This window comes from Coloeus monedula (genome assembly GCF_965178545.1).
Source record: "Coloeus monedula genome assembly, chromosome: 5".
NCBI classification, from domain to species: Eukaryota; Metazoa; Chordata; class Aves; order Passeriformes; family Corvidae; genus Coloeus; species Coloeus monedula.
Genome location: NC_138785.1, coordinates 60,283,135 through 60,355,223, shown reverse-complemented (window position 1 = coordinate 60,355,223; position 72,089 = coordinate 60,283,135). Strand labels below are relative to the sequence as shown.

The 72,089-nt window shown below is 42.2% G+C and overlaps 1 protein-coding gene across 2 annotated transcripts; it reads left to right on the top strand.

The window, feature by feature from the left end:
- The first annotated feature begins 32,075 nt into the window (after positions 1-32,075).
- C1QTNF7 (C1q and TNF related 7) lies at positions 32,076-70,696 on the top strand. Of its 2 annotated transcripts, XM_082281621.1 has the most exons (5): positions 32,076-32,274; positions 34,577-34,705; positions 64,649-64,848; positions 65,714-65,959; positions 66,664-70,696. In XM_082281621.1, the coding sequence occupies exons 4-5, from the start codon at positions 65,722-65,724 to the stop codon at positions 67,293-67,295; spliced, it is 870 nt and encodes a 289-aa protein (XP_082137747.1). In that variant the 5' UTR covers positions 32,076-32,274; positions 34,577-34,705; positions 64,649-64,848; positions 65,714-65,721; the 3' UTR covers positions 67,296-70,696. The 2 variants fall into 2 exon arrangements, with proteins under 2 accessions (XP_082137747.1, XP_082137746.1); XM_082281620.1 differs by lacking the exon at positions 34,577-34,705.
- The last annotated feature ends 1,393 nt before the right edge of the window (positions 70,697-72,089 follow it).

The window sequence follows — 72,089 nt, the reverse complement described above, 5'->3', positions numbered from 1 at the left end:
ATCGAAGTCTCATCAAAATGACTTGCTGGAGGGTCTGCACCCTCTCCAGCAGGGGCAATACCATGTGCAGAGGGAGAGAAGGCAGCACTGCAGTCAGAGTTCAGCTGGCCAAGACATGGCCTCAGGGGACAACTGGTGAGATAAATGTTTGACAGCCAAGATACCTTTTGTAACAGGAGGCAGAACAACTCATGCTCTGTGTGCCATGAAGGGGGACTACAGGATTGGGAGGCTCTGGGTCTCCTCTTTCACAGCCAGCCATTGCTGTCCCCACACGGTGCAGCCTCATCCTGACATCCTGCGTCCTTCCCTCCTACAGCAAACCTTCATACCAGCTGTGTGGACAGTCTGGTTTTGGAGGGGTATTTCCTATATTCAGTCAAGTTTACTAAAAAAGTGGATGCTTTCCAAAATTAGATGAAATGTAGGCGAGGAGGGTTCATTCTTTTATTTTATATGAAAGATCTCTATGCTTTAATAAAAGACACTTGCCTCTTTTTTTAGTGGCGCTGACTCCAAGTCTTGGTCCTTCCAAATGCACAAAAGTTATGCCAAGAAACTGTAATGCTAAGCTTGTTTTAGGGCAGATCAGCTGACCCATTTTCACTGATGTCCTGGAGAAAACAGTTCACTATTGTCCTGGCTTCAGAAAAAAACCCCATACCTTTCTTGGACAGAAACATGTAATTGGAATATTGGGGGGATATTGAAGCCTGCCCACCGGGATATGATGCTCAAAGCGTGCCTTGAAGGATGTGTTAAACCAAGAACGGCACGTTCTGACCTGATGCAATTCAGTGTCTTTGCAGGTGTGTCCACCCTGAGCAGGTTAGGTGGGTGAAACATCAGTACCAAAATCCCCGCCGATGAAGGAGAAGCTTTCAGAAGAGCTCGGTAACCAAGCAATTCTGTTTTAGCGTCACCAGTCTGAGCCTGCTCAAGCTGGCGACGCCGTGAAACACATTGGAGGTAAACTGTGAAAGGAGGACACAAAGAACTGAAGCAACGGGGGACTGAACGGCGGTCCCAGGAACAACCAACCATGACGGCATTTTCACAAGTGCCACCAGAGGGCAATAAGAGGCAGAAAACAAGAGAACCTTGGGCTCTCTGGGGATGGGCAGCTCTCGCCTCCGGGCATGGAAGGTCCTTTGACTTGTCTTAGAGAAAAAATGTTCCCTGTGATTTGCCTTGCTCACCCTGCATGGGAATTTGGGAGGACTTTACATTTCAACCCTTCATAAAGACTTCTCTGCGTCTGGGCAGTGAACGGAGCGCACAGGTACCACAGAGCCCCTGCAGCCCCGCGCAGGGACCGGGGTTGTGCCCGCAGCTGACTTGGGAAACTCACCTTCCTTAAGGACAGAGCACAAGCATGTTCCTAAATCCTGCTCGTCTGGGGCAACACACAAGCTGCAACAAGCACAACCAGCTTTCTGCTGGGTTTGTTTGTTTGTTTTGTTCTGTTTTCTTTTCTAATGGGGTTGGGTTTAATTCATTCACAGGGAAAGTTGGTTGGATGGCTGTTGTGGGGACTGCGGCTGCAGAGGGAACCAGACAACCTTAGGCACACAGGGCAGATGTGTCTGTGGACCTCTGGAGCTGTGAGGATTTTCCATGTCAGGAAGAAGGCTATCACCTCCTCACATCCGTGCATCCCCCACATCTTCACGTCTTCGCACTCCCCTGCCCTGAGCACAGCAGCCCAATCTGCCCTTCCCTGATGCAGCACATCTGCTGCAGAGAGGCTTTCCCCCATTGCTCAGCAGCAGACGCTCCCCTCAATGAGTGACTTGGGAGCAGTGTTTCGATCATTTCTCACCATGGATTCCAACTGTGACAATAGCAAATGTTGCTTTTACATCACCTTTTTTTCTCTTTTCCTAGAAGTTTAAAAGCAGCAAATAAAGTAAGAGATGGATTTTCTGGAGTACAGCTAAGTGGACTCTTCTATTTCCTATGCTTTTTCTTTGAGGAGGGGGAAGAGGAACAAATAATTTACTCTTGAAATAAAATAATTTAGAAGCAGCAGATGTGAATTTGTGAACTCCTACTGAGATTTTGCTTTGAATCACGAGGAGAGACACTGGGATTTGGAGCCTCCCCCCTCACTGGGGAGTGTCCTCACCCTCTCAATGATAAAATAATCTTCTCTTTACCTAGTCTGCAGAGCTGAACTTATGTCAGCAAGACTCAGAGGATCCACCCAACAATATTCTCACAGCTGAACATCAGGGTATTTTCCTGGAGGGAGGGACAGATTCAGATATTCTGAAGCAGAACAAGTTGTCTCCCATGCTTCATGACAGTCACATTTTTTTGTTTCATTGCCTTTTAATACCAGTATTCAAAAAATTAATATATTGTTCCAACTCAAAGCAGCTCTTCCAATTTCCTCCATTTAATTTTGGTTTTGCTTAAAAAAGAAAAGCAAATGAAGTATTTGAAAGCAACTTAGCCAAATTTTTCTCCCAATTGGCAGCTAAATGAAAAAAATCCATGAGCTGCAAAACTATTATCTAGACTTTTTAACCCCATACGGAAAGGTGTCAAATAAGGATGTTTTAAAATAGCAGATTACTTGTTTGTGGGTAAAAACCATACACACACAAATTCTAGCACAGAGATGGAAAGAGTAGTTTAGCTTATGTGGAAAATAGAGGGAAGTGGTCGTAAGAGAGTTACCTCTTTGTGTGTGTGCTGGTATACAAGCAGAAAGGTCAAGCCACGCTCCCTTTGTATAGAATTCCTTGGTGCACTGAGGCCTTGTGTTATGTTGGAGGGGAAAAAAATACTAATTTTAACCAAGAAGTTATGGGAAAAAATTTGCCTCTTTCTTTCAAGTGTTGTTCAAACCCATTTGATACCTCAACCCATCTAAAAGTTACTGTTTCTCCTTGGACTCCACACTGGCATCAGGAGGGGACCTGGGGATGGGAGCAGCCTGTCCCTCTGGCTTTGGTACCACATGCTGTGGTGCTGGCTCTGGATGGCTGAGCAAGTCCAGGGAAGTGCACACCTGTGCACAGTGGGATTCCCTTCTCCCTCCCTCCCAGCTCACATGCCCCTGATGCCAGAGGGATTCCCCCCGCTGGCTTCATCAGCAGCTGGACATGGCCAGGGTAACATCCCGTCCAGGTGGAGATTGCTGTTTAAAATGCCTGCTAAAAGTAGCTAAAATACCCTATAAAAGTCGTTCCAGTTTTCAGGTTTTCCATTCTCACTGGAAGGACAGGGTTTTAGTGGCAGAGAGGGTATCAAAGAATGATCATTAAAGCCACGGTCGTTCTCTCCGCATTTGGGGCCATTTAGGAGCCAAAGTAATTGTGTCTCTCACAGATGAGCCTGTTATGTGTGAGTCCACTCAGGCACTTCTGGGCTAGCAGAGCAACCCTTAATGAGCCCTTTTAAATGCCACAAAGAGGCACAAAGACACATTACTGCAAAAAGAGATTGAGTCCATGATTTCTTAGCAATTCCTAATGATGTAATTCTTTTCCTTTGCAGCACTAATACTCCTGGGTTGTTTGGCTGGAGTCACTTAGGAAACTTCAACAAACTTTGGAAAACAGAACTGCAGAAATTAGAGGTTTCTCTCATATCTGTGAGGTTAATATATTCACAGCACAAGTAATTGCTGTGGAGTTAAAATGATGTCCAGAAAATATAAGGGGTGGAGAATGGGGACATTTTGGAACAAGAAAAGAAGGATATTTGGAAACTTTTAAAATAGAAACCCTATAGAAAACAGGTCACCTGAGACACAGAAAGGATATCCTCATTTTTCATCATTAGAAAGAAACAAGAGCGTAATTAAAAACACATTCCAGAATACTGATCTCTTTATTCACTATAGATGGTCTGAATTAGCAATGGGTTAGGAAACATAGACACACAAGGATAAAAAAATAAGGGTACTTAAGACTGGATTTTTCCCTTTAGACTTCCATATCCAAACACAGACAAGTTTTTTAACCTAATGCTGTATGCTCTTCTCCTTGCTGGGGTGAGGTAGTTAAACAGCCCTCAGCCTTAGCTGGGAACAGTGATGATCTTTGCAGCTTTCCAGGCTTGTTACCACTCCAGCTTCTGCTGTGTTCCACGATTTTCCAAATTCCTTGCTGCTTTTTCATATTATATTTGTACCTTCATTTCCAAGTGGTCAAGGCTGAGCAACGGGGCTGGCTAAGGAGAGAGGGGAGAGGACCCAGCCTCTGGCAGTGTCCCATCCCTGGGCAGTGAAGCTGCAGAGTCCCTTGTTCCTGGCAGCAGCAAGGAAAGTGTTAGCACTCCTCTCTTCCCCTTCCTGCCACTTTTTCCATAAACACCATTTGACCACACCTATGGACTGTTGTTGCCTTGGCCTGGCTGAAACCACATCACCCCACCAGCCAGTTTTGGGTTGCTCCCCACTGCTGCTTCAGCACCTGCTCTCCATCTGCACCATGCTTTGCTTTACCCAAGCACCAAGCTTTGCTCTGAGAGCAGTGGGGTAGGAAGGAGCAGAGTTTCCAAGACCCTTCTCCCAGTTCAGTGCTCCAGCTGCCAGGCTGGGCAGCCTCCATCTCTCCCACAGAGAGGGATGCTGAGCCACAGAACCATGGGAGGTGGCTGAAGATGGAAGTATCTTCTCCTTGAGGCCAATAAAAACCTAGATGAGGACTAGTAGATTCTAGCCTCTGTTTCTTTAATTCAATGAAATGTATCCTGCAAACCTAAATCAAACTCCACTACCTGGGAAAGTTTGTGCACTCCCTGTCTCAGCGAGTGGTTGCAGTATCACTGCCTCCGGCCACGTTCCTGAAAACTGGACCTGAACTGGACTGAAACATGAACTGCAGTATCTTGTACAACCCAGCATAGGCCACTATCATTTGCTCTGGGCTAGGCAGCTTGCAGAGAAGCAGGTAGTGATGCCAGGGGGTGGCAACATATTCAGCCACCCAGGTCTAACATGCTGCCTGACATGGGGGGGCAGCTCCCTACAGCATCCCGCTGCCGGCAGTCCCTCCATCCCTACTCTGTCACAGCCCTTTTCATTACCTTTGATGCATTCTGAGTCCTCCAGTGGCACTTTCAGCTTGTTAACTAGGCAAATGAAAGATCTAACCTCATGCTGGGAGTGCCAGGTTAATGGGCTGAATCTGCCCAGCAAGATGTCCAGCAAGCAGGAGGACCAGCAGGAGCACGCAGCTGAGCAGGACAGGGTGCTGAGGGGCCGACACCCTATTTTAGCAGCAAGGAACTGCCAGATAAGGTCAGTCTGTCTTTTGGATTGTACCCTATGATAGCTGGCTCCCCAATGCCTGTGTATTTGAAAACCATTTTGTGCACAGGCCATCATGACCTGATCCCCAGTCTTCTCTTAGTAACTGTACTCAGTTGGACGAAGGCAGCAGTAAGTCTCCACCATAGCAGCACACCTTGAGGATTTAGGATAAGCATTAAAACCTTCAGCTGCTCCTGTTGAAGTTGCTAACTTAAATTTCTGATTCTTCTGGTATATCTCTGAATGTATGACAGACAAATTTTTCTGCTAACCAAAAATAAATGTTCCAGCCTTTCAAGACAAATTGCTCATTCTGGTCACTGCTGTTATGCTTCCTCAGCAGGTTTAAGTAGTCAAACTAATTGTGACAGTACTGATTTGTTTGTTCTGAATCAGAAGTTTCATTACAGAAAGTTACCAGCTATATTTTGTTACCATTAGTGTCAGAGAACTTGTATGGGTCAGGAAATGCATAGAGCCAGCAGCCTACTCACTTGGAAAGGTATGTGTAGACAATAAAGTTTTATGAACAGAAATTTAATGGCATGGATCTTTCCAGACTTTCCAAAGAGGCTGAGCATAAATGATTTTTTTAATGCAGGATTCTTTTAGTTAAGTATCTGCTGGTAGCACAGGCTGCATCCTGCTCCACTGCTGTACAATGGGGCCATCTGTAATTAATGAAGCTTCAACCTTTCTGCATTAGTTTTGTCTAAGCTTTGGGGGAAGGTGTCAATTAAAAATTAAAAGAATCCTCTTTCCATTAAATTAAAGAGCATTTTAAAAAAGAAATGCCACCCTCTGATAGCAGTTTAGCAGACGGAAGGATAGTCTAGCAGCCAGCCAGAGAAGGAAGAGCAGAACTGAAAATACATGCGTATCCATATGTAGTGCTCGGTTTTCTTGAGCAATTGCCATTTTATCCTGGAGTAACCCCCACATCATTTGCAGGGGGGTGTCAGATAATGCTTTCTTCAAACTCAAGCCAGCTGTACCACAGTCAGGGAGAACCATATGGTACCTCATGTGCAAGGCTGATATTTGCTGGGTTCTGAAGATAGTTCTAAAGTCTGCCTCATGGCATGAGCCCCGAGCTGCACTTGGCAGCTGCCCTTTCTGTCTGGGAAATTCATGGATCAAGGGACACATTGGATGGGTTGGAAGGCAGGACATTTTCTGAATTATGTAGAAAAGCTGTCCCTCTTCAGGTAAGAAACTTTTTCAGTTTTGCCACTCATACAAACAACTCTCAGCAGATAAAGTAATTGTGTATTTTTTTAATGCTTTTGTCTTCCTGGTTATACATTTCATTAATTCAGTACAATTCCTGTCCTTCTTGGAGTTATATACCCTTTTCTTATCCAATTCTTTTTTTCTGTATTGACTAACTGCTAGAACTTCATCATGAGTTTTGAGACTGGGTAACTGTGCTGAGACTCATCCAAATGCTGTATTTCTGTCTGGACAGGTCTGCCAACATTACAGCATAAATTGTTTTGCGTGTACACTTAAAAACTCACTTTTTTGGTGTTTGAATTTCTTTTACATGAGTTTTTTCACATATACTCAAGGCCAATAGAGCTTGAAACGCCTCCATAAACCTCATCTTTTAGAGGTTTGTGATGTGCTCTGCACTTCCTTTACTTTTGAAGGACTTTCTCCTTGTAAAATATGATTGGAATAGATGCACCCCTTCACATCCATGGACTTGGTGTCTTTTTTAAATAGCATTTGTCCAGGGGAGTTTTAGATGCAGATTAAGAGCTACCCTGAGCATGAGAGAGTTCAAGTCTACATCTCTTACTGCTCAGGAGGGTGCCTGACCATCAGGCTGTGCCCAAAGGACATCTTCTACCCCTCTGTGTCATGCTGCAGTGGAGAAGTTGTGGATCCAAGGGTCACAGAGTGAATACAAGACTTGTTTGCTCTTTAGCCCTGTCCTCAGTGTCCTTGTTTGGAAAGGGCATATCTTCATTCCCACTTGTGCTTCTGGGGCTGCTTTGGTACCCATTCCTAGCACTAGCAATGTTAGTGTTAAAATAAACACAGCACTGACCCCTGCATTTGTTTAGTAGTTTGGAGCTGGAAATGTGGCAAATCTGAACATGTACATGGGCACAGCGGAGTGGGCATATCCTAGAGAACCTTGCCTGATGGCTGTGATTAAATTCCTAACTCTGTATCAACTTGTTTATCTCTTTTTTTCCCTATTCATATTTCTGGGAAAAAAAATGATAGGTTAGAGGAGATTAGACAAGGAAATACGGAGTTTGGGTTTAGATGTGTTAAATTAAAGGAACTGGCAAGGTAGTTAGAAAGAAACTGGAGAGACCAACAGTAGAAGTTAGATCATTGTGAGAAACAGGAATATTAACTGCTTTGTACAGGGGTGATGGGATCACATAAGATTATTATTTTCCAAAAAAAGATTTATCAAAATATTGTAATATCATCATAATTTGTCAGCAATTGTGAAGCCCAGGTACCTCAGGCAACTTTTTGAATTTTACATAATCTTCAGTGTCTATGGGAAATACAATGAAATATGCCCTGTTCTTAATTGCTTCCTTTTGCACCACATTTTTCACACAGACTTGGCTGTTGGCCTTTCTTTGCTAAGTGAGGGTTTCAACAAGTGGAGAAGATGGATGGCCAAACCAATCAACTCCAGAATATGAAAAGGTCAAAGCACTCAGTGAGCACACTGCGGACTGCTTCCAGATAACCCAAGCATAATGAATCAGATAACTTGCTCTTAGAACAAACAAAATAAGGAAACTAGAAAGTAGTTCAAGATGGTAATGTTTTCTTTATGACTTGAAGACCACCATGCATAGTACTGTGGAGTACAAAACAGGATAAAAGTCCTTTCCTGGTCTATCCTGTTGATACAGAAGAGAACAAAATTAAATAGTTTGCATTTGCAATGATGAATAGATTTGTGTCAACATTTAAAGTAAATTAAGACTGATGTGTGCAAGCAGAGAAATGTTGTTAACTTTTTGTATGGTTATAGCTTTCTTCTTCATAAGGGTTTTAGATGAGAGGCTTGTAGAAACATGACCTCTGTATGTACCCGTAAGTCCTGGGCAATGGGCACAGCCGAGCAGAAGGAGCACAGGAGTGCTGCCATGGTCTCTCTTTGTGGTTTCTAACGCCAACAGATCTTCATTGCAATAACTGAGTTAAAGCCTAAGATTTAATGTTTTGGTGGGTAGTGCTGGGGAATTCCTGCCTGCAGCATGCCAGCAGCAGCAGGGCTGTGGGAACTCCACTGGTGCCAGGAGGGCACAGATGAGAACCCCTGTAATGGCAGAGGGGCCCAGCCACTGGTACCCCAGGGCCAGCAGAACCTGCCTTCTCAGCTGGACAAACTCAGTGCATCTAGGAAGGGAAAACTGTTCAGAATGATCAGAGGAGGTATTTGGTTGCCAAACCCTCCCAAATCAGTATGTGTGCTAATTTTTAATGGGTTTCTGTTGCTTTCAGGCTTATCTTTAGTTGCTGCTCTACTGCACTTGGCAGGAGAGAAATAAATACAAGCCATTATTGCTGCACTATCTTGAATACCAAGCATGTTTACATTCCATCTAGCTAACATGAGTAGGAGATAAACTGGCAGCTTATTCCCTCTTTATTTACCAAAATAAAGGAGAGTGATAAGTGGAGACCTCATTCAGAGGAACCTGTGGTGGCTCTGGAGGGTACATCTGTACAATCACATATGAGATAAAGACAATAATACTGCTCTGAAAAGGACATGAACTGACAGATGTGTATTTTATTTCTATTTCCATAATGAACAGTTTGTGGGGATTTGGGAGAAATAAAACCCTGGGTATTTAGTGAAACATCTCTAATCTTGTGAAGGAGCTTCACCTCAGCCCATGTAAGATCCTAACTCCCACTCAAGTAAAGTGGAGGTAGACCTTGTTGTAACTTTGAGGAAGAACTTGTGCCCAGTGATATTACCCTGGCACTTTCTGAGAAACACAGGTGTCCAGCTTTGGGAGAAGAAATACTTTGATCTGCATTTGATACAAAGGCCACTCTCTCTGCTTTGGGAAAACAGACTAAGGGGTAGAAAGCTAACTAGAAGATCTATACAGAGCATTGCTTTTTGCAGGTATTGTCAGCTTACAATAGCCCTCACTCCTTTCAGGAGCCTTATAAATCTCACTGGCTTTCAGTGATAGACTGAGGTGTCAAAGCACCTTTGCAAGTCTGGGCTCTGGTATTTAAGACTCCAGCTGGAAAAATGTGGTTGAAGGCAAAGGGGAGGAGAGGCGGGGTAGAAAAACTCTCATCATGTGGAGATGTAGGCATGTGAAGTGAAACTCCAACTAAAATTTTAATTGCAAATGTGTAGTGGAGGCAATGGAGCTGCAATGCTCTGCCCCATTAAGACTCCAAGCCCTAACACTGGGGTGATCTGACTCACCGGAGGGTGAGAAATTTAATGTGCTGTACTGCTTGCCACAAACAACATTTGATTTCAAAACAGTAAGTATACCAGAGTTGTTCCAAGCTGTTCCAAGAAGATAAGATTTAAACCCAGCATGCTAGCTTTACATTGGTGGCTAATGATTGAATGGAGGTACAGAGCAGAAGTATCTTTAGGTAGGTAATCTCACTGGGTAAATGAGATTTGGACTGTGTTTTCTAACAAACTTAGACTAAATTATATTTTTTTTAAAATTACAGGCCCTGTTGGAATTTCACTTTGCATCTCACATAGGTAAAAAATGCATGTGTAGTTAATCCACTAGAACAGAGCTGCCTCCCTGAGGTGTGCAGCCCCAGCACCTGCACAGTCATGTGGACATGAGCTGTTCCCATGGATCTGTCCCCACCCTTCAGCCATTCACTGGATAGGCATCTCAAGATGGGTGCACCAACTAGGAATCATAGAATTATACAATGGTCTGGCTTGGAAAGGACCTTAAAGGTCATCTAATTCAAATCCCCTGCCATGGGCAGGGATGCCACCCACTAGACCAGGCTGCTCAGAACTTTATCCAGTCTGATCTTGAACATCTCCAGGGATGGGGCATCCACAGCTTCTCTGGGCAACCTGTGCCAGTGCCTCACCACCCTCACAGTGAAGAATTTCTTCCTAATATCGTATCTAAACCTACTCTCTGTCAATTTAAAGCCATTCTCCCTTGTCTTATCACTACATGTCTTGTCTAAAGTCCCTGCCCAGCTCTCTTGTAGGCCTCTTTAGGAACTGGAAGGTGCTATAAGGTTTCCCTGCACGCCTCTCTTCTACAGGCTGAACAACCTCAATGCTCTCAGCCTGCCTTCATAGTAAAGATGCTCCATCCCTCTGGTCAGCTTTATAGCTGTCCTCTGGACTCACTCCAGCAGGTCCCTCTCCTTCGTATGTTGTGGGCCCTGGAGATGGATGCAGAGCTCCAAAGAGGGGTTTCACAAGAACAGACACCATCACCTTCCTTGACTTGCTGGTCACGCTGATTTCTGGGCTGTAGAGGCACATTGCCAGCCCATATTGAGCTTCTCATCAATCCAAAAGCAACACCCCTTAAAATGGGTCCAGAGCCATCATGAAAGCAGTACCCCCTAAAAGCAGGTCTCCTATCCCTTCCTCTTCCATTGAGCTGTAAATGCCAGGAGCTAGTGATCAAAAAAACCTCAAACCAAACTTAAAGAAACAAACAATAAAAAAATCCCCCAATGCTCGCCCATCACACTAAGCAAAAACTTCCACGTGTTTTGACATCTTACTTCTATGTAATAACTGATTCTTCTCATTTAGGGCCACTGGACAATTACATATTTTTGTTTACCTGGATGAAGCCAGTTTCCTGTATGAGGGGACAATCAGGCTTCTGGGTTTTAGCAGTTTGTGACCTCCAAGAGTGCACTGTGCCATTTAAACCTGCTCATTCTCTCAGTATTGGGGAAAGATGAATCCTGAACCTTTACACCCACATCTTGGCAGTCAAACGGAGCACTACATGGATGTGAATCCATTCATCCATAGCACAGGAAGAACCCAAATCCCAGCATCAAAGGATGCTTCTCTTTTTATGACACAACATAATAATTCCTTCCTGCCAACAAAACAGCTTCTTAGGTTCACAGATGATCACTTTTGTTTGATTGTTCATTCAGATATTTGTGTTGGAAACATCGTTTATACTTATCAAAACCTGCTGCATCTTAAAATGTTTTGTTCAGAGAGGGGACTTAAAGAAGTAACCAGGAAAATTTATCAGCTGCTTGCCACATGAGAGGATTAAGGACCACAATTTTTCAAGGGTGTGACAACTATATTCCTTACAGCACATGCAATCTCATGCAACTCTTACAAACAGTCATGTGTTTTGTCTTCAAGATGCAACAATCTGTTATGCAACAAATGTCCACACACACAGAACCATATGAAGACTTGCACTCACAGGTGAGCCAAGATACATTTTCTTTCCCTTTGAAATTTCCCTGAGATGAATGATTCCTTTTTTCCTAACCCCTCTGTTGGCTGTTCTGTTGTACCTGTTCCTGGTTACAGTTCCTGGTTCAGCTGTTGCAGCAGGCAGCTCAATCCTACCTCAGCTGAGTCTAGACAAAGCCAAAAGCAAGAACATCAGTGTCCTGGTGAAGTGCTAAAATGTGCAATAGTTGCCTAGAATTGTAACTTTAAAGGGATTAAAAATGAGCCTATCACAGCCACCAGTGAACAACCCTATGAAAATAAAATCTTCCTACCAAAAAAATTCAACCCGTGTTTTCTGTTAAACACTTAATCCTCCAGGGCTTGCAGAAAACTTTGCAATTTCTCCTTCACTTTTACCCTTGTTTCCTGCCTCCGGCCTGGAAAGTCTGGTAAGAAAATGAAATGGATTCAACTTCTCCCTTTTAAGATTTTTGCTGTGTTGGAGCTCACATCCCTGTCCCTGTGACAAAGCTTTAACTGCATCTTCCCCCTTAAGCCTCCTTCTGTATAACCTAAGAGTGGAAGTTCCAGCTGGTTCTTTAACTTGGTGCTGTGGACCACAGAAAACTATTCAGGTGGTCTTAGTGGGCATAAAATGTTAACATCTTAGAAGAAATATTTTATTTTAATTATGGCTGCTATAAAATTAGTGTGATTAATCTTATTTACTACTTCACCAATGGCTATTTAGCTTGAGTCACACTCCTATGAGGCAATAAGCGAGGAAGCAGTGAGGAAGATTCCCAACCCAGAGCTAGGTATGAATCAGTGACAAATCCCAAGTTCATAATTACCACCAGTCTTCTCCACAGACTGTTAGAAAACACAGGGTTTTTTTCCAATGTGATGGGCAACATTCCTTACTTCCCCCAGAAAGACTCATCAGGAAGAGGAAGCACCATCTTATGATTCCCTAAACAGAATCCGAAAGAGATCAACTGAAGGAATGAGGACAGTAATCTTTGGGTAATCTTTAAAACTTCTGTTTAATTCCCACAAGGATGCAGGGGCAAGTTTCCAGAGGTGCCAGTACCTAAAAAGATATGCTTAATTCCACTAAGTGTAAACTAAGATACAAAATAGGAATATTGAAGTGACAGGATAGGACATTATTTCTACTTTCGCTGTTGCTCACCAGTAACTAAGTTCATCAGCAGATCCACAGAGCAAAACAAAAACACTCTGATAGAAATACTTCAGGGAAAAATTGAGACTTGTAAAATCATATATTGAAGTTTTCACAGTACCATATGATTCTGTAACAGAGTTTTCTATATCCTGGTTATTACCATTTAGCACTGGAATTAAACTCCATTAGAAGAAAGGGAAAAAAGTTTGGTTTTCCTTAAACCCTTTATCCCAGAATTAGGCAGTATTTTGTCTACATTTTTGAATGCACAGGACTCTGTTTTTTAATTGTCAATTTAAAATATGAAATACTTAATATTTCAGTGTCGTGGAAATTAGAATATTCAAACAAATGATCTTTCTTAGCTATGTCACAAGTGGCATTCCATCGGTGACTTGCTTTTTCACAGAAGATTAATTTCCTCTTTTAGGGGCATAAAACACCTTTGAAAATTTCAGCCTAATATTTCCATTTTCACTTTCACTAGTTTTACAAGGAAATATGGCTGACAAAAGCAAAGTCACTTAGTAACAACCACATGTTCCCTTAGCATCAGCAGGTCAGTTGGATGCATTTCCAAAGGTGCTGGAAGATTTGGAGCACAGCCTAGGGTAGGCTTTTCAGGACCCTCATGTCTTAAACAGAAGTTTGTTATGGTACCCATGGAGAAACTCAGAGACTGAAATTTCCCAAATCACAATATTTTATAATTTTTCTGTTTGCTTGCTTGCTTTTAGCTACTCTGCAGAGCAAAAGGGGAGTTCATAAATGTAAGTTCATAAATGCACACCATGTGTGTCAGGCATAACTGGCTGAAATAAATTCCTTGCAAAAAAGAGGAAGTCGATATGGGCATAGGCAACTCTCCTATAGGAGCAACACTACACATGCTTTACTATCTTAATTTGAGCAAAGCAGAATAGAGCCATGCCCAGTAAGTGGATGCCTTTGAAAACCATGCCTCTATTATTCATGTCTCTGTTACTCAAGTCTCTGCCTCTATTATTGACCGTGTCTCAGAAGGTAGGATCATTGCCAGGAATGTATTTTGAAGCTATCCAAAGCACCAAGTTTGAAACTCTTCAAAATCAAGCAGTTTGTGGTTGTGCTTAGCCATGACCCTCAGCTTGGGTGTCCCAGCCACCCTGTGATAGGGGCACCCTGGATCACAGCATAGAGGAAGCCCTGGAGGAAGCCCCTGGACCTGTGCCCAAAGCCTCAAAACCAAGGACTGGTGACTTGTGGCCAATGCGGGGACCAGGTTCCTTTGGGAGCTCTGAGCACTTCATGTATTTGAGGCTGTCACTTCTTCCTGCATTTTGAGGCAGATGCTGCTCCTCCCAAATCCCATGCTGAGGAGACTACATGCCAAAAGCAGCATGATTTTTTCCTCTTCCCTGTGCTTTTACCAAGAAGGAGACAGCTTAGCCCACGATGCTTTCCAAAGATGATATAAACATTACCTCGGGGAGGCTGTGCCCCCAGTCCTGTTAGGACTCTGTCACACCACATTAGTCTGGGACACAGGCTTGCTCCTTGCTCCATGGTATAAAACAAGCTCCTTCCAGAAAGAGTTTTACAGCAACCTCGCAGTTGCTTCAAATTAGAAAAATTGGCAGGTGGCCAAGGAAAGGAGTGGGAGCTTGTTCAACTGAGACAGACAGTTACAAAACTCTGTGCAAGAGCATCCAGCCTCAGATAGGTTTTCACAAAGTACCTTTTTTGCCATCCCAGCATTTAAATTTGTTTTAAAGGATTTTGAATCACCAAAAATTACCTGCTGGCTTGAATCTACAACTCTTATACTACCCAAACGGAGCATGTTGCTTTCCCTGAAAAATCAGATGTCATCTACTCAGCTGTGAAGGTAAGTTGTAACTGATTCTGCTTTCCTGAACTGACTTCTCTGAAATGCATTTGGAGAAGGGAATGCAATAGAAAGTTGTTTCAGAAAAATGCATATTTCTGCTGAGATACGTATGATTCTGTTAGAAATCAACTGTTGTGGTGTCTCAGTGAAATCTGCTTATGAATCTTCTCTTGTAATAGATGAGTAACAAACTTGGACGTTTATGCACACAACATCCCCATCTTAAAGTTAGCAGACAGATTGTTTAAAAATCAAGGATGTAATTTTCTGGGAAAAAAAAATTAAATGTCTACCTTTCACAGAGTTCAGGGTGATTAAATTACCTAAAACATTTTAAAATTATTTCTCTATCTAGCGTTAATCTTACATTCCACCAACCCAGACCAGAGACTATTTGGGTTTTTTTGCTCATGAATGATTCCGTCATCATTCCAAATCTTCACTTTAACCATAGTTGCTATGGTTTCATTGAAACATGTTTTGCAAAAAAAAAAAAAAACTATAAATACCAAATAAACCGTTTTGCTTCAGGCTTGTGCTTTTGCAAAGTTAAACTCCTGCATTTAACTTATTAAACTCTCACAAACATATCCATTGGTTATTTTGCTGGTGTGTTTCTTCTGCTTGGTTGGTTTCTTTTCAAGGTCATTTTACTTTTTGTGTTCCCACTGCTACCAGCAGTGTGCTTTGTGCCTATGAGTAGGCTGGCGAGAGAATGTGTGTTGTTAAATACAAATGAAATGCCGAGTGTAAGTGATTAATCACAATCTTGGTCTGGGTAGCTGAGAGTATAAGTGGATTAGCAGTTTCAAGCTCCCTTTTTTCCACTGGGTCTCTGGTTACCATTACCCAGGAAAGGCTGAGGCAAGCATCGCCTGCTGTCCAAAACCTGATATTCACAGTGGGGGCTAATTTCTCTCACCCACTCATTTTCAAGGAAATGATGAAGGTTTTCAGGCTGGAGTTTTAGGAAAATATGGGTGTGAGCACAGCATTACCCACAGCCCTTGGAGCTGTACAAGCTATGGAAATTCAATAACAGGAACCTGCTTCAGAAACCACACAACTATTGTATTCTATAGCATGCTGTGTTTAAGAAGCAGAAAATCCCTTCTTCCTGTCGTGCCTGCTCCCTGTTTTCCCTGACTTGGTACAACTTCAGCTGTGCTACTGGAGCAGATTTACCCCGGTGAGAATGGAGGGCTGTCAATGCCCCTAATGCTGTCTTCCCATGGATCCCACTGTAAGAAATGTATTTAAGAGTAGAGAAACACAGAGCCGGGAGGGCAGGGAAAAGAGTGCAGAAAATCAAAACTGGAAGTGGAAGGGCTGATATGCCTGCTCACTGTCATGGAGGAAATCCTAAAATCCTGTTCACTTCGAATCCGCTGTGTTAAGTTTGTGCCGAATGGGAAGCCCACCATCACCATCCTTGCTGAACTCTGGAAAGGTGGAGCTAGGATCACCTCCATCAGGCGGGTGAGGACTACATGGTTTAGAGATTGGGAAGTGTATTCCCTCTCTCAGTGGTTGCCTATTCCTTGTCATTCCTCTACAAAACTCCACCAGTCTCATGAGTGGGAGTAAAGGTGGTAAGGGCTGGTCCTGCTCCATGTTGCTTAATGATACAGGAGACAGGAGGGTTTCTGAAACTGAGTATCTCAGCCAAAGGCTGAGCAGCAGCAATGACAGGGAATGATGCAAACAAAGAAGGTAGTGTTTTGTTATTTCATCCCCTTCATCTTCTCCACACTTCCCTGTTGCACTTATCCATGTTTCAGTCACTGTGACAAGGTGAGGAGGTGTTGTAATCGCTGGACTCTGCCTAGCAGGCTGCTGTGGCCAGAAAGCTCAGCGAGGGCTTCCTAGGGCCATGTGATCAATCGCATCCCGGAGTCCATTTGGGACAGCCCCGCAATGTGGCTCCGGCAGCTGGCAGCGTTACAACGCAGTGGTGGTAAAGAAGGTAGAGAAGGGTCTCTCATGAGGGCTTGAGATGGCTTTAATCACATCTTGTCCCCTCAATGTTCAGAAGTAGAGAGAACACGTGGTCTGAGTGTGGGGTGCTTTTGTCAGGGGCCCAAGGGTGGTCCCTGGGCGGGGTTGGGGTACAGGAGCAAATAGGGAGAAACCGAGGAAGCGGCCAGGACTATGGAAGGGAACAGGGGCAACATCACAGAATCGGGGTTAACAGGCTACCACAAGGAGGTAGATGGAAACCCACACTTCAGAGGGCTGGGTTTGAGTGCCTGCAGGAGAAGTTCTTCAGCCCCATTCACAGAGCTAACCTATATACTTAGTTCTCTGTGACATGTCCATTCAGAAGTCTCTCCCATGCACTGGTAAGCCTGATTTTCAGAGTCCTTAAACAGATGCTGTATGAACATTACATAAACTGTCATTGCATGATCAAAGAACATCCATGTTACCAAAGGGACACACTACAAATGACAAAAATAGAATTTAGATTCACCAGAAAAAGCTCACAGGGAAGCGAAAATCCTAAGGCTGCCTTCTACCCAAATACTGGTAATTTAAAAAGTGTTTCTGGTTCAGAGAGGTTGCTTGTCACAGATACAAGACAGGTCAAACTCCATTTTCACTGCTGAAGTGGATTCTCTGTTAACCAAAAGGACAGCAGAGTGATTATGTGACTGCCTTGGCAGAGAAATCTAGAGATTTTGCAGGCTCATCTTCATGGTCCTACCTGGAAAACAAAGGCTGCAAATGAGATAACCACTGAGCAGATTTACATTTTAGTTACAGACATTGGGCTTCAACTGTCAGCAAAGGGTATTTATTTCTGCTCCCAGACTCTCTAAATTAAAAGGTGCACATCAGTAGCAGTTTCTCTGTTGGGCTGAAGAAGGAATCTAGATTACTCTGATTTCCCAATGCTGAAATAAACAGTTCATGTTCTTCATAAATTAGGATTCACCTTGCACTTCTGGAAAAGCAGTGTGAAACTGTTCTTGGTTGTCTACCCTCAAGCCTCACCTGATGTTGGATGCAGAAGGGAAAGCCCAAAGTGATGAAAGCAGAACAGCAAAGCGCCTGATTCAAGTCTTCAAAGATACTTTACAGTTTCACTAAACCTTAGAGTGGGAATAGGGCAATATGTCCAAAGAGTCTACACATTTCTGTGAGGTTTAGGTGTTGGGAAGAACAGAATTGTTTAGTATAAAACTAATCACAGAGGATAATGAGGACCACTTTTAAGGAAGAATAGGCTATGAATAATGGGAAACTTCAGACTTCAGAACTTCAACCACGACATCAACCAGATAAGTTTAACCCATTGTGGTGCCTCCTTAAGTCTTTCCCAAATTGCCTTCATTATTGCAATCCCTACCCCCTTCATCTTCCTGTTGCTTTCCCGCCAGCTAATATTCCCTACCTTCACCCCTCTGCTTTGCCCTTCCCGTGGCCACACTCCCCAATACCCCTGTTGGGATGCTTTCTGTTGCATTGCATTCCCCTTTTATTTACTCCTTGTTACCCCTTCCTCAGCCACATAACCCCATACCCCTGTCATCTAACTACCACCCCCTTTTCCCCAAGCTTTTAATTAATAAAGAAAGGGAAATTCAATGAGGGAGGGAAAGGAAGGAAGGAAGGTCCCCCTCTTGAAATATCGCAATTTTTTATTTAACAATCTTGTTTGAAACCTCTGCAGAAGCAGCTACCCGAGCCCATACCCGCACCCAACACCATGATGCCCAGCACCTGCCTCACCACTTTCTTCTGGATGCTCTTGACAACATTGGCCGTATATGCTTGGTTGGCAGTGCAGCCCAAAGAGAATGCATAGCGAAAGCATCCATGCCAGCATCCAAAAGATGAAAGACTTAATCATAGAATTGAAGAAAGAAAAACCACCTGAGTGGTTTGAGGACTTGCTGGGACACTGGGGATTCACAAAGTGTTTAGCTTCCCTGTTGAAAGTTGTGTTATAGATTCTTTTAATTGTTTTTTGTTGTTTGTGTGTGTTCAGTTGCTTAAAACCTTTGCTTTTGAGATCCCTAGGAAAAGCCCTTTTAATTAATATAGAAGGGGGAGTTGTGGAGGGCAATGGGTGTGATGGACAAGGAATGAAAGGAGTCCTACAGTGGGATAAGTCCTAGGTTCCTTTCCAGCTTATGGTCACTGAAAGGCTTCCCCCAGAATGCTTTGTTCTGTTGTGTTAATGCACCCCAGTTCTGCTCCCCTGGTTGGCTCCATTGGCCGCCACAACCCTTGTTACCTGCTACACCCCCAGAGTTTCTCTATTAGCTCCCTTACCCTGGACCCCCCATTGCTCTGCCCCGGGACTTCTCTGTAACCTTGCACGAGTGCAGATGCATTAAATCTCTCCTGTAGAACCCTGTCCAAAACTCTGCTTGCTCATTGTCAGACTGTTTTAGCTGGCTATCTGGTGTGTGTGTGCCAGCATGCTGGCTGCACCAAGAGGCTTCCTTGGAGGCGCTTTTGGGAAGGTCACAGCATGTTACCAACTAACAGAACCACAACAGGAAACATATCCTGGCAGTGAGAGATATACAGTTAAAAAAAAAATCCAGAGGGAAAGAAGGGAAAAGTCTCACTGGCTGGGATGTTTCACTCACTCTAGGCAAAGCTAGCAGAAATCTGTGGGGAGCAATTTTTCCTAGGCTGAGAGATGTGATAGTCCATATGTTGTGCTGGCTTTAAATGTATTGGCTCATCTTCAGTCTATCTACTGGATTTGTCTTCCTCATCCATGTATCACATCTTTCAGACCCAAATGGGGTGCAGCCTACAGAAATGGAAGCCAAATCTCAAAAACTTAATGGAGATAGTTGATTATGTTTGGACACCATCAGGCCACCCATCCTATTTTCAGCTCACATTCTCCCCCTCTCTTCTGGAGAGACCCCAAACCTGAAATAAGACATCCTGCAACAAACAGGAATATCTCCTTGGCAAGAGTTCAAGGTTAGGTTAAGGAAAGGGATAAGGAAGGTTTAAGGAAGGGAACTGTTCAGTTAAGGGGTTGGGTTTTTTGGATGTATTGTAATCCATGGACTTTGTTTTATTTCTCTCTCTTTTTTTTTTTTTTTTTCTTCAATAAAGATATTTTTCTTTCAGGAAAAAATGAGAGTGGGGAGAGCATTAATAGCTGAGGTGGGACCTGAAATGTTGTTTAAAAAATGTGCAATAAAAACAGGGAGTGACATTGCTATAAAACCAAGGAGAGCTGGAAGGGCAAAGCTGAAGAGATGAGTGTCCGGCCTGCTCACCCCACCTCTCTCCATTGGTCTGATGGGCCTCGTGACTGGATTCAGGCCAGCGTAGGAGTCCCATCACTGCAGCACAGGGGAAAGTGATTTGTGAGCTGATGAGAGAGAACCTCTCTTGTGTTTTTTACCCCTTGGAAAAAACAGAGAAACTTGAACTTTTTCTGGATTTGTCCAGGAAAACTCTCCCTTTTCTTGGAGGGGGACTCTCCTGGTGCTGGAACATACATCTGCTATTCTCACTAGCAGTTACGACTCAAGAATAAAAGTCTTTTTCCTTTTCAGGAGTCTATAAAAACTTGATGTTATGCCAGCCTTGCTAGCCCTGCACTGATGTTCCTGCACAGAGGCACTCTGCTGCCTTTCAATGCACCTGGGGATTGAACCTACTTCCCCAACACATCCCAGACTGCTGCTTCCAATCCTTTTTCACTATCACTAAACAGCAGAAATACAGAGAAGCATGTAGATTGCTCTTTGCATCCATTCCCTATTCTAGACACCATGTTAGTATTTATTTTACAGAGCAATTGGCTCCTTTGAGTCTCTGTGAGTTCCAGCTCTGCAGAGATGTGCTCTGAAAGTTATCTTCCAGAGACTGTCCTTTTTTGGCCCCTAAACCTGAGATCATAGCCCTGCACTAGCAACCCTCCCCATCCCACACATCTTTGCTTGTCTCCTCCTGTGAATTACCAACCTGGTAGCCTCCTTCTCACAGACATTCAATTTTCCTGGTGTGTCTGTGTGTGTTTACCCAGGGCAAACCACTTTACCACTTCCTCACAGGAGGTTCCTGAGGAGGGCCTGCTGGCAGCCGTTCCTCCCCACAGTTACAGTGGCTGATGGGCCATCCTGTAGCGCCACGATGCTGGCCGGGTGGCTAGCTCAGGGGCCGGGCACCAGGCAATAGCCCTGTCTGCCACAGTAGCAGAGGACGGGTGCCGAGGGAGAGCGGCAGGCTAAGCGAGGTCCAGGCAAGGCTCACTTTAGCTACTGATGGAGAAGGTGCGGGGAGAGATCAAGCAATGAGGGACTCTTCTCGGGGGGGACAGGAATGGGTTTATTGCAGCCGGAGAGAGATAGGCCAAGAAGAGCAAAGAAAAGTCTCAGACAGGTGGTTTTCTACCCCACTGCTCAGGGTGGAGCAATCATAGAACATCCAATAACAGAACAGACAAGGGGTGTTACGTAGGCAGGGATACATACAACTTAACCCATGGGGAGAGAGGTAGGCAGAGAGGGTGAGCACGGGCCAGTGGCCGAGTGATGTGGTGACCAAGGGATGGGAGCGCGGTGGCCATCGCAGACGTGCAGGGTGTCACGTCTTTCCCGCCTTGGCCAACGAAGTTTCTTGCCAGACAGCCTGAGGGTGTCTATGTTGTGGCGGGCAGCTATCTTAGCGTTCCTGGGCCTCATGAGAATTAAACCACTGGACCTTTTGTCCAACAGGGTCCAGGACACCCTGGCAAGAGCCATGGCTCACCGCAACACGTAGCCTGCTCACATGGTCTGGGAAGGCACTCTCCAGCTTCTGGACACTGATTTCCCAGTGGAAAGGCCAAGGCTGCTTTGGCCTCTCTTGAGTTACTGTTTGTGTCATTCAGTGCAGACATTCCTGCTAGAAAGTGGTGATACATATCTGCAGATGACCTCTGAGCACCAGCTTTGCGGTGAGGCAGCAAAAAACTATTCCACGGAGAGGCAGCAATTTTGTGGGGAATAAGATGGTCTATGCTCCAGCAAAACAGCTAGCATAAAGGCCTGGTGTCTGGATCACAGCTCCTGTTCCTTTCTTGGAAGAAAGGAATTTTCGTTTCTTTCCCTATCTTGGGTAAAGGGAAAAGAAAATAAAGAAAAAATGTTCCATTTACTGACTCAACTTCATCGTCATCAACTTTACCATGTGTTCAAGTGTCCCACATGGGAATGCAAAGATCAAGTAATGTCAATAGTCAGACACATGGAAGCAGTTTAGGTAGGATGAGCAGGACCAGTGGTCCTGGCTAACTGTGAAATAGGTTTTCCTATTCCCTCTCCCCTCCTTCCTGCACCCCCAGAGAGAGTGAGTACTCTCGGTCCAGGGTTGGCCCTTGGTGTCTCAGAGGGGCTGTGCTGCATAGCCTCCATGGACCTCCATGCTGTGCAGTGAATATTATTTGATTCTCTAGAGAAGGGGCTTCATTTCTCTGTATTTTAAGCTTTACGGATGGATTATGCTGCTTTACATTGGACCAGGGTTTTGGAAGCTGCATTGGAGACTGCCTCCAGCTTTTTAAAGGAGAATTGAGAGTTTCCCCTGCAGAACTGCCTAGGATGGCTATGTTCATGCTGACAGGCCACTTACCTCAGTCCTAATTCAAAATATCTGTTCATGGAATTTCTCAGACAGAAATACATGACCTTGCACTGTGTCACACCTGAACAGTGCAGCCTGCACTACCAGGAGCTGCCTAACTTGTAGGACCTGATCTGTGCAGCTGGTCTGAGAGCTTGCTCTGAACCTTCCTGGAGTGTCTTTCTCTGACAGATCTAACAGAATATGCAAAAATTTTTATTAAATCCAGATAATCCTTAAACTCACCTGGAGAAAATATCCAAGAAAAAATACAAGGGCACCTTGGGAACAGGAGTTCTTAGAAACCACCAATTATCTGTAGGTACAAAAATGCTGTTAGTGAGGATTTTCTTGTTATTCTCTAAGTCCGTGAGAGACTTTTCTCTCTCACAGAAGAGGTAGCAGGGAATGTAAACAACCAAGCCACCTGCAACATTGGAAAGTCTTGTTTATGGTATAGTAGAAAATATTTTGATAATGGATGTTTTAGGATTTTGGCCAATCACCCCCAAGGGGTGGCTGGTCCTTTGTCCAATTAGACTATGAAAAAAAAAGTCTATAAAAGAGTTTGTAAAATAATTAAATAAATCAATCTTGCTGCACAATTCCTGCCTGCTGGATCTTCTCCTCCTCCTCCTCCTCCCTATGGCTGCAGGACATGGTGATATACCGTAGGGCCCAGGCCTGCGGTAATAATTATCTTGTATTCTCCCTCTCTGCAGTCATGCTCTATCCTTGAGAGTCAGGGCTTCTATCTGAGACTTTTGATTGCCAAAGGCTCAGAAAAAAATGTCTGAATGGTGTGTGTAAAACATCTGCTTCTGCAACCCAACAGGGCATATATTAAATCCCTGCAGTGAAAGTCAGGTCACAGCTGAGGTCAAACCAGTCCTCACAGTTCCTTTTGTGTGTGTGATATAAGGACATGCACAGATCGGGTCTGCTGTGGGTGCAGCCCCAGGGATGCCCAGGGCATATTTGGATTGCTGTATCTGGCAGGTTTTAGCCCCAGATTTCCCCTCCTGCAGATAAGGGCTTGAAGCCAGCAGGGTTGTTTTCATACCTCCTGAACAAGTTAAACACCCATGAGAAGTACTTTGATGTGATGTGTCTCTTGGCCATTTCTAACCTGACTCAGCAATCAGGAAGTTGTATCACCTCTGCAAGGATAGGCCAGGGTTGTAAAACATCTCCGTTCCCTTAGTTAGGACCATTTTCTTCATCAGAAGGGATGGCCAGGACACTCATTGCCATCAGCGCTCGTGCTTGAACAGCCTCTGCATAGACTCTGGCACAAGCTTTGGATTCCTTGACATTAAGACTGGATGATCCCATAGCAGAAACAATTTCTCTTGCATGGAAGAACTGCCAAGACACCCTTAAAAGGAAGGCTCTGCCAAGAGAAGACTGCTGGAGATGCTCACCACTGCTCCATCCTCCCCAGGAACCATCCTGAGCAAGCCCAGGAGCAGATGTGTGTCTCCCCTGTCCCACCGAGCCCCAGTGCAGAGGGGAGACAGCCTGATCCCTTCAGACCCCATGGCCAGAGCTGGGCAGGACCATGCCCTGGCACAGAACCCCCCGCATCAGAGCAGCCCGGCCAGCCATGTTCCTGTACACGCCTCCATTCCAGGCTGTCAGCGGAAGCAGATGTTTCTAATTTATCACTAAAACCAAACAACTTAATCCACCAAATATGCAGCAGTGGGGGGTGAGGAGGGGCCCCTTCACTTAAAGCTGATTTATAAATTGGACGATTAAGGTTAATTTGTCTATGAATAAGGCAAATCTGTGTCAGATACTGTTACTAATGCTTCCTCCCCCTAATTTTTGCAAGTCCTAAACATCCAAACCCTTTCAACCTGAGGTGGTAGGACACATTCCTGTTCTGCTGGCCAAAAGCATCTGGCACTGTTTCCTTTCGTCAACAACTCCAATATTTATCTATTTAACCCTTCAGAACATTATTTGGGTGTAACAGATGTTGCAGCCCTCTGTGGCACAGGTGCCAGAGGCAGGCCTCAGCAGCAACCCTAGCATACCCCTTCTTGCTTTTCGGAGTGTTATTTCCCCTTGGCTCGCTGGTAGTGATGCCTGGAGGGCAGCCTGGCACCAGAGAAGCCTGTGCTGGAGGCCCCTGGCAGTGGGGACTGTGCTCAGGGCTTGCACAGAAACAGCATCTTCCTCACTCCACAACATGGCTGAAGGCCCTGATGGGAAGGGTCCTGAGTCCAAGCCCATTTCAGATTAGACTGAGAAAATTACTGGGTTTGCCTATTTTGTATCAATCCTGGAGGTCATGGCCAACCTCAGATCATCTGTATTTCAGCACATGCACAGCTATCAATCCATCCAGCTACAAACCCTGCTCCTACAACCAATACAGATATCCTGCTTCTGCTGACAGCCCTTCGAATCACCAGTTCCTACTGCTCATAGCTTGTGTCGTTGTTCATGAAAAAGGGTTCTTCTCCAAGCAGCTGGCACTCAGCCACAGCACGTCTGCCATGCACAGCAACAGTGAAGCAATAGCAATGCAGTAGCCTTTAAAAGATCTTAACAGCATAAGCCTTGTGTGTCTGTGAAAGGTAAGGGGAAAAGGCAACCCCAACCAGCAGTAGGATTGTCAAAAACACTTGGGCATCCACAAAACAGAAAACACCTCATGCAGGAATGGGAGGGCATCCTTGTGTATGGCCTCAGCAGCCCACAGACCCCCACCCTGTGGTGCCAGGCTGGGAACACCAGGACAGCAAATTGCCCTGCTAAACCTAGCCTGGTGACATGGGGAAAGAACAGCTGTACTGATTTCTTCAGCTACATCTCTAAAAACAAGGATTTCATTAAGTGTCCTTGCCTGGTAGACATTGCAGTGCTCCTTATTCCTCATAAGCCGCTGCCCCTGCTGCAGAGAGGGACCCAATGGCACAGACTGACTCCCAGATGTCACACACAACAATAAGTCCCTTCAACCCAGGCATGTGGGTATCTGTACTGCAGCCATGGCATAGCACACTGCTTTTGGACATTTGGGCTTTCAGGTTTAATTGCAGAAGTGGGTTGTAAGAAAATGCAAAATAGCCTTGTATACAGCTCTCTGCTGGGGTCACTGCAATGGTGATAAGGCTGTGGGATGCTGTTGCAATGACCAGTGCTCCTCTCCTGAGCAGTCTCTTCAGCTGTAAGCAGGATCTCCTGGGGTTGTAGCAGTCAGGAAATGCTTCTCCTCCATTATTTCTATTAAATGGTAGCATTAGACAATGTACCAGAATGTCAATGAACTTCTCTTCAAGTCCAAATATCAGGTAGGCTAAAGGGAGGAGTGAAAAGGAGAACAGAAGAAAACCAGAAGGAAAGCAGCAGCAGCAGCAGCAGCAGCAGTGGGAGTAGGAATCAGAGCCCTTAGTGCTCTGCTACAGCTGCTACATTCCCATCCCTCCCATACACAATATGTATAGAGAAGCTGGAAAACAGCAGGTTTGAGAAGAAAACTGAGGACACCTGGAACAACACTGAGCTTGAAAAGAGCTGACGCAATTCTAGTTTTTGTCTAACAAAAGAAAACACTTTTTGTAACTCAGTCCAGACAAGCCTGTATCACTTTAACAGTTTTAAGCTACATGCAATGGAAGCACCAGAAACAATTTATTCTGCAACACTGCAGTCTGCTTTTCAGTCATGAAGCCTTTTCCCAAATGAAGAGATGCCATTCAATTAATTTTTACCAGTGATACAGCCCTTTACTTCTTGAGAACTGGGCTGGGCTTCAAGTGGTGATACAGACTGCAAGTGGCTTCTCCTCTACCTAGTTATAGAGGTGCCTTCCCTCATTCTGTACCTGTAAGGGATGATCAGAGATATCCTCATGTCTGAAAGCTTTGTACTTGCAGGAAGGAAACTAGTTGCAGCTCATTGCAAGAAAAGAACATTTTACTTTGATGTTTTAGATTGCTTGGTCTGAAATAGCCTCAACCTCACTCCAGACCTGCTGAAAACTGATGCATTTGAACAAACAAAGTTGTTTCAAATTTCCAGCTATATCTTGTATGTGATATTCTGAGGCCCTGGATTTTATTTCTGCTTATTTTTTCCAAGGTTATAGAGAAGAAAGGGCTATAGATTTAACTTATGGGAGATTTGATTTGTGCATAAAGGACCATTTTCTTAAACTGTCAAAAGATTAAACATAATGTTTTTCAATCATGTTCAAGGTACATGAGCAGCAGATTTTTAATGGGAAAGTGGCACAAGATACTGATAGAAAGCCTGCTCTCTAACTCCTGGGGAGTTTATTTTGCCTTCATACCTCTGATGAAGGAGCAGTACTTGAAATAGGTTTTGCTTTTGGCTGAAAATACATCCCACAATGGAAGAGAATGGATGTCCTTGCCTTAAAGCATCTCCAGGCTTCATCCATGTTGTCTGACCTCTAAGACAAACAGCAATTTAATAAAAAATCCTTTCTGACCCTCAGATGGAAGATCACACAGCTCCTCGAGTAGAGGCTCAGGACATTTATATCTGAGCATGAAACTTTCTTTTGATGGGTTTTAATGTTATGTGTTTTTGCTATTCCTAAATTATACAGCTCAGTGAAGCATTCAAAAACAAGTGTTCAGCCCCCCTGGGGTATGGTACAAGGCTTAAGGATAAGCTTTGATGTGGATATAAAGCCATGGTGGCTGTCAGATCCTGAGTCATTTTCCAGTGGCACCAATGTGACCAGAAAGGGAATATATATGCTTCCACATAGTTTTGAGCCAGAACTTCAACTTCTGCTGCTGTAAACTAACTATGCTGCCTTTGCAATCAGTGCAGCAGTACTGGTGTATATCAGCTCAAGAATTAGCCATTCAGATTTCAAGACTGAGAAGTAATATGGGCAAGATATTACACACTACAGATTTTAAAATATTTGCCTTTTACATTTTAATGACATATTAAATTATAAAGTCAGAATTCTTCCTTTTTTTAATGTGCAGTTTGAAACATCAGCAGGAATTTGCAGGTCCTGAGTCATTGCCCATTTTTTCCTAGTCCCTACACTAGCTGAGACAACATGAGTTAGTATCATTAGCATCTTGCCTCAGGTGAGAAATTGCTGCAATCCTAACTTGGCTGGCTTGGCAGGCCTAAGCAGGTATGCAGCAGAGTGTCTAGAATGGGGGCTGGCAATATGGGACATCCACCATAAGGGTTGCAAAGGAGCTTAATTGGATCCCTCTAGGAAGGATAACTAGTCTAGCATACATCTGTGGCCCATGCCATATTTTTCTTTGGTTTTCACTGAAGTGATCCATCATTTCCTAGCTATATGCCACATATATATATATACATATATATATATATATATAAAAAACACCATGGTGGGACCATGTATAAAATAGCATTACTCACCAAAAGCTAGATGTAAGATCAAAGTGTAAGGGCCATGCTTATGAGCCACTCGTTTAAATACAAACATTCTTGTCTTTCAAGAATATACTGTCTCGCCTTTCAATTCTTCCCAAGCCCTCCTTGTGTATGAACTGAATTTCAAAATGAAAATTGATTGCAGGTGTCTAAAGTGTATTTTTCCAAGCCTTCAATTTAAACAAGTTACAGCAATACTCACCTTCATAGTTTTTGATCATTATGATATGAATTCTCACTGACAGCAGTAAAGACCATGGGGACCTTTCCTCATTTCCAGAACCAGCTTTTATTAATTTGGATCCCATTTTAGACTGTCAGAAGGGCTGTTTTTTAAGGAGAATCATTAATTTGATGATCCCTAGTACAGCTGCCTACCACATGTACAGCAGCAGTGTTAGCACTTCTTCATTTTCCCCCTCTTTCAGCCTCAGCACTGGAACCCATTACATGGCTGGCATCTCATAAGTGCTGCGTTACATCAAAAAATTACCTGTAATAGCAAGGTAGCTATTAATAACTAATAGTGCAGAGAGCTGACAGCAGGTAGGAGGCCAGCCCTGAGAGATGACCACTCAATTTCTTACTCTGCACAGACTGTGATCTCTGGCAAATGTCATCCTTGTGCCCTAGGTCCACATCTGTAAAATAAGATACAATGTTTTGGCTTCCATGCCAAGTAAGTATAATCAAATGATTGGGTGATCAGCTATGGCAATAACCATGAGTTTGTAATTACTTGGGATAAAAGATGCAAAATCCCTCTGGATCGTAATCACTGAGTCATCTCCTTGCTCTTGGAGGTAATGGGGGTCAGGTGTGTTGTATGGAATGGAAACCTCTGAATAATAGTCATAGTTGAAGACACAGCTGCCAGCTGATTCGACCTGCTTAGAGCAGATGCTGGATGAGATGAACTCCAAACGTCCCTTCCCTGCCAAATTGCCCCTGTGACTCTGTTCTAATGCCGCACCTCTACAAATACATTCTCTCAGAGAACTGGGGACTGTGGTGCACACACCCAAAGCAGTGCTGCAGGACACAGCCTGCCTCCATCAGGGACAGATCAAGCCGTGATGGTCTGAACCGAATCAGGGCAGTTTGATGCCTCCACCAAAAGCACTTTGGTACTTGTGGCCCCAGACTCATCCGAGAAACAGTGTAGGTGTCTTCAGGTGGAACTGTGCCTCCATGGAGCCAAGCAATGGCAGGTTTATCTTCAGATTAACCACCTAAAGGTAATGAAAGTTTATCATGTTGGGGAACATGCTCTCTAGTTCACATTTACCTGCCATTTGATCTTACATCACCACTGCATCAGTATTTCAGTCCTTCTTGCCCAGCCTTTATGTGAAATAGCAAAATTAAGCCTTGTGGTTCCTATGGACTCTCTATGTGGCATCTCTCATGAAGTAATAAAGTGTGGGCTTTGCAAAAGCCTTGTGCACTGACATTGGAAATAATAGCTTCTGGGATATGTATGTTGTTGGGGGTTTTTTAAAAGCAGTGAGTAAATTAGACAATTTCCAAACAGAGTCTGATCAAAGTAGTTTAATGGACTGTCACATCACACCTGAGGACCTACTTTCTCAGGGTCTCAGAGATAACCATAGTGCCACAGCAGCAGAGCAGCACTCCCAGCCTGCAGACAGCACAGCACAACCAATCTCTTGGGTGGAAATATAAGTGAGAAACATAAGACTTTAATTTAAGTATAAGGATCTACACTTCCTTTTGGGGGGAAAAAAAAAGAAAGAAAAAATATTTTTACATTTTTGATGTGGTTGATCGCGACACAGACTTCACCCTACAAGTCTAGTATTTTTCTATCTGTGTTACAGCTCATGGGGTCCTGACCAAGCTTCCATGTTCACATTCACAATTGCAGCTGTAACTGCGACCCTTATGTTTGAAACTGTTTTCTTAGCTCTACATAAACATCTGTGAATGTGTATACAATAACACGCAGTAAGGCAAATGACATTTGCAGTTACCAGCTGCCTTCCAGTTGTGAGGCAACATTACACATGGCTACAGCAGAGTGGAGCACCCAGAGGCTTGCAGCCCTTACACAGTTGTGGTGTGGCTGAATTGGGCTGGGGATAAATGACATCATCCATGCCTGGGGGCTGCGAGTGCACTGCCCAATGGCTTGTTGCTTCCTTAGTCAAAAGCCACATCCCTGGGGCAGAAACCGAGTCATGCCTGGGAGTAATTAATTTGCGCTCAAATTAGTACTGTGGTTTAGATGTCCCTACCAAAATCAACTCAGTTCGGCCCTCAGAAGTTAGGTATATATTCTGCTTGCCTCAAAACACTTCACAGAGCAGCAGATCACAGGTCCCAGGCAGTTTTTGAAGTTTAGCCTTGTGTAGTTACGGACAGAAAGCTGGACAGCATCCCGACACGCCCCACTCGCGGGACTGCGGCCTGCAACCTGGGCGTGTGCGAGCAGTCTCTGCCAAGCCATGCTCCTACACACCAGGTCACAAGGTCTCCAACATCATAAAACAAGGTTAAAAGTCAAAAATGCCAGCTATTTTCTAAAAATAGGAAAGATGAGCTGGGAGAGAGGGAGAAAACGCTTCGTTGCCGATGGTTTAGCAGCGGGGAAGAGGTCCAGCACAACAGGCCCACCTCAGCGTGGCCCAGCAGGGGAGTGCTGCACCCACCTATGGAAATGAGTCCTAGGGATGAGACTTGAGCCCACTGCAGAAAAAAGGTGTTCTGGTATCTTAAGAACAACACTTGCTCTCACACTAGTTTAAAGCAATAGCTTTCAAACATGTATTTTAATTAAAAAAAGAAAAGGTAAAAAGTTTGAAATTCAAGATATATGATTTGATAGTGCCTCATACTTTGAAACTGTTAGTGGAGAAAGGAAAAGTGAAAAGAGCAGGAAAGCTGAAGGAGCCAAAATTAATTTGTTGTGGATTTAGGGTTTCAGTATTCGACAAAAGAAATGGATATAAATGGAAACTAAATTGAAACTGAGGTCTCTCTCATTCAACAAAGTATATTACTGCTACTAGTCAGCTACAATATGGAAAGACAATTTAACTACTAATAAACAACTTTGAAGTTGTACTTGTGTTTTTGTGTCTTAATAAAGCTGGAAAAAAAAGAAGCAACAATAAAAGCAAAACCCAAATCTTAAGGTTCAAGAAAAACATTGATAACAAGGATATAAAATGTGTAGGGAATTTTTTCAAGCCCATTGTTCATACAAGGGAATAACAAGAGATCATTTCATCATTGTTCATTAAAAACCATTATTTCCTTAATCTAGAAATGCTTGCTAAAAGCTTTGAGGGCTTTTCTATTTGTTTCTTTTATGTTTACCTTTCATACAGCCAAAAAAATCACATTTACAATATTTTAAAGTTTGATTCTAGACTGTAAGCTTGTTTCTCTTTTTCCCTCTTTTGCTACTGAATACAATGGAATGAATGACGACTTTGATTTCCCTTCTTATCTTCTGCTCCTTTAATGTGGTTTTTTTTCATCTTCTCGTAAAACCTTCGTCCTTATCGCCTGAGAATTATATGACTATGTTTAAACTATTGTCTTTATTCTGGTAGATGTAATTTTTAAATGAAGCAGGATTTTTTTTTTCCTGAAACCTTACATTTACCTATTTTAAGCTACAAAATCTTTTTGCTTTTCTTCTTTGTCTCACTAGTTGTTCTACTGAGGACTTGTTCCAAAAGCTATGCTTGTTTTTATGAAGTTTAGTAAGTTTAAGTAGCCAAAAGCAAAGAAAGAGAGGAAAAAGTAGTAAACAGATCTTTTGAGGAGAAAAAAAGTCTGAAAACCACTCATTTTGCTTACAGGCGATTCATTGCATTTATAATGTTCAAAATGCTAAACTTCAGTGTGTTACATTTCCTGGCTGGGATACAGAGATGTTCCCAGAATATCGAGGTCTGAAATAGAAAACCAGCAGTAAGCTCATCTGGAACACAAGGAACCTCAGCAGAGGGGACAGAGCTTGAGAGCGCTGCCACTTGGGAGCCATGAACTGAAATAGAGAAGCCTGTCATCTTTGTTTTCTTTTTAAAACATGTGAACAAATTAAAAGCTAAAAGCAAGCATTGTGTTTTGATTTTGCTGTGCCTGTGCTAACAGCATTGCTCTCGTGCCCTCCCGGTGCAGAGCACACATGCCACAGCTCCTGCACTCCCGTCGCCTGCTCTTATGTTACTGCTCAAGTATGCATTCAGAAAAGAGCCAGCAGATATAGTAGATTTATTCTAGCTGTTGAGGTCAAGGACTCCTTTTTTTTTTTTTTTTTTTTTTGGATTCTGCAGAGAGGGAACTCTTTCCTCATAGCACCAGACAGGCTTTCTGCTTTGCAGTCTACTGTCAGTGCACACCACAGATAAAAAAACATCTGAGAGCATTTTTAAAGGATTTATCAATCCAAAGCACCGGTGAGCTATGTGCTGTCTCCAGTGTCAGAGTTAGGAGGCTTTCAACAAGGGACAATACCTGCACAAAGTGCAAGCCAGAGGCTCCAGCTGCTGCAACCTTTTGCAAGCCATGTAAGTAAAGGGCTTTATTTTGCTGAAGCAAACTGTATATTCTCTTGCCTCATAAAAACTCTGAGATAATCTAAACTTGAGATGAATTTCCTAATACTAGTAACATTGCTATCCTGCTGTCCTTTTGAATAATGCATGTATGTCAGCACAATAAATAAGTATCCTACCTTGTTTTGCTTGTGAGTCTTGTAAGGAGCAGAATCTGTAGCACCTCAGGCAGGCTCTGTTTGTTTTTCTGATCACTGACTGTTTCTCTGTTTCTGTTCTCTGTTCTCTGATCAGCACAGAGACCTTTCTGATTTCTCTGATTTCTTTGATTTCAAGGACAATGAGAAGCAGGCAGGGAAATGCAAAGGCTGTTCAAAGGAAAACAAAGAGCATAAAAGTAGTTTATAAAGTGTTGTCAGTGAACCCAAAAGTGGTAGGTAACCCCCAGGTTGAACTTGTGGTCTTGAAGATTTTATGTGCTTTATAGTGAGGTTTAAGGGGTCACAGATTATGTGACTAAGAGGAACGTTAAATAACAGAAGAAATATTTTGATTGCTTTATAAAGTGTAACTTTATGTTTGATAAAATGTAACTTTATGTTCATGCTCACAGTTAAATCTGTCACTTTCTGTATAGTTATCTGCAGCTTATGGCAGGGGACAGATCAACTTTCTGTGAGCTTCACAATATAATTTAAAGTCATGAAATATTTCCTTGTTCTTTATGTAGTTCATATACTTATTGGCATCAATAGGCCTGGCAGAGAGAGGTTGAAATGCCAAATTTCTCTTCTTGTCTTTGAAGTGCTCCCTGCCATTTTGATTGCTGCCAATATACATGGTGATAAATAAATGGAAGCTGTATTAGGTTCACTTACCAGGTACAGGTGGTACTACCCTGAGAGAAATTTCATGCACTCAGAATTCTCAGTGTCTTCCTGTTCAGAGAGTCTCTAGTTCCCTTGCATTCCATATTTAAAAAGCATCTGATCCCTATGACTTTGCACATTCTATTTGGCTCACACTTTTTCCCAGTTCCCAATAACTTTTAATAGGTCCTTTCCCCAGACCCACATGTCTGAAAGGTGCAACCCAACCCTCCAACCCTGACACATACCCACAGGTACCCAACCCAACTTCACTATTGCAGATACTCCACTTCAGTCACCTCTTGCATCAGATGCTCAGAGAAACATGGATGCTGCCCTAAATACCTTACCACCTCTCCCAGCCCTCCTCTTGCCTTTCATTTCCATGGCAATGCAAGATCAGCATGCGGAGAGAGGCACTGTCCACTAAGGGAGATGCCCACAATTCTTTAAAGGCCATGGGAAGGCCGTCCTTGACGTCAGCCAGGCAGTCAGACCTGGGTGCCAAAAGAGCAAGGAAATTAATAGACCTGCAGGGCTGGGAGATGCAGTGTGCTGCTTCCAGGGATGTTGGGGAGTCACCTCCCTGAGCGAGGATGGGGAAGGGCTCTATTGAAAGAAGTTTTCAGGGTGATAAGGATCACACCTTGAAGGTGCACTGGCAGGAGCAAGTCAGAGGTGAACAGGGCTGGTATGAAAGTCAAACTCCTCTGATGATGGAGGAAGAGGATGTTGCTTTTCAAGAGTGTTTGGAGAATGAGAAAAAGTTTAATTTTCAGCACAGAGATGGGTAGGAGGTGTTTTCTTTGCAATACAAAACTGTCCCATACCTAGCTAGTGCAACCACACTCCAGGGAGAAAACAGCAGTTTATTATACTTTTTGAATTTATTTGTATTTATGTGCTCTCTTGGCAAATGCATCTCTTGAGTTCTAAAGCTTTCTTCATATAGTCTTTTGCTTTGAAGCAACAGATGTCAGTGATAAGCAGATGGTTATGGCTTTGAATTTGAACATCTTTAAATACTTTGTTGCATATATTTTATGGTGAGGAATGCACTCTGTCTTACTATGCAGAACTTATGTACTAAATGAAAAGTATCCATGTCTGGACGTTTGATGTCACTTCCTAGCTCACAAACCAATAAACCACATGTTTTTCAGGATTATTTGCTATGAGATATTTTAATCTCATTATTCAGCTCGTGTTTTCAAGTTTGCAACCAACTGTGAAATGCTCTAATCTGATGTGAGCTCAAAGAGAACAAGCAACAAAAAAAGCCAAAGGAGCTGCCCCAGTTGTGAATTGCATTTTCGCTCTGATGTATCCTGTGAGCAGGCTGAAATCTTCCTCTTGCACAATTTCCCAGAGGAAATAATGCAGCGCCTATGAAAACCAGTGAACAAAATCTTTTGATCTTTCTTACTCTAAACCTTCATTTTCAGGAGGTACAGCTATGAAATTTGATGAGTGGAGTATCTAAGAACGTAAGATCTTAAATCAGGAATAAATCTGGGAACACAAATGGAAAGAAGAGATCTGAAATAAGAAAATAACTCTCATTTTCTTTCAAGGTAAAGAAATCATACAAACAGATTTCATCCAAATGTTTTGCTATTGGATATTAATTTACTGCTCTAAAAAAGTTCTTTTCTCCCTCTCTGCCTGATTTTCATTCCTGAAGAGTTTGTTTTATAAAGAAATCACTTGACATGACCTGTGATGTGTGAACTATTTAAACTTTATGTAGTTGATCTTAAGAAGGATTATTGCACATATTTTTGAAGGCTTTATTAATTATAATGACACAAGAGATGTTATTGCATGGACTCGGTGCTTATACAAGGCACCAGCTTGCCTTGAAAGAGGAGAAATGCCTCATTTCAACCAAACTTTGGAGTTTTGCCTCCATCTTTAAGAAGGAATGGGGCTGTTGAAGGGTTCATGGTGCTGAAGGGGTGCTAGAAGATCTCAATGGTGATGCAGGACCTGCTCTTTCCCTCTCTTTTTCCATCTGCGTCCGATTCTTCTTGTAACATTTTCCTTTCTCACTTCTTCAGGATACAGAATCTCCTAATGCCAGGCTTTTCCAGAACACAGGTTTTCCTCAAATCAGCCTCTCCTTACTCCACAGCACCATGATTGCTGTTCAGCCTTTCTGGAGTAGAGAAGGCTCGGGTTGGAGAAGGGGCCTGATGGGGGCGGAACACCCCAGCACAGCTGGTGAACCAAACTGTCCACCTGTTTGGATTTCAGTTGCTAATCCCCATCCCTGCAGGTACAAATGAAGTAGCCCACATGTAAGCAAAACATGAAGGCTTATGACCCTTGAAATCTGATGCCCAAGGCTAAGGGATGTTTTCATTACTGCTTTGCACTTAATTACTGCCTATGCATTTCCTGGTGTTTTCCACACCCAGATATCTTCTGGGACTGATCATTACCCAAAACAGCAGTAGACTGACAAATCCAGTAGTTTGAAAAAGAGACCATTTCCTCCAGTTCCACTTTGAAAGTTTTAAGATCTCGTCTGTATCCAATAGTGTAGAGTTAAAAAAAAAAAGGAAAATTATTGAGGTGTTCTATTTTTGTCTATTATTTGACAATATCAGGTTTTCAGGTTTAGAAATCTACATACAAATGAGAAGGAGTTGTGAAAACTTCTGATTGATGGGCTTCTGACAATTCTAATTATTTAAGGACTGCAAACATTCAAATACTTCAAAGGCAGTATTTTGCTACCTGACAGCAGTGTAACTCAGAGAGTGGCTCTCCCAGATAAATCCTTGCAATATGAAGAGGTTACAATCTGATGTATGATAGACTTAGACTTCTCTGGTGTCTATCTCAAGACTGTTTTCTCTTTGTGAAGCCCTACTATCCATTAGTGCTCTGGTACATATGCACATATGCATTTAGTTTGCCAAATATCACCTCTCAGGCTTACAGACAAGAGGACTGAGGCAAGACTCAATGACTGTAGAACTGATATCTTACTAAAAGTCTGCAAAGATGCAGAAAACTGAAGGTAGTTTTCCTGAATTCTGGAAATATGTGTCCATCTGTGGCCATTCATAGATGAACAGGTTTATTGTAAAGAGGGAAAGAAAACAGCTTTTAATCCTTTCCATGGTGCTGTGTGCCTCAGCTTTCCCATAGGGTCAGAGGTAGAAAAAACCCGTCCAAACCTGCTGGAAAGCTCTCAATCTAAGTGTTGTACAAGATAATCAGCAAAACTGACCACAAAGGACCATAAGTAGCAGAACATCCCCAGATGAGCAGTGTGGAGAGCTGAGAGCAGTTACCAGTATTGTGATGCTTGTAGGGGAAAAGCTCTTGGCAGGCAAGGAAGCAGTGCAGTGACATATCAGTCTGCAGATGCTGTCTGGAAGACAGCAGAGCAAGTCTGGAAGCTGCTCTAAGTGAGCTGCTGTGGTGGAGGGCTGCAATGGGAGCATGGACTTTTTGCTGGGAATCTGCTGGAACAAATACCATCATCCTTAGTTATCAACTGATGTTTGTTAATGCAGCTTATCTTTGAATGACTGACCATTTCTGAACTTCAGTGAGGTGACTTACAAACTTGATATCTTAAATATAGCTGGAGAAAAGAGTGAAGGGGAAAGAAGGAAGGGGAGGGAAATCTGCTAGCATTCATATTCCAGAGGGAATTAATTCTGTTGAATTTTTAAGGTTTCCTCTGTGGCTTTTAAGTTATTTGCTGAAATCTGCACTTACATTCAAGCAAGATCTGCATCCAGCTTTTTCTAAAATAATGTTGAAGCAGACTATGTGGTAACTAAAACAATTTTTTTCTTTGAACGTCATCTCTGTTTTTGTTTATCAGCTGGTGCTCTAGCAAGTAGTTCCTGCCTTGAGGGGCTGTTGATAGATAGTTCCCTGAGATAGCTCAGTATCTCAGCTACCTTGTCGCTGCGAAGTCCTTTTAAAACACTGAGGGAAATTTCAGTGTTCACCACAAATTGATTTTGGAAGTTATTGGTAGTTCAGATCCTTGACAGCACTGAAGGTGCGTGGTGGAGCACGTAGGGAAAGTGACAGTGCAGAGAGTCAAAAGAAAGCATTGGGACTGTTTGGGGATTTTTTGGTGACAATCAGGAACCAGATTCAGACTCACATGCTTGCAACAACAAGGGTACTGCCAGCATGCCCTGATCACTGCCTCAGTGCATGAACAATCTCCCACCCACGTGCACAGTCATCAGCATGTCCCCTGAATCTCCTCCCTGAGAGGAAAAAGGGAATCCTGGAGGATTACAAAAATTCTTCAGGGTACAAGAGAGCAACCAAATGAATATCTGAGCATCCCAGGTGGGCAGAATAATCCTCACTTACAGAGCTGAAGATTTGGACATTTATATGACTGTTGTGTTGACCATACCATGGCTGCTGCATTCTGCTCCTTAAAGAAAATGATCTGTATTCATGGCCATTCCTTATTCAGGAAGGAAAATGTTCAGATACTCTGGTCAGACTGGCCACCAGTGGTAATAGAACAAGAGCATATTAACTGGTAATTGAGATATTTTATCATTATAATGATGCCTTATGAGCCAGGAGCTCATGTCAATGATTATTGACATTCACCACATACACCTAGAATTTTGTGAACTTCAAATGTGGAGTCATCCTTCTTTTATTTGTACCCACTTTTGAATATTAGTTAAATTTGTATAACTTAAGTGGAAATCCGAGGAAAACAAAACTACAGCTTCTGGGGATTTCTGCTTAAATGGAAATAGTTAGAAGATGAGAGAGATATATGAACAAATTACCTGTGGGGTTTGACAGGTGACTCAAATACAATATTTTTTAAGAATACACATGAACTCGGCACATGAGGGAAAGAGTCATCCTCACAATTACCTTCCTAGTTGAAGAAAATTACAGTTTCAGGTCAACAGCATGCAGAGATGCCTGGAAGGTGTTGCCAAAGACCATCCCAACATTGCATCTATGCTGTATATATCACATTTGAAATTAGTCAGCAACAACTATGTCATCTTGATTTGCATGCTAATAAGATGGTGTAATGATGCTCTGGAGACATGGATGTACAGTTAGCTGCAATAAAATTTTTGGCTTTCCTGAAGTACTGAAATTTCAAAATTCTGAGGGCTATATTTCTCTGACTTTGCACCCTGTCTCTTAAATAAAGAAACATCCCACTGTGGCCATATCTATGATACCTTTTCAAGGAGAGGGACATCACACATTTCCTTCTGAAAACAGCAGGTGCAGAAACTAAGATATGGACATTTTTTCATAGACATGAGCTATGACAGAAGTTTGCACATTATCAGCCTTCTTGTTGAGAATAAGTCTACATTATGGTTGAGAACAAGCTATGTTTCAGGGCCTACTGGACTCTGAAACAGAGCACTAGACCCTATTCCAGAAAAGTATCAGTTCAGGGAGAAATATGAAATGCCTTCTCATTGATAAATGTTGTTTCCAAGACAATCTCTCTTTGAGCTACAGGGCCATTTCCAAAATATGAAAGGATCCTGGCTCCTTGCAGACAAGGGAGGGATGTGAAAGACCAGAGAGGCACCTCTGCACATGGGATGGTGATCTCTCTCTTTATGGCAGATAAAGCAACATGTGAGTCTTTTGACATCTTTTCCCCTCAGTGTAGCCCTTCCTCACTTTTTTTTTTCCCTCATGAAAAGACTGACAGAAACCTTCAGCATCTCATCACTGAGAGAATTTTTAAGTGCAGGATTTTATAAATTGTATCTTGCTACATTTATGGAGTTCTGACCTCACTTCTGCAGTCAGGGCTATGGGCATATTTGCTCATACAGATTTCACTGTAATGCTAGATGGCTGTCCCTTGTTTTAATGAGGTCTTAAACTTTTTCCCTGTTGGTCTGAGCTGGTATTTTCCAGATTATGGGAGTACTTTCCCTAAACTAACAGCATGTTACATATTGTAGCACTGTTACGTCTTTGAGGGCTGAGTTTTCATGCAGGTGCTAATGCCGTTCTTGAAGATGATGCTCCAATGCAGACAGGATGTTTGGCTGATATCTGCTTCAGATGGCTTTTACCATCTTTTCTTTATTGCTGCCAGGGTTTTCTCTTGCTTCCCTGGGGACGCCAGATGCATCTAATGAGTCAGTCCAGCTTCGAAGCTGAAACAGGTCATGGACAGCAGCCATGTGTTGTTCAGATTCTTGCATGGAAGGGAATTTCCTTTTTCTCTTGCTGGACCAATTCACTCAATAAGAACTTGGTTTATATCAAATTGGCATTGCTTTTAGCTAACTGGAACCTTTTCTAACCTTATCCTTAATTCCAAGTTTTTATTATATGCTAAAAGAGGAGAGTTGCCTTAAAAGAAAACTGGTTCTTCAGACAGTGTACCTTGCTCCCAGCCTAAGTGATAGGAAAAGGACTGTTTAAACACAAAAGTCACAGGCTGTATCTGGTGAAAAATTAGACAACGATCAGAGGCATGCTTCTCCCTAGTGTTGCATAAGTAGATATATAACTTATAATGTACTGCAACATCACAGCAGGTCTCCCAAATTGAAAAAAAAAAGAAGAATAAAAGACTGCCATACCTTGGCTCTTAAATCCCTGAATGTGTTGCCTGTGTTGATTAGTTACTTTGATTTGTGCTTCCCTGAACAGCTCATTTTTCCCTTTAATAAGAGTTTGGCTTGTAAATTGTCACTTGCATTTGCACCAAACAGTGCAATTAGGCTGGAGTGACAGAATATATTACATTGTTTGTTTTCCATTATGTTTATTCCAGATGGTTTTTGTCACTGACTCTTTTTCTGAGCTGGGCTGTTAATAAACATAGGATAAATCTAATGAATAAATTTGCCTGCTTAGTACAGATCTGTGGTGGTGGCTGAGAAGGGGTTATGCTGCTGAGTAATGGGTTCTCAGTAGAACTACAGAAATGTCAATTCTTGCTCACTTATGAGAGGCAGACTGTGCCCCTGGTTAGTGAGGGGTTAAAGAAGATGCTTATGTGGGATTTTTTTTCCTTTAAAAGACATAAATTTAAAATTTAAACTGAGGTTAGGATGAGTTCACAGTTGTGATGCTTTATTGCTTCTCTGAACAAAGGAAATGTTTTATGGTACATCTACAGAGTGAGTACCTGTTCTCAAGCTTTTCATTGCCAGGAAGCTCCTCTGTGCCCTTGAGTCAGCTGTTTCAGTTTTTGTCTTGGTTCCTGAACAAATACTTCTTTTCTTCTTCAACCATCTTGTCTCTTCAAATAGAAGTTGTTCAAAGTCCCTGACTAGGCTGGAGATGCAAAATCGATTTTAGAAAAATAACTGGAACATTTTGGAGAAAACATATGGTATAAAGAAGAAATGTGGATGTCTACAGGGCAGCAGGACTTGTCTTAATCTGGTCACTTGCCAAAGTGGTGTTGACTGGAAAAAAAATGAAAGCTGTGACAGCAGGTCTTGAAAAAGTCATAACACTTAAGGAGTTTTCCAGTAGTGGCCTCTTAGTTTTTCCATCACAAAGGAACATAAGAAAACCCAGCATGAAATACAACATGGTCTGTCCTACCATCTTGCAAGTTTTAAAAGCTGCATGAGAAGAGGTTGCTTAGCAGTGGGATCTTGGTTAAAGTGGGTCTTGGTTAAAGAGCACATTTTTTAGAAGATCAGCTAAAAGCAGATTATAGTAAACAAATTTTGTTTCTACTAACACTTCCCACTTTCTCTGAACTCTTCCAGAGAGCTTATAAGCAGGAAGCTGCCAGCAGTGCTGCCTTTTGTCAGTACAATGGCTTCTCACATGTCTGTCAGCTGCTTAGCTGCGCTCTGAGCAACAAAAACAGTGTCTCTGTCTCTGAGGGTAATGCAAGGCAATGCTTCCCCAAGTGAAAAACTAAGTGATGAACACTGGAAGAAAAAGTTGTTCATCTGGACTCACACGGACCCACTAGCAGCAGGCTGGGGGCCCAGACAGTGCTGTGAAATGGGTGGCCGTGGGTCTCAGCCACAGTGGAGAAGGGAAAGTTTCTAGGAACAGGACTAGACAAAGAGGGGGAAGGAGAAGTAAGAGGTGTGGGAGCAATAACTCAAGAAGGCCCCAAAGGAATGGTGAGCTAAGAAAGCTAGAAAGACATGGCTGTTTTGGTAACTGAGATATAAGGAAAATGAGGATACAGCCTGTACCCACAGCACTGGGTGCCTGGCCAGGCTGCGAGGTGTGAGTGTTAGTCCTTCTGGAATCGATTCAGGACATTCCAGTGCTTGAATTCACATAGTAAAATTAAACCTTGTGCCAGGCTAGTTTCTTATGGGGCTTAGGCTCTGCTTTTTGATTCAATCATTTAGGAATGCAAAGCTCCTCTACCAGGTCTGGGCTTTAACAGCTTCTTTGCTTTGCCATCACTAGACTCTTGCTGACAGTGGAGCAGATTCATGATAATGAAAGGTAATCCAAGATAATGATAAGGTCATGAAATTCATGGCAAAAAGGTCCATGTCTGCCTGCAGCTGCTCAGTCATGCTGATTCTGTGGGGCCTGATTCACCTCTGGACTGTGCTTTGCTTTCTGTGTGTCTTACCCACCATACTCTTCCTAGGGACTCCTGCATGTCCCCTTGCGCAGTGGGGCAATGGTGACTCTGCTCCACAGATGCCGAATTAAGGCTGAGTGTTTACTGTGAAATAAGATAAATTAACAACTTGTATGTCAGTTTCCTGAGTGTTTCACTGGTGGGGAGGAGAGTTTAGCCACCCCCCACACCCTCTTTGTATGCGGTATCACACTAAAATGCAGCAAGGTGCAAGATGGAAAGGAGAACTTGGAGGCAGCAAATGGGGCTTGGCCAGGATAGGTCTTGGTTTTTGTAATTCTGAACAATAGTTCCTACTTCTGCCACTGAAATCTTAATTTACCCCAGCTCCTGGCCCCTGGAGGCCTCCAGTGAGTTTCTTCTCATTTCATGTCTTTCTCTATCACACTCCTTTGTTTCAAGCTGACCATGATCAGATACTTTCATGTCACTTCCCTCACCCCAGGCATTCCTTTGGGTGGAAGATGCCTTCAGATTTCAGAGTTATGCTTCCTCTGCTCTCCGGACCCACCAATTTAATTTTTCTTAGGGTCCTTGAGTCTGGCAGTACTCTGTAATTCTCATACTGAGAGGTGGTCTACTAAGAAGGTACATGAGGAAAAACATTGTGGTGTTATTTTTTGTCCTATTAAAAAGTGGAGAAGATGCAGCGGACATGATGTTTTTGTTGATTTATTTATGAGTAGTTCCTATTCAAAGGAGTGTGAGAGTGTCAAGGAACATGGACCAATTTCTATTTGATTACTCCCTGAAAAACTGGAAATGACCATGATGTAGTCTGATGACTTCCTCTGGATCTACAATGGACCGTTCTAGTGAGAACATAGCTCAGTCCACTTATTATGCATCACATCTCAATGGACATGGACAATATATGCAGTGTGTTAAAACCCATCTGAATGCTTATTAAGAGTTCAATAGCAATGTTTTTTACTGAGGATTATTTAAAAATGCATTTTCTTTCTTCACTACTTCCATCCGCTCTCTTTTGGTCTTCTGTGATTATTGCTGTATTATTGCTGAGCACCTTGGCCATACAAATGGGCAGCAATTGCAAAGTCTTCAGTGAAGTTTGTGAAGTATTTCACCCTTCTCATTTTATTTGTCAGAGGATTTTGCTGCCAGCTTAGACTTTCTGAGTCTTGTCTTTCTAACTCCAGAATCCGTTACTGTATTTGGAAATATTTCATGTAGAGTTTTGAAAGAAAAATAATTTATTACACCCAAAAATTATGTCATGAACCCAAATTGATTTTATCCATCTCCTTTATGAAAAGGATTTTTTAGCCTGTTGTAAGAAATGTTGATAATAATTATTTGATGTCTGCATTGACCTTGTTAACACCATCCAGGATGGTATTTTAAAACTGTTAAGGAAAACTGTTTCACTTAAAGATCAGTTGCATAGCGATTTTTGTAGCAAACTCAAATAGAAAAATGTTCTAGGTCTATTATTAGGCTCTATCCAATTCTACTCATGCCATTAAAGATGATTCATAAAATACTGCACATGTGATCCAAGTCAGCTTCTGTGCTTTTAGCTTGCATAATCCTATAAACCACACCAGTGCCCATATATCACTTGATTCACATCACTACCCCCACATAGTGATGCATTGCAAAACATGTAATAATGTACTTGAAGTTGATGACCCCTTCACCTAAAATAAAAAAGAAAAGAAAAAATATGGAAAAAGAGCCTGTGCTCTCAGTCAGAGGAGTAGAAAACAGAAGAATGACATTACAGCATGAATCCTCCATGGAGCTGGACGTAACAGGAGCTACACCTTGCATTGAAAATTTCATGAGTTTTCTCCCATTTATTTTCATCCCTGTAATATGCTAATGTGTTAGCTTTACAGTGTAGCATGCTGCCAGAGCACTGCAACAACTACACTCAATGCCAGATGCTAAAAAAGCTTCTTGAAATATTACTAAATAAGGTATTGTGAATGTTCTTCATGGGAAAAATAAGTCCATTCCCTGAGCAGTAAGAATAAGGGAATCTCTCAAGTCTAATAGCTGTTTTTCAAGAGCTTGTGCTTCTTTATGGTGTTTTTCTTCCCTTTCATTTAATTTCTCTAACTTTCAATCCTGTCTTCATAATTTTTTTTAAACTAAAATGATCTATAATTTATTATTACTTTATTATTGTTTGAGATGCATCTTGATACATTCAGAGGAGTAGCAACATACCAAGATTTCATTATATGAGAAAATCCCAGTATCTGAAGGCTAGTTATTTGGAAGTAAATGGTGCTAAGGGCTAAAAGTCAGCACTGTTGCTGGGTGTGTTACCATATTTCCTACATAAAGGGTGTTTTTTCCAGGATAATAAAACACTTTCTGCAGGTTGCCATGATGGCTAACTGCCTCACGCAGTCTCTGGCCAGGAGGAGAGGACTGTACTCACTTGGTCAATGGGAGCAAGACCTGGCTATGAGGGAGGGCAAGCCATGGGTCCCAAAGGATTATGATCATAATGCTAACATTCAAAGCTGGAACCCAAGATCCTTTCTTCCATGGCAGGGTATTCAGGTCTGGGGATAATTATATGGCAGCATAATTAAATGCCTGCATCAGCCTGACTCAGTCCTCTCCCGAAGGGACTGTGCAATAGCCCTCGAGGCAGCACCAGCCTGTTCTTGCTCCTTATCTCCCTCCTGCCACATCTCCTCTACCACAGCAGGCTCCTACAGAAGACCCAAGGGCCTTCTCAGCACTCACCTGGCGTATGGACGCTGCAGAGCTGTCCTACCTTGGGCTGGCAGGTTTCACAGCACGTGCTGGGTCTGTTGACCCTGCATGTTGCTATAGGGGATAGGGGCTGCCATACAACCCCTGTTTCACAAAGGGTAATGAATCACAGCCAGGGAGACCCAGGCACAAAGGCACCACAGCAGTAGCAGAGCAAGGACACAAGCTGATGAAATATCTCTTGATCTGCTGGTCCATGTGAAGGACTCCTGGATCCTCCTGAGGCTGTGCAGTGCTTGCCATCACCTGGTCACAGTATTGCTTCAGAGAGAAAACAAATAAACCCCTTCCATCTGAAACATCTTCTGTCTACCACATTAGCTCTCCCACAGATTGGCCAAGATCACTTTATTTACTATTTAAAATCTTTAATAGAAATTGAGAAGTCTCCAAGATCATCACTAAAATGTGCAGTGGGGACAAGCAGAAAACCTAAATTTATCACTGGAAAAACAAAGACAATACTCTTGTGAGTAGTTGGAAACCAGTTTGGCACTGTAGTTACAGCACTTCAGTGTCTTCTTTTTTCTAATAAAATTTTTTTCCTCAGTCTTCTTCAAGTCCAATCAGTAATCATTTGTTTTGTTGGGTTTGTATTGGTCTGACAGTTTTCATGTCTCTCTCATTCACAGCCTGACTTCTCAGTTTGCTAAAGGACAGCTGATAAAACTCAGTTTCAGATAAACCAAAAATTACATTTATGCCATAAATACCCTCTGTGATTATGGGAAGACACAGTCAGTCTCTTTTCATTGGCAGTGAAATCAGTGCATAAAGTATGCTCGAATATAATTGTTCTTTGTTTTCTCAAGGATATCATGCCAAATTCTCTTTTTTCAGTACTGTCCTTATCTGAACCTTTAAACCCTTTCTTTCTAAATGATGAAAAGTAGTTCCCTGTATACCCTGTAAAATCCTCTGCCTCTCCTTAGGATATCCATATCCACTACACTCAATAAAGAGAAGAGTAAAAGGAAATATGTCATCTCATGAGCACAGCAGTCATACCAATTGCTGCAGTGAGATTTTCCCAGCTGCTAATGATTTACAATGGAATCCTTATCCTTTTAAGGACACTCAGCTTCTAAGAGTGTTCAGAAATATCTTAGTTTATGGTCTGGGCTATTGGAAGCCATTATAATCAGATTGCATATTTCAGTGGTAAAATCACCACAGATCTGGATCCTGAGGATGTACCAGAGATGTTACAGAATCACAGAATGGGTAAGGTTGGAAGGGAGGTCCTCGAGTCCAACACCTCTGCTCAACCAGGGTTCCCTAGAGCACACACAGGATTGTGTCCAGACAGCTTTGAGAAGGAGACTCCACAACCTCTCTGGTCAACCTGTTCCAGTGTTTGGTCACCTGCACAGTATGGAAATTCTTCCTCATGTTCAGGTGGAACTTTCTGTGAAGCAGTTTCTGCCCACTGCGTCTTTTCCCATTGCTTGGCAGCACTGAGCAGAGCCTGGCTCCATCCTCCTGGCACCCTCCCTTCAGATACTGACAGACATTGATGAGGTTCCCTCTCAGCCATCTCTTCTCAAGGCTGAACAGGCCCAACTCCCTCAGCCTTTACTCATAAGAGAGATGCTCCAGTCTCTTAATCACCTTTGTTTCCTTCCTCTGGACCTGCATCAGGAGCTTCATGTCTCTCTTGTACTGCGAAGTCCAGCACCAGCTCCTTTCACAGAGCTGGTTACCTTTCACAGTGGCTGCAAAGCACTCCAAGTAACTAGGAGCTTTAATTATGAATTAACAACTGAACCAGAGACTGCACCAAAGCTTCCATCCCTCAGCTGGAAGAAAGCTGGACTGCAGGTGGGGGTCAGGTCGTGCAAGTCACCATCCCCCAGTATCAGGCTGTTTCTTTGACTCTGAGAGGGTTTTGGAGAGCAGCAACGAGGCTGTTGTCACTCAACATGAAATTTCCATTATGAATTATGCTGCAAACAGAACAAGACAACAACAAAGTCTATTTGTTTCATTATGTTTTAAATTTATCCATACTCTATCATCATATTATAACCGTCACAGTGTCTCAGCAATAGCAGGATGGTGCACGATGGACAGACCAGGACATCTCTTCCTTGCAAGTAGCTTTCAAGAGTTGTAAGTGTTTTTCTTCTCTCTGTTTGTGCTTTATGAGTATTAATTAACTCCTCTGGTACCACTGCAGGGCAGGAAATCATTGCCCTCCATATGCAAATAGAGAAATGAAGTAGATTATATGATTTGCCCAAAGCTAAAAAGAGAATTGTTATCAGCACTAGGACGAGAACTGATGATTTTTCTTAGTGCCCTGTAATGCAATTAGCAGAGCAACATCCCTTCCCCTCATCCTCTGCTGTGTTACCCTCCACCTGCAAATGGCACTGACTCCAGCAGTGCTTGATATTTGAAGCTGCATTTTGCTGCTAAGATTAATTTCCCCTCACGATGACTCCAAACAATACATTTTTGCATCTAAGAGAAACATTAAAATGTGCATTTGAATTACAGGGACACAAGAATCCCCTTTAACCTCACCATGAGCCTGATGCTGAAGTAATTTTCCAGGAACAAGCTACAGCAGCATTTTTTGTGCCATCTAGTGGTTGCAGAAAATCAGATGCCAAGCTCTGTCCCAACGTGCCATCCAGCGCCAGTGCCATAGCAAATCCTGCTCCTTCTCTGACAACCCCTGTCCCGCTTAGGGCTGCTTGTGCCTCTTTTTCTTTTGCTTCTCCTGTTGCCAGTGTTTCACTTGGATGGCTGTGAGCTGCTAAAACTCTGGAAAGCTGCAGTAAGAAGTGGTCTGAAAAAAGAGATAAGTAAACGGATATTCTCAGGAGCGCTCTCAGCTTACATACATGCTGTGTTTCTGTGGAACAGGGAACACTTTCTTCACTGCTTGGAGAGTGTGAAGGAAACTGTGGGGATTGAGGCAGCAATCAGTATACACAGAATAGTAGTTATTATTTTCCTGAGGAGGAGGACACCACCAGGTGCCTTGGAGAAGGGAGCTGGCTGCTCCACTGGGCAGACCACCTTCAGGGAGGACAAGCAATGCTCAGAGAGGACCACAGGGATGGGGCTTAGACCTGCGGTTATTTTCAGCCATCTTTTTTATTAACTTCTCAAAAAACACAGAGAGGGACTAATTTCTGTGTACAGCCATGATCTTTAAAAGCACAATCAAAAGAAATAATTCCCTAGCAAGGGCAGTAAGGAAGGGCTACACCTCACATATATGCTTAATTACTAAATGCCTTAGAGTTAAGGAAAGCCAGAGAGCACCATAAGCAGTAGTGACATTTTTCTTATGTTTTAGTATAAGAAGCATTTTGTAAGGGATTTAAGTTGCTTTTAATCTAAGACATTTTAACTGAGAATAGTCACGAGAATAAATATGATAGTTCCTAATGCAGATAGAGTTTAAGATACAAAAAGCATGTTTATTTGTCACAGTTGACCTTCGTGTTACATAGAAAGTCCAATACCATCTGCTGAGATAGTTTTGGCCCAGTGAAGCTAAGCAGCTCACCAGACTTCGTCAACATTGCTTCATACTTTGCCTGTACACACATTAACACATTTGGTAAAAATATAACAGCTTGATGAGAAAAGCTTCCGTGTTTGGATTGGACTGCCTTTGACAATCCTTCAGCATCCCCATGGCCCTAGCTCAAGCCAATGTCAAGACCTTGGTAAATGAGCAGTCCAAAGACATTGAGTCTGTGCCATTCTCCAAAACTCCTTGCCCAGAGGCCGCACACCATGACCAGCAGTGGGACAGGTTCCTACTCCCACCCCAGCACAGGAAAGCTGCAAAGAGATGGTCTTCTCCAGATCCAGCTATGCCAGCTCCAGCTTGTCTCCCATGTTCCCACACTGTGCCCTGGCTAGTTAGGGCTCCCCACTCCCTAACAGATACAATGCACCAGAGCAACAAGAGCTCTCATTCCCACTGGACTAATTTTGACTGAAATAGGCCAGGAGATGCATTTGGAGCACTCAGCAGAGCTGACTGTGTGCCCAGGAGGCCAGAGTGGGCAGGCAGGCAGTGACCTCTCCCATCACCACCCCTAAGGTCATGTCTGCACCCTGTTTAAGCCGAAGAGGATCTGGGATGGCTGTGCCAGCAGAGCTTCAAGGGCAATAACCTCCAGCAGTGTGTCTTGTAATCTTCATCTGGCACAGCTTTCTACAAATAGAACATCTGTCCACAGCCTAAAGAGATGTTTCAAAACTGATTTAATTAGACCAGCACAAGCACCCATCTGGATACTTTTAGCTCTTTGGCTCTCATTCACCTAGCAGATAACAGCAATGGATAAAAATCATTTTCACCTGCCCCAGTTGCAAAGTGGTCAAAAGGAAAGGATGATGTATCAGCCACACCAGAATCCTAAACTTTTGACAAATACACATGGTGAATCCTGATGAGGTGCATTATGAAGTTGCCACCTGAGATCTCCTGCCCAAGGTGGCCACATCTGCAGAAGGGGCAGTGGGGGAATGTATGCCTGCAGCCATGCAAAGCCCGGAGTCTCAGCCCAAACAGCTGATTCCAGTGGGTCCAAAGAGCTCAGGAATGAGTTACATTGCACTGTGCCTTGGTCAGTCATTTACTGCATGGGAAGCCTTCCCTTAACCTTCTGGCTCTTGCATTCCTCTTCACAACAGTACTGGATACCAAAGAATGCAAATGATTTAACGCAGTGTCAGATGGGTTAAACAGCCTATGGAAGTGGCTAATCTACAAAGAAAGGGAGCCCCAGCAGGACAGCAGCAACAACCTGAAGAGGGATAGTTACATTTTAAATTGGTGCACAGGTTTTTGCAGCAAGAGACTGACTATATCCTTAATTTATACAACTCCTTATTCCAGCTTGGGCCAAATTAAAATAAACCAACTGATTCTAGTCGAATTAAAATATCAACTAAGGATCTGGCATTCATCTAGTAAATTATTTGAAGACAAACAAATATATGTTTGTGCACAAATGTTAGAAAAACATATCACAGAGTTTAAAAGAAGAAAAAAATCACCTATGACAACTGAAAGCATCAATCCTTTTTCAGCACTCTTTGGAGGCTGCAGATAACCCAGGTCTCTACTAGATTCTTTTCTAAACTACTAATAAAAGGCTACAGTTTATATTAGTTTTAATGTACCTCATGTTTATTATCCATTGCTAAAATTCTTTTTAAGAAAAAAAATTGGAATTTTAGCTAGTTTACAGATGGTAGAGATAAAATTGGTCTTTAGAAATCTGGGTTTAAAATAGGATTTTCATGGAGAGGACTGTTTATATTTGCTAATATTATCCAGTCTGTCTATTTGTAAACAGGAGTCAAAAGTTTACAAGCTTTAGCCTGAGATAAAAGTAAATCAGAATGAGGGAAGACCATGAGCAATGGAATCCCCTGTTACACTGGAGCTGCTTTATCCAACAGGATAAAGATCAGACAGGCCACAGCAAGGGGCAAGCAATGAGCTGAAAGGAATTGATGCCCTTCAAAATTTTTTTGTTGTTTTCATGGAGAGAATAGCATTGGTAACTCATCAAATGGTCAGGTTGGACTTCACGTGCCCTTGGCCTTTTCCTGGTATTTAGACTAGAGCAGGATGGTAAACAGGCATGTACACAGTCAGACAGAGAGACCTCAGGATTCCTGAGCTGTCTGCTGTTTCTGGGCCGTGGTGCAAGTTCGTGGGCAAGAGGGATGCTGCACAAAGCCTCCATGTGGCCTCTCCCCACTGTGGTTTTAGCTGGCATTGCAGGTGAGAAGGCTGAGGAGCCCCAGCCATGTCCTGCTCCTTGCATGAGTCTACTTGGAACACAGATATTCCTCCAGGCAAGAGCACAAAGTCCCCTTTTGCTTACCCCAGGGAGACTTGCACAGCCTCTTGCTACATTATCTGGCTACATTCACTTTTCCCTCTGAAATACCAAAAGCAAGCTGAGCTACTGACCATTTGTAATCAGGAAACAGCAGCAGCATCATGTCTGTGCCACCCACTATACACAGAAGCTCTTGGCTACCCCAGCAATTTCCAGCTCTCCATGCTTTTGGGCCTCACTGCAGCACACATCAACAAAGCATAAACACGCAAGGTTTAAAAAATTGTAGAAAAAAGAAAGCCCATGGCTTACAAATCAAACTCCAAACCAGAAAAACCTCATTGGTTAATGGGATCCTCATTTTTGCCAAACCCACTCTTTGCTAATAGTCAAAGGTGAGTCATTGCTTCCCCTCTCCACAGCCAAGGGTCTCTGGAGAGGAGTCTATTTTGGCTGTGATTTCTTCTGTACAAGTGGTACCACCTGCACAGCAGCTCAGTTCCCAGGACTCAGAAGAGAGATCTTATCTCCAAAAGCCCACAGCTGAAGGGGAGGTAGCAACAGTGCATGAAGCTTGGGGCTATGCCCTACATCCCATGGCCTTCCCACAGGTTCTTCCTCTGTAACTGCTGGCCTACTGCATCCCTGCCAAGGTCTGAAGACAGTCTCCAAACAGGGAGAATTGACTATGACATCTGGGCTCATCACAACTTCAGCATTCTCAACAACAAACACTCTACTTCAGCCAGATTTCTGGTAGGAAAAGCAAGTTCCATGTCTGACATTTCCATTTAAGGACTTTTCCCAACCATCTTTTAACTCAGCCAGCTATAGCATCACACAGAGGAAAGAAGCCTTCACATTGCCACCTCCCTTCCACCATGCCACTTTTCGGATGGGTGGCCCTTTTTGTCCCATATGGACATGGAGAAATACAAGTTCTGGAGGAACAGAAGTGCACCAAGGTGGCCCTGGCTACTCCTGGGCTTCTTTCACATGCTGCTGTACCTCTCCTTTCCCCTCACCTTCAGCCTTGTGTCTAGCAATTAAAGCGAAAAACCCAGAGGAATCCACATCCCAATAGACCTGGAACAAAGGGGAAAAGGGTCTTTTCCCCACATGCCTGTTGGGGGAAGGACAGATCTTGACCTTTGGGCTCCTGGTGCTCATAGGAGAGCTCAGCAGTGTCAGGAGTCCAGCAAGGAGAGGAGAGCTCTGTGCTGGCAGGTACAGTAGGAGGAGGAGAAGGAGAAGGAAAGCCACCCTGACAGGGAATGGCAGTGTCACCACACTGTAACCCAGCCAGCACTGTGGCTGTGACATGCAGTCACCAGTCACACCACTGTGTACAGCTGGCTACTCATGAGGAGCAAAACAAGAGCCTGAACAATCTGACAGTCTGAGGTCAAAACAGATAAATAAACAAACTCGGTTCTGAATAATAATAAGACACATCTGTATTAAGAAATCATGATTGTTTTGTTAAAAGTGTGCCAATGAAAGCAGTATTTTTTACAGTATTTGAAGACTGTCCTTTGAGCTGTTCGTAGCAAGCACATAGTTTATGCAGCTTTGATGAATTTGAAAGGGTCTTCTTCTTCCTATAAGAGCCACTGATGTCACCTAGAAAAACATTATATATACTACTTTCCTTGGCTTTTAAGTCTAGCAGAATGACAATTGCTACAGTGGGCAGAGGCCAGATAACACAATTCAGGCAACTGCATTTTTTGCAGCTGTAGTTCTGCATTTTTGTTAGAGATGATGGGTTTGCACTGACCTGAGGACATAACATGAAAGCTGTTTTTGTGTGTCCTTCAGAATCTCACTTAGTAACATTAATACACTACAGGAAAACATCTCTTACAATTTCGTGGACCATATAATGACTAGAATTTTTAATTGTAAATTTATAATATTCAACAAAGAAAAACCTGTGGCTATCATAATGTTACTGCCTTTCTGAAAAGGTAACATACTAATGAGCGGATTAATCACTGTCTCTTAAAGCAAGAAATAGAAGAAACCAAATGAAATTATCAGCCAAAAAGATTTAAGGGAGACAAAAAGGTTTAAGGGAGACAAATGCTTTCTGTGCATAATTAATTTACAAATTTACCAATTATGAGAAATGTTGTGAAAAGCCAGAACTCCTTCCAAGTTTATGGATAAAGAGTCCAACAAGGCTAACAAGAAAGCAAGGACTCAGAAAGTGTCTCAGTTTGGAAGACCTCAGCTGCAGAGGAAGCAGGACGATAACCTCCTGGGAAGCATTGCTGTGCTGCCCACATCCCGGGGAGGACTGCAAGAGCCTGCTACAGGACACTGCCCAAGACAGAGGTACAGGGCTAGAAGGGCTTCTGATCATATTTACCAGAGTCCTTCATAGTAACATTAATTCCGAAACAGAGACATAATGAAATGGCTGTTATGGATGATTTCACAATTGCCCCAAGAGAACAAGTTGGGACACCAATTAATTTTATTGAGAAAGAACAGCAGTAGCTGATGAACTTCTGCAAAGACCTAGTTTCCTGAATTAACAAAATAAGCAGAATAGATAAAAACCATAAAAGAGCAGCTATGCCAATAAAATTGTCTCCAAATGAAGTGTTTTGATATTCTCTCCCACGAGCTGATAAATTTATGAGACCTATTTTTTTAGCTTTACAGTGTGTGTACAAATACATATATATTTGAACAGACATACATTCAAAGTTTTCCAAAGACAGAGGAAAAACAGAAGCCTCATAAGAAATCACAGCATCTCAAAGGCAGAAAAGGAGAATTCTAAGCAGGAAAGACATGACTTCTGAGCATAGGAGAGTTTTCAATTGCAATTATCCTGTCCAAGACAGGGTAATTTAAGCAATAAACAAAATCTCAAATATCAAACTAGAACTTTCTGCAGTGCCCAATGAAGATAACTAAAACAAAGATAAAACCAACAAAACAGCTTATTACATGTCAGCTTACTGTTTATCAGCTAGAAACAAATCTAAGTACATTGTTAATTTAGGCCATCAGAGAATAGATCTGTATTAGAGAAAATTAATTCCATCAGTCAAAGTCAAGTAGAAAAAAAATCTTTAATAATATATTTTACATAAAATGTATTCACCACACTCCAGGGCATTGAAGAAAAGCTAAGTGAAAACAGGACTCCTTTGGCTGGTAAATGTAAAGATATATATGTGCATGCATGCATACACACATGTACACATACACTTATTTTTCTGTGATGAAAATATGCCCTGGCTGAGGGAAAAGTGACTGCCTGAACTGATCTGAAATACTTTAAATTATAATAATTTTTTTCAGTTTTACATCTTGATCCCATGCCATAAAACTTAAATAGTTTTATCACTGAAATGAAAGGTCATTTTCACCAAGGCAAGAGAAAGCTTCTCCATGTTTTATGTATTTCAACTTTATTTGCAAGTCAATATGTTCTGAATCTCTGTAGGTTTCCATTAAAGTGGAAATTGCAAAACCCTTTACCCTGATGGAAATTTGAAGCTGATATGCTCTAAGCCCTGCATGACTCCTCTTCTTTATATATATTTTATTTGTATTAACAATTATGTAAGGAAATTTCTGGAGGACAGATCATTAGAAGTGATTCTGGCATACTGCTTGTCTCAGACTTGCCAGAATTTCTTAAGAAATAAATTAAAATGAAGGTCACTGTTTAAAATGCAAAAAGGCTCATGGCAGTCTGCTGCCATGGAGTTGCAACTGCAAAGCAACACTGAGTTTATTGTCATCCTTGTAAATTATATCTGCAGATACTTGGGAGAAGCTTGAGCAAAACTCCAGACACTACAGTAATGGAGAATTTTATACCCTGATTATGGAATTGTAAAGAGGGTTCTCTACAATCACTTCTCTTTGTAAGAAATACGTATATTTCGGCATAACCCAGCACGTACCAGTACCTTGGGGTGTGTTTGCACTGCAGGTGCACCCCAAGGCTGTGTCACCCATGGATATGACTCTGTGCTGCTACCTGTGTGTCCTGTCTTCTCCTTCCCCAAGGGAAGCCCTGTGATGCTGTGTCTGGACAAGCCAGCTGGTACCCACCCCCTGGGCGCAGTGCATCACTCAGCTTGGGGTCACCCAAAGGGACACTTCCTCGCTCCAGCTATGCTATTTGCTACACAGTGGCATCTCAATCAGTGTGGGGAAGGCCAGCTGGATTGGGGACATCCTAAGGTGACTCTAACACTCTGTGATTCAAGGTTAGGTGGAACTTGTTGACAGACTAAGATCAGGGGAAATTAAAGTGAAAATGAGATTAAATTGGTTGCTAAACACTCTGTGACCTTCAGACCATCTGGGAATGCCCATTTATGTCCCATGGAGACTGTGCTGAAATCACATCCCACCACACGCAAAGTAAAGCCCGCTCCTTACCAGACAAAGGCCAGACTTTCCTACTGAAGAGTGGCATGTTGACTGACAGCTGCAGGTTTTTTGTGCTATTCCCTGGAGGAACCCCAGGAAACAAACACTTCTCAGACAGGATGGATTTCAAAAGAAACCAGTCCAATTATTTTTGCAAGAAGTTAAGTGAGAAAACACCTTCTGTTTTGTCTCTGTCAGAAATGACCGGTTATCAGGTGCTAGACCTCATCTGCACCGTAATGAAAAAATTGCAAGAATTACGCTGACTTCATCCATTCTAATCTCCCATGAGAGAATTGATTTGCAATACAAAATGGCACTTCACAATTGCTTAAGGAAAGCAAAATTTGAAAAGTGCTTTTGAAATTACCTGCTTTTACATCAACAGAGCAATATTACCCCTGATATTATTGATGTTGTTGTTTTACTGGTGAAGAAATAGAATCATGTAAGATTTAACAATTGCCATGAAATAGACATTTCTGGTTGAGGAACAGAAATTAGATCTCCTGAAAGAAAACTCTGTGCTCTGTTTTCTTTCTTCCTCTCTGTGAATTTGATCAAATGCCACTAATAAAAGAGAGATTTGCATTTGATTTCAGTACATACAGAAGCAGACTGACAAATAATTATGTGTATCAAATTGAAGTTATTATATCACAAAAAAACCTGTCATTCTTCTAAGTGAATTTGTGTCAGACAAATTTGTGTCAGACAAATTTCTGTCAAACAAGAGAAGACAAAACCCTCTCCTCTCCTCTCCTCTCCTCTCCTCTCCTCTCCTCTCCTCTCCTCTCCTCTCCTCTCCTCTCCTCTCCTCTCCTCTCCTCTCCTCTCCTCTCCTCTCCTCTCCTCTCCTCTCCTCTCCTCTCCTCTCCTCTCCTCTCCTCTCCTCTCCTCTCCTCTCCTCTCCTCTCCTCTCCTCTCCTCTCCTCTCCTCTCCTCCCCTCCCCTCCCCTCCCCTCCCCTCCCCTCCCCTTCCCTTCCCCTTCCCCTTCCCCTTCCCCTCCCCTCCCCTCCCCTCCCCTCCCCTCCCCTGAATTGTCCAAATCAGAAACACAGAGGAAAAAAGTTTGCCAGTGTTATTTCAACATGAAAGAGATCTTAAAACAGATTTTAGATTTTTATGTGTTGTAAAATTTTTTTTACGTGTTTTAAAATATTTGTTTTCAAATAAGCAAGGTTGACACTTCACAGTACATGGCAATTCATGCATTAAACAAGCTCTAAACAAGTTGGACTGAGACTCTGCAAATACAAACAGTTTAACATAGAAATGATTCTCATCAGGAGACAGATGAAAGCAAGACAAAATTCTGAAGGACACAGGTTGTCTACATGGCTCAGTGAATGCCTCAGTGGGGAGAGGCATAAAGATCCATATGGAACTATACAAACCTTGGAATACCTTGTGCTGAAAACTCTTAATTCCATATGTGTAGAGTGAACTTATGCTGCCAGACTGGGATCACCATGTTTTCTTGCTCTTTGAATAAGTACAACCTGCAACCTCCCAGAGGCCTGCAGGCACTGACATCCCTGAAATCCCTGCCAGCTTCTCTTGGGGTGTCCCATTACCCTGCCCATGGTCCAGGACCCCATTTCAGCCCTGCTGACCCCCATCCACAAGCTGATATTCTTGTCTGGCCTCGGATGCCGGGGTTGCCTCTGGGGATGGGCTATTGTTGGTGAGATCCTGCCTTGCTACCCTGTTCCCTGTAAGTTCCATCACTCCCGGTCCTAAGGAACAGCCAGCTCTTGCCCAACACAAAAACCTCCACAAGATATGAAGTTGTAGAACATCAGCTTAATCAAGTAGAAATGCAGGTCCTGAGTGAGTGCTTGCTGGGTACCAGTTGGGTGCCAGAGGTACCAAGGGTAGTCTTGGGTGGAGATAGCACTCCTGGGAAGTCTGCTGGGAGGAAGGATGCATTGTCCCTTCTGCTTTTCTATGGAAATAGCAATATTTGTTTCAGTAAGAAAATATCAAACCATACAAAATTTAAATAGAATTTTATTTTATAGCTTCTAACTGTTTAGAGCTTTCTTTCTAATGTGCATGCCCTTCTGTCTCACAAAGAGGTCAACCTCACTGAAAATAAAAGGTCTGATTTAATCAGGAAGAAGCATACTTTAAAAACCTGTTATTACCCAAAAGCAGACATTACATAAATTTTATTCTATTTTTATATCTTCCTGGCTCCAATCTCCCGAATCTGACATTAACCATAACAATCACACATGTGACTAAACTAGGCCAAATTCTCCTTTTTCTATTCCAATATAAATATGGAAGTAATACTGTTGAAGTAATAGCTTTGAGGTAGACTCCCTTCACGAGAACAGGACTTTTCTCAGAACAGCCAGAATCAGGAAAGTATGCTGATTTTGAGGCCAGGTTTTTACTGACAAGTTGGAGCACTAAACTGGAGACCACCAGGGTTGATGTGAGAGCCTGGCAGTCCCAGAGGCTGAGGACACAGGCTAATGTTGGTGGTGTTTGAAAAGCACATGAGGTTTCAAAGCTCTCATGCCATTTGAAAATGCCTTAGGCTTTCAGAATTTCAAGCCTCGCTAATTTACAGTAAAACATCAGCTTTTAAATGCATTTGTCATTTGTGCTGAGACACAGCCACTCATACCTCTGTGAGATTCAGATTCACAGTCACAACCTCTCTCGTATGTTTGACTTCCATTTCTTGTTGAAGCTCTATCTTTGCTGCTCTTGAACATGCCAACATTACACCAAGGGTCTGAAGATGGAGACCTTGCAGCTAACTCTGGGCAGGGAATACTGCTGTGCCCCATGGATGTAGTCCTGCAAGAAAGTGGCCAGCACTGACATGGCCACAGGCTGCTCAGGCATTGAGCCCTGTCAGGTGTGCACAGCCTGGGTCTCACATTGCTGTCCTGAGCAGCTGTGTTGCCCAGGTAGGCAACACTTCCAGTTTTCCTCCTGGAAAAGCTAACAGCTTGATGTGTTACAAGTGTACCCTCTGTACACCTAAAAGCATTGCTATCTTAACTATAACTGGTTTTGAAAAAATTTACTCATGTCAAGCCACGGACAGATACTCTTCCATGTGCAGCAGAACAGGGACAAGAGACTGCCACTCAGAGGAACAGGGCTGCTCCCTGCCCCAGGTCACAGCCTCCACTGCTCCTCTGTCAGAGAAGTTTATGGGCACCTTCCCCAACTTGCTTCAGGAAAAATCAACCAGCTTAGTCCAATCTAAGCCTTTAAACTTCTCCTTTGGTCTTTGCCTAGTTCCGTGTAGAATGTAGTCCCTGGCTGGATGCCTACTTTTCCACACATTTCCCAGAAAATTATATCATTTGATGAACTTCCAGAAGAAAACAATGTGCTGGGGAAGGAGTGTCGTTTTGAGGGTCTGGAAGTTTTTCTCTTCATGTTTTTCTTCTTACATGGTGAACACTCTTCTTTTGTGTACCAAAGGAACAACTGGGTGAAGGAGAATCCATCTTCAGAGGTGTCCCATATCTAATAAACAACATTTACGTTGAGGGCATGAGAATTAAGCCATGCCCAGGGACTGCAACATATTCAGCTATATATCCAGTGAAGTTCCCAAAGCAGTTCTTGCTTTGCTGGCTGTCCTCCATCAGTCCCTCCTGTGCAAAGTGATTGCTCTCATGAGGGCAGCACTCTGTGGACTTCTGCTCACAAAGCCCAGGTGGGAACTCAAGCGAGCACAAGGCACAAGGCTGTCCCCATGACTTGTGGCAAGAATCTGTGACTTTTGTTCCTATTTGTCCCCATGTGCCCTGCAGTTTGATATTTTATTTTTACACCCTGCTTTTCCTCTTTCCAGGCCATTCAAAATGGTTTTCCCAGACTGTTCTCTATTTCTCCTCTATCATCACAAGGTTGGCAAGGCAGAATGATGTAAGACAGGAGATGGAAATTTTCCTGGTAAGGGCTGGAGAGGAACCAAGAGAAGGCAGCCTGCTTGAACTGAAAGGAATTCCACAGGAGATGGGCTCATTGCTCTAGGCATCTATCCACATCTTTAGATGCCTACATGCTTCCATATGCTGTATTCCAGTCCAGATTCATAACTAACCCTTCAAATTGTAGGTCATCACTGAAGACAGCTTCTAATTTATGGCTCCTGTCTCTTTATTTTATTTTTTAAAAATAGAGAAAAAATTTCAAATACCTGAGGTGTAGGGATACTCATATTCTGAGTCTTCCAGTGTTAAATCCTGGCCATTTTTCTCTACACCGCAAGCAAACATGCTATTGTCTCCCTGTTACTTGCCAACTGTAAGCAATTGGCCTCACTTCCTGGCTTTCTGTCAAAACAAATTCTGTCATGTTATATTTATTTGTGTGTTCTGGTAGAACTGGCAGTGAAACTGCTTTGCCTGCCAGCATTCTTGTTAAAATTCCCCCCAACTGAGTCAAGCTATCTCACCAATACACACCTTGACCAAGTTCTCGGGCATTTTTCAGAAAAGCAACCTTCCAAATAATGGGAATACCTGGAGCGACTGTTTCAAGTCAGACACTGAGAAATAAAATTGCTCCCACTCTTTTGGTATTTTGAAAATCGAACATATTAAACTTCTGGCCTTGATTACAAGCACTTGACTTTTCATGAAGGTTTGAGACATGGTTGAAGAAGCTGACTGCATTCAACGTAGTTATGAAGAAGATTGTTCAGATATGACTGACTACAAACTTAAGTGAGTGAAAATGTTAAATGTCAGCACTGCTAATGAGGCCTTTAAGGATTGTTTTCTCAGAAATATTTAGCTAATGGTCCTTCCCACTGGCTGATTGATTCCTTTGGGCACCATCAGCCATTCTGATACTGAAAATCAGGAGTTCAGACTGCTCAAAAACTGTCGGGTCACTTTCCCCTTCTTACACAAGGGAAAAAGAACAGTGTAAAGCCATGTGAAGATTGCTGGATTGTGTAGCTAACCCAAGCAGTGTGGTGATGGCCAGCTGTGGTCTTGATTCATTAGAGTAAGACATGGTCTTACAGGTGGAGCTTTGGAAGTTCAGCATAGCCCCCCTAACACAAAACAAGCTGGGAGATGCATAAAGCTGTGTCCAGCTGAAGGTGGATGATCATTGTGAAATCCATGGGAAAAAAATCCATCATTAAACTTATATTTTAAATGGCATAAAAATCATACAGAGCAAAGAAACTGCTGAGTGTGGCATGCCAAACCATATGCACCTGTTTCTGAGGCTTTGTAGAAAGGTGAGTAGTGGTGGCAGATTGAATGGCAGGTTTGAACTCTTCGGGCATGTGGACACAGCTGACTTTTCTGGATCATGTCTTGTGAGGGAAAAGACTGGCATAGCCAGGGAGATTTCAAATGAATTGTTGAGGGTGTCTCTCTCTCTGCTTCTCATCCTGACTTATTACCTCCTTATTCAACTTGTGTCTCCTCCCACAATTCCTGGATGGGAGAGTTGGGGCAGGTCTGTGAGTCTCACGGTGAGGATTCATGGTAGCAATGTGAGGTAGTACAGGCCTTTGCTTTTGGAAAGCCAAAGGACTTATAGACTATCTTGTTCTTTACCACTAATCCATTTCCAGGGCTGCAGACAGAAAGGGCCCATAAGTATCACAACTTCTCATCTACATCTTTATGCACAAGGAAGTTAAAACACATCTTCTACTGATTAAACAGCTCTGTGTGTGTATTGGAAGTGAATTCAAAGCTAGCAAGGCAAGACAAAAGTAAGAACACAGTCAGGGTAGCTTGTGACTAATAGCTACTGGCGCTTGCCCTAGCTTTTATTTTTAACAGATTCATGGGAAATCTTCTACGCTTGTTTCAAAACAATGCCAATTAGTAAATTTTAGAATTAGCCCAACATAGTTGAACAAGTGAGAAATATTAGATCATATACCGGAAAGTCTCAAAGCTGGGAATTTGTTACAATCCCTTACTTTGTAAGTTTAAAGAAATATTAATAACATAGCCTGAGTATACCAGTAATGAAATGAGATTTCCGAATGGCTTGATGATAAAGATCCTCTGCTGAGCACCTGGCTTCAATGGGGATCTAACTCACAGAGTATGTTCTCAAGGGAGATCATAGAATCACAGAACAGTTTGTGTTGGAAGAGACCTTTAAAAGTCATCTAACCAACCCCCCTGCAATCATCAGACATATCTTCAACTAGATCACTTTGCTTAGAGCTGTGTTCAACCTGGCATTGAATGTCTTCAGGGATGGGGCATTGACCACCTCTCTGGATAATCTGTTCCAGTGTTTTGCCACCATCATAATAAAAAATTTCTTCCTTCTATCTATTTAAAATATACCCTATTTTAGTTTAAAGCCATTACCCCTTGTCCCATTGCAACGGGCCCTACTAAATAGACTGTTGCCATCTTTCTCATAATTACCACCTTTAAGTACTGACTCTCTCAGCACATCTTCATAGGAGAGGTGCTCCAGACCTTTGATCATCTTTGTGGCCTCCTCTGAACCTGCTCCACCATGTCCATGTCTTTCCTGAGCTCAGGACCCCAAATCTAGATACAGCATTCCAGGTGGGATCTCATGAGAGTGGAGTAGAGGGGCATAAGCACCTCCCTTGAGTTGCCAGCCACGCTGCTTTAGACTCTTTAGATCTGCCACCATCACAGACTGCAACGAGGTCCAGAAAAGCTTTTTGAATGTTTTTCCAATATCAAATGAATGAGATGACTTTAAGAATAGTGATGGAACAAAGGAATCTGCTGCTCACTTGGAAAATCTGTATCAGAAACCATTCTGAGCAACCTGGTCTAGTGGAAAGCGTCTCTGCCTACAGCAGGGAGGCTGGAACTAGATGATCTTAAAGGTCTCTTCCAACACAGACCGAGCTATGATTCTATGACTAGAACTGATCAGCATGTCCATCATCTTCCAGTGAATGCCTTGATGTGCACTCTTGCTCTACCTAGTGGATTTGAAACCTATTGAAATGCCATTTCCTAAACTTGGAATAACATTATTCTAACCCTGTGTTTATACCATTTTCATTATTATTTTTGGTGATGGCTATGATGAAGATGTCTGTTATTGTTCTGAAGAAGAATACCATGTGCTTATTCTGGCTTTCAGTTTTTGGAAAAATACATTGAACTCCTCAAATGTTGTTTTTCCCTGGAGAAAAATCACTTGGCATATATAAATGACTTTGTTTCCTACCCCGGTTTATGGATAAAAGTTTTTATCTTTGAAAAGGACAACCAGAAGCCAAGAACAAAGTGTTATTTGTGATTCATGTTCTGCCTCCCAGTTAACTCTCTGTGAACAAATATTTAACTGCAACGTAAGTGACTCCTGAGAAAGTGATCCGGGACATCTATTATACCCTCTAACTTCATAACCCCTGTGGACTGAAATCTCTGATTTTGACCTCCTAAATAAACCTGAAATTTCAAAAGCCACGGTCATATGTTCTTTTTCATCTTTAACATTTCAGTGGTGCTTTTAGAGCACTCACAAACAGGGGGCATGGGTTCAAGACTGTACTTCCTTCCTTGGTCTGAGGAGACTCACACTTTCCAAGAGACTGCAATAACAGACAGCACCCTCATTCCTTTTAAAATGACTATTACTATGCACAAATAAATGCAAGAGTCTGAATTCAAAGGGCAAGAGAAGTCCTGATTCTCCGGCTTAATGCATGGTTTCCCAAATGTCATTTTTTGGCTACCATCATTGGAAGAAGCTTTTTGTGTTCCCCCCAAGACTAAATTCAGGTCTGTAAATACCATCACCCGAACATTATCACCATTTTCTCCCTAGCCCAGCTCTGTTTGCCTTACTGCATTCCCACCATTCAGCTACACAGCCCCATCACTCCCTCAGACCCCCAATACATAGATGAAAGCTCCATATGTTGTCCTCTATGCCTTATCCTTCCCAAACTGGTTCTCCAAACACAACATCCCAGCCATCTAAGGCACAACCCTATCTCAACAACCCCATTCCCCTTACCTTCCCAAATGGCATATTTCCCATGGTCTTTTCAGAAATACATGTCCCAGACTAATTAATTTCCTGTATGCACATGAGAAAAACAGCAGGGGATGTCTAGGAGCTGGAGACAGCTTCACGCATCAATAAGTTACTGTCCAGCCATTGATAGGAGCAGCTGTGTGAAGGTTTTAACTCCAATCTGTAAAAGATCCTTGACATAGGCAAAACTAGCAATTGTTGAGATTGTTTTTGTTTGGCTTACATGCAACCCAGTGTGGGAACATCTAGCCTACTGATTCAGACTTTCATCTGGCAAAGGGCAGGATTTTTTTCCAGTCCTTGATCCTTAGGTCATGTCTCCTTCTTATCCATCAGCTTTGTGTAAAATGCATACGCAGCCTTAAGCATGAAGTCCCTCCAAGCTGTTCCCTCCTGGCTAAATGTTTAAAGTTTTTCTTCTCTGCAGAGAGCTTTGTTGTGCCTGATTTAAGTCCTATGAAAATCTGTGAGCTTCATTTGAGTACGCTCAGTAGTACATCAGAGCAAACGTCACTGTGAAGTTTGTGCTTGTAGCTAACAACTGCCTTGGAGTTATTGTTTGCTGCTCTGCTGTTCAGCATTCATATGCTAATCCATTTGTGGAGACTTCTGTGCCTGACTGTACAGCTTTATCAAATGACAGCAAAATTAATAGTTTGGTTTCTGCCAATTCGATGCAAGATGTCTAAAATGAAAAGCAGAATATGTATCACCAAAGAGAATTTTGGAGTATTGTTTATTTCTCTCCAAATACAATATTTTCATGGTTTTTTCTGCATTACCACTGATACCATAGCAGTTTCTAATTTTCTACTCTGTAAAATAAAGGATTCTTCATAAAGACTGTGTATGTGTACATGCATGTGTATACACATATGCTGATCTTTTCCCTGATTAATAGATCTGACCATACCACCCATATACCATTTGAAATATCATGAATTGAAAATAAATGTAACAGCTTGGGGTTTTAAATATATCAGTTAATGCCAATCAGTATCACAGAGAGGGGAATGAAAACAACAATTTCTAGATTAAAAGGCTCTGAAGAGGGAGCTGGACAGGCTGGATCAGTGGGCTGTGACCAGTTCTGTGAGGTTTAACAAGGTCAAGTGCCAGGTCCTGCAATCTCAGGCAGTGCCACCGGCTGGGGACAGAGTGGCTGGAAAGCTGCCCAGTGGAAAAGGACCCAGTGGGGTTGCCTGTGACAGTGGCTGAATATGAGTCCGAATGTGCTCAGGTGACCAAGAAGGCCAGTGGCATCTGGCCTGTATCAGCAATAGTGCGGCCAGCGGGACCAGGACAGTGATTGTTCCTCTGTACTGGGAACTGGTGAGGCCACACCTCAAATCCCGTGTTCACCTCTGGGCCCTACTTCAAGAAAGACATTGAGGTGCTGAAGCATGTCCAGAGAAGGGCAGGGGAGCTGATGAAGGGTCAGGAGCACAAGTCCTGTGAAGAGCAGCTGAGGGAGCTGGGGGTGTTTAGCCTGGAGGCTCAGGGGAGACCTTATCACTCTTTACAACCACCTGAAGGGAGGTGGTAGCCAGGTGGGGGTCAGTCTCTTCTCCAAGGGAACAAGTGACAGGATGAGATGAAATGATGTCAAGTTGTGTTATTGGAGGTTTAGATTGGGTAGCAGGAAATCTTTCTTCACAGAAAGGGTTGACAAGCATTGGAACAGGCTACCCAGGAAAGCAGCAGACTCACTATGCCTGCAAGTGTTAAGAAACGTGTGGATGTGACATGGTTTAGTGATGAACATGGTGATGCTGTTAGGTGGATGGCTGGACTTGATAACCTTACCTTAAAGGTTTTTTCCAACCTTAATGGTTCTATGAATCTATTATTCACTGTAAAAAAAATAGTGACTGCATTTCACAGATATTTTCTCAATCGCCCATTCTACTTCTTCTTTTTCTCCCCACAGAAACCAGGGGATTCTGATTTCCTTGAATGCGGTAAATTAGCTTTGAAGGAATGGACAGCTCCAACAAAAAAACCCCACACAAGTTTTCTGAGAAGACAGCAAAGGAACTAGAAAAAACAGCTTGACTTATAGGTTCTCACCTGACCCATGACTGACTCTCTGCTAATGCAACACTAATTTAAGACACCTTTGTATACCAGGTACTGCAATTACTCAGCGTGTCACTGTTTGTACAGTTACTTTTCTTAAGTATCCCAGTATGCATCGGGAAAGAGAAATCCAATTTCCATCCAATATAGTTTATGAAAACACCCAAATACTATCTTTAAAGGTTTAAACAATTTTCTTGCAAGATATTGCAACACAGTTCATTATATATGACAGCCCACGCCAGACTTTAAAAACCCAACCTGTTAGCAGCCCATTCACACTCCACCATCCCCTGCAGGGCAGGGCAGCTGCCTGGTTCCACCTGACCGATTAGGGTGAAGTGTTTATTTGTGCTGTTTCCAAGGGGCACTGAAGCTGTAGTTCTCTAACTGGCAGCCTTTCTGCAGCTTCGGCAAGTTTCTGCTGAAGTTATTTAAACTGGAGATTCATTTGCCACCATAAGGGCAAATTTAAAAATGAAATGAAGGTGTAAGCTTTATCCTCACTACAGGCACATTCCTCTAGCACAGACTAACTCCCTCCAGCAAGAGGGCTTTTATCTATAAAGCTTATGTAGGGCCCAAAGACAAAATAAACTATGCAATCAAAGGTTTTTGCATTGAAAAAATCCAGATTATTTTTTCACGTGTCAACAAAAAGGCTGATATTCACCAGTTAGACTATGTCAGTCTACAGCTCCTTACTTGAAAGACATACAGCAACATGTACAGTGCCCAGAAGAAGCTTCAACCTGACACTTTCCTCTTTCCCTCCTACAAGGATTTTGGTAATGCAGAAATTCCAGGTTCAGCTCTGCACTTCTACCTGTGCATAGTGCATCACAGTGTCACTTATTTGCATATTTAGAGCCATTTGCATGTGATTAGAGTGTCTTATTCATATTTCTTTTTCCAGATCTGAGAATGTTTGTGTTGCTGTACATTACAAGTTTTGCCATCTATACAAGTGAACAACCTCTTCAAAGCCAGACCAAAGGAGAAAATTACTACACCAGATATATCTGTAGCATCCCGGGTTTGCCAGGCCCTGCGGGACCTCCTGGAGCCAGTGGATCCCCGGGGCCACATGGACGCATTGGTCTTCCAGGAAGAGATGGTAGAGATGGCAGGAAGGGAGAAAAAGGTGAAAAAGGGAGTGCAGGTATTGAATATTTGTGTAACCTAACACAGTAGTACAAAAAAGCAAGACCCTTCATCATCACTGTTATATATACACATACATGATGAAAGTGTGTATGTGCCTGTGTGGGTTTAATTGTGATGCATGTGTAAACATAGTGAAAGAAAGTATGCAGATATATTTTAGATATGTCTAATATGCACATACTGATATCAGTATAAAGAAATGTAAATGCACAACCTTCCTTCACACAGATGCTAAGAAAAATTTGGGAAGAAGGAAGCATCTGTGGTGTCAAAAAAATAGTCTCACCTGTGCCATTAGCCAGGCATGAAAGAATAGCAGGTACTTAGGTATGCACTAAAAATGCTCTAGTGCACAAGTATCACTACATAGGTAGCCACGCTGCTGTCCTTCCCATCAGCAGTGCTTATAGTTCAGGCAGCAATAGTCTGATTACATATAAAATTCTTTAATGTGTAATTAAGACACATGAAGAAAAGTAGGAACATAGAAACAAAGGACCTGCATGCTGTGAAGCCTGGTAATTTGTTTCAACCTGTCATTCCTTTTGCAAACTTACTAGAAAATTTTGAAAGTTTTTCTAGAGTATTGTGAAATTCTGACCATGTTTTTCTTGTTTGTTCAGGCACACACAGTAGCCCACACAATCATTTACTGAGGTGATATGTGCAACGATTAACTAACTTAAAATGTTTTTGAAGGTTTAAGAGGAAAGACTGGGCCATTAGGACCAGCTGGAGAGAAAGGAGACCAAGGTCAGTCTGGTAAAAAAGGACCTGGAGGATTGACTGGTGCCAAAGGTGAAGTAGGTCCAGCTGGACCACCTGGACCTAAGGGAGATAAAGGAGACCGAGGAGAGCCAGGTGCACCAGGGGTCTGTAAGTGTGGAAAGATAGTGCTGAAATCTGCCTTTTCTGTTGGCATCACCACAAGCTACCCAGAGGAAAGATTACCAATTGTATTCAATAAAGTCCTCTTCAATGAGGGGGAGCATTACAATCCGTCCACAGGAAAGTTCATTTGTGCCATCCCAGGGATTTATTATTTTTCTTATGATATCACCTTGGCAAACAAGCATCTTGCAATTGGGCTGGTTCACAATGGGAAGTACCGGATCAAGACTTTTGATGCGAACACAGGCAACCATGATGTAGCATCTGGATCCACAGTGATCTACCTTCAGCCAGAAGATGAAGTATGGCTTGAGATCTTCTACACTGATCAGAATGGTCTCTTTTCTGATCCAACATGGGCAGACAGTTTGTTTTCTGGCTTTCTCTTATACGTTGATACAGATTACCTTGATGCTTTATCAGACGAAGATGAGCTCTGAAGCAGATGTCAAATGACATTCAAACTGGAGGCCCCAGCACAGGAATTTATTTATCTGTGTGGGGAACACAAAGTTGAATGAAAAAAAAATATCTGGGAGTTCATTCTCGTTTTGATTGGAACCAAATCTGAGCTCGTAAGGATGTTTCTAGAATCTAGGATGGATTTTTTAACGAACAGCAGGGATATCAAAATGAACTGTAATTAGCAAAAGACCACATCACTCCAGGACTGACTCTTCCCTAGAATTATGTTTCTAATACTATTTAAACAAATTTAAGATACTGTACATTGGATTTTATATAAAATGTATTAAGTTGCAATTTAGAAGGGATATTTTGTATATTACATTAAAGAAAAATTGAACAATAAACTGCAATATCATCTTTGGTCATTTTAAGGCAGGCTAAAAACAGATAAAATATTGAATTTTTTGAAGGAGAGGAATAAAATAGAAATGACTGCTTCAGGATGCCACTGCTCAGGTCACAAGGACAGTTCCATTTGATATTTACACCAAGAAATAGCATTCATACCTAACCAACCTCCCAATAAGTACATGAAGATTTGTACTAGCTGAGGGCAGCCATAAAAGACTAGAACAAAGCTATCAAACATATAAAGAAATTAAAAACTGGAATATCTGAAAACCTGGTGATAGCATTCAATGTGGGTATTTTCAGTGTAATTCCAAGTGTCTTTGCTATTCTTTCAAAGCTATCTACTATCTTTATGAGAAATGTGGAAAAAAAGTATAAACTTTTGCTGAAGAAAATTGTGGATACAAAAAAAATGACAGGACAGTAACCACTAATAAGAGTAAATTATATGAAACAACGTGAGTCACATCATTAAAGCAGAAGTTATATTTCAATATGGCCAAGTGCAATGAAATAAATGTAGGTCACACACAGGATGAAAAACTGCATTCAGGAAATCAATGAACTTGGAAAAGGTACATGGGACCTCATGGATCTAAATAGGAGTAATTAAAGTAGGCTGTTGCTATGGCCCTTTGGATGTATGATAAATGGAATTAAAAGTAGACATGAATAGTAGTTACCTAGGAAGCTACTATTTCTGTCAGTGTTTCAAAAACTTACTTGAAAGTTGCAAAAAAATGTTTATACTTCTATTAATGGGGTTTACACAATAGATGTAACAAAGTCAATTTACTTTTCTTGTCAATGAGGTTAAGAGGTGATTTAATCACTGTCTGCACACATCTGGAGATAAAATATCTGGTAGTACCTGGCACTTCCCTCAAACAGATAGTAGTACAGAAAGATCCATTGGTGAGAAACTATCAATCCCCACTAGAAATCAGGAAACCATTTTACCAGTGGCAGCAACCAATCATTGCAAAAATATCTAGGAACATCATGAGTTCTCCAGCATTCAACACCAGTCAAGACTGGCAATATTTCATTGGGTCCTCTTACTTTCCAAGAATTTACAATCTTTTATTCATTCCAGATTTACACAGACCTGCTATTTCTAACAGTTATTCAGATATTAAATGTTAGTGGTCTGTGTTGCACAACTCTTGAACCCACTTTAGTTACGACCAAGGCAAAGGGAAATTTCTAGGTTTTTTTCTGTGTATTTGACTGAATTAAGAAAGTTACAACCAGACAAAATGACACAAAAATACTGCTGAGGTTGCAGAACCAGCATGATGGTTATGTATGGAACATTAGTCTGTGCACTCTGTATCCATGCTCTCATTTCCTCCCACATTAGCATGCATGGCTTTGAGTACATGACTGCTGCTTTATGCAGGGAACAGGTGCAAAGCCCTGACCACAAATCAAACTGGCAATGCTTCTAGAACCATTTTTTATTTGACAGTGAGAGATGTCTGAGAGAAGACAAAAGTAGATTATTTTTCTAACTAGACATCTAATTTGTTAGTGTCATACAAGGGCTGCTTTCTGTGAAAAATATGGAAAAGAACACTTAGAGATTCAGTTTATCACCCTGATGTACAATCATTTATACATCTGCAAATTAAGGACAATATGAGTGCAAAATGCAGCCCAATCATCATTTGCAATTATGATTGATGCCAATTCTTCACAGACATCAGTGCCTGTCTGAGGCACAAAGACCATCAGCATTGCTCAGTGCTGCCTGCACTGAATTCCACAGGACACAGCAGAGGATCATATCGAGCCCATGACTTCCATGAAGCATAATTCAACAGATGCAGGACTGGACCCAGAATATGTATCATGCAGGAAAAGCAACTAATAGAAGTTTTTAATTAGATTATTATGTTAGAAAATATGGAAATAAGTTTAGGACCTTTGAATCAGTTTAAAGTTTATGTTAGGAGTAACAAATCAGTTTTATTAGAGTTAGAAAATCTGATAAGCCCAACCTTAGGGAAAGAGTATGACTGATTTTCTTCAGACTCTACAGAAATGTATTTGGTATTTATAATACATCTGGAAATTTTCAGACAAAGCTAATTTTCCTCAATGAAACAGAGAAAAATTACAGCTTTATAGTGAAATATTCCTGGTTGCAATCCTAACTATAAGCAAACTGCTCCCATGTAATAATCTGTAAAAATGAATCCAATATAGAAAAGACATTTTAACCACACCTATGTTGAAAATGGCACCATGGGAATAAGTAAACCAAGAGTTATTGCTTTCCTTTTTTTAGCAATTTTAGATTTATGTTTGTACAATGATAGAGAAGTAACTTTAGCTTCCCAAAGTTTTCCCATTTGGATTCTATACTTTTTTGAACAGTTTAATATTTTGGCATGAAGAGTTAAAAGTAAGTAATTCTGTTGAATTATTTCTATAGGTTTTGTCAAGAAGAATACTTCTACTACACATATGGACAACATATGTATACAAATACCATGTGTCCCTGCCCTCATTAAGGGTCTCAAGACATTATCTTAAAGTAAATCATTGCTCTTGCTAGTATATTACTTGAAAATAGATCAACTTTGATGACATGATATTGCATTTGGGGTATTTATCTGTCTAAATTTGAATTTATATGGAAAATGTCTTGGGCTGATGTCTTTCCACAATTCACACCAGTACATGGGAAGGTCTGGTTTGTTTCAAAACACTGTAGGATAACAAAGAGCGAAATCTCTTCAAATGATCAAATTTGAAATTAATCAATGATTTCTACACAATATATTGGTCATTCTAGACATGCCATAATGCCATATAAAATTAGGCATCCAGATCAAATTAGTCATCTAGACTTTGCCTACAGTCCACAGAGAGAAATAAGTGTCATCAGAAGAAACTCCCGGGAGGAAACATGTCTTTATGCAGCACCAACTCTTGGGCTTCCTGATCGAGGCTGCAAGAACTCATGCAAGCCTCGAACCATCCGTACACCTTCAAACAATATTAAGGACATCAGTGTTCCTGAGATTTTTAAATAAAAGTATATATATATTTACTTGGGATATATGTATGTAAAGATAAATAAGTAAAAATAAAGTCATTTGAAACAAAACAGCTCTCCACAGTCTCCTACTCTTTCAGACTTTCTTTATACTTGGTAGAGTGACATTAAGGAAGAAATTAGTCACAGGTTCCATTGCTGAATATTTTTAACCTAGATAATTAATTAAACATTTATCTACCTTTTCAATTTTTTATGAGTGTATTACATTGAATAAATACTTTCACTTTCTTGACTACTGGTATTTGTGTTCAGATGCTTAGGCTGTTATACACATTCTTTTTGAGCAGTAAGTCTTCTTATGTCCTTTTACAATGTTGGGGCAATATAGAGGAAATAATTAATAATGGACATCAGTACTGACAACATAATCTACATTCTTCAAATCTTTTAAAATTTACCTAACACCATTTATGTACTTTTAGAATAAGAAAAAACATACAAAATGGGAAGCAACTTACTTCATTTCCTACCAATTACGTTACATTAGTTGTTGCAGTTCATTTCATACTCTATTTACCTTCTACAGGTCACCCACTAGGTTCTGTTCATATTCATTCACTAAGATATTTACTGAATAAATTAGTTTTCACTGACTGGTTTATTTATTGATTTATTTACCCATTGGCAGGTAATTCATACTCAGAATAATTATACTAATGCTGTGCTAAGCAGTTTGGTCAGCAGGAACTTCAGTTTTATGTGGAAACGGGGATTGCTTTGTATAAGTCTTTCAGTAGCTGATGAGTCCCATCCAAGAAATAACACATGAAAGTAAACAGGAAAAAAATAGAGTTGAGAAAGCAATATACCATTATCTTTACCAATGAGTAATGCTTTCAAGAAGAAATGTATCCCTTTTAGTATAAACTATCTAGACTCCAGCTCAGAGAGCATTTAGAGGTCATATACATTTTCCTGTAACTCATTAGGTCAACACTCCCAGCTGAGGTTACGTAAGCATTTCTGAATTTCAGAGGTATGATTCTTCCTCACATCCACAGGAAGAAATTTCAAAAATACTATCATGAAATTCTCAGTCACTGATACTTGGTTTTTTCCTAGCTGCACACGTCAGATCAGTTCATGAAAGTTGCTACCTAGTGCAAAAGAAAAATTAATTAGACATATTATATGTAGGGTATGCCCAGCCACTGCCCTGGAGGGACATCTCCTGAGATAAGGAGATTGCTCAGTCTCCCAGCAGAACTCCCCTGGGAAGGCACCTACTTTTCAGTTACAGTGAGAAGACAAACCCAGAATCTTCTGGGAGACCCTATGAAGATCCTTTGTAGCCCATTGGCCTTTACCCTCTGACACCCACCCCCTGTATCCCTACAAAAGCCAG

Bases quoted from the DNA above. Each gene is read 5' to 3' on its own strand.
- C1QTNF7 (XM_082281620.1), top strand. From the start codon at position 65,722: ATGTTTGTGTTGCTGTACATTACAAGTTTTGCCATCTATACAAGTGAA. The intron at 65,960-66,663 runs GTATTGAATATT...ATGTTTTTGAAG, and splicing joins AGGTGAAAAAGGGAGTGCAG to GTTTAAGAGGAAAGACTGGG.